Consider the following 72,089-nt stretch of genomic DNA (forward strand, 5'->3'; position numbering starts at 1 on the left):
TTTCTGACAAAACCTTACTGGCAAAATTTAGTCACGTGACTATCAATTTGGTCTTCACGCTGACAGCCATGAACACAGGGAAAATTCTATTCATATGAGAGGCAACTACCAGTCTCTGCCACATCCTAAAATACAAAAAGAGAAATGAGGCAACTAATCTTGGATCTTATTTACCTACTGAGACAGAGTTTTCTGGATACCAGATTGCCATAAAGGAGTTGGCAATCAAGTAGACATTGAAGTTTCTAGTCAGAGTTACAAACTATCACATATAAGATAGAACATACTCAAGGGGCAGAGCTATTGAAACTTCATATATCACATGCTATTGAATTGCTATATGAATGTATACTTAAAGTTTGAGACTCACTGGCAATAACAAAAAGATTAGAGGGCATCAATTAGCTTTTATAGGTCCCTCAAAGATATTATTGTACACATTTCTCTGGCAGAATATGAACAGATATTTGATGCTATTCATAGCTGTTAGACTATATCTGTCAACCTTTCTGAGAACAGATCTATAACTAGAAGGAAAAATTAGAGAGAAAGGAAAATTCCATACATATATTTTATAATTCAAGGGATTTTTTTTTTTTAAGCCATAATAGTTGTCCCTATAGGTATTTTGGAAATGCTGGGAATGTAATGCAAGATGCTACAGGATCAACTTACAGCAAAATATTACTGTTAGAAACTCAGTAGGGCATGGACCCCAAATTCTTGCTGTTCATGTAAGTATGTTAGGATTAAAAGAAATGAAGAAATGATTTTCCTAAGAGGAACATATGAAATGGCAGTACCTAGAGGTGTTTGATTTTGCCCACATATTTTGGATACTTGCAGAAGAATAATCGAAGGTGCTTATTTTTGGTCAAAAGGGTTACAACCTCAAGATCAATTATTGAACTGGTTTAACATCCATTAATTATTATACACACTTGAGATTCAGTACAAATGGAAGTGGTGGGTCTCTCCAGGACTGTGGATTTCCAAATTTAGTTCTAAGACCAGAGGTAGTAGCATCCCTTCATAATTTGTTAGAAACACAAATTCTTAAACATCTGCCCAGACCTATTGAATGAGAAGTCCTATAACTTGTAATTGTGCCCAACAGTCTGTGTTTTATTGTCTTCCAGGCAATTCTGATGCAACTAAAATACCAGAACAACTTTTTTAGGACACCCACTCAGGCGTGAAGGACATCAGGCCCTAATGTGTGTTGGGCAAATTAGGGAAGAACCAAGAGCTTAAAAAAAAAAAAAAAAAAAAACCACTAGAAAAGACCCTGACTGTCTTCATTTAATTTAGCTACATTATGTCCAAAACAATGTGATCATAGCTTTATTAAGTCTTTAAGATATAACTTATTCCTATCCTCTATTGGCAGGGAGACATACTTAAAGATCTCTTTAATAAATCCAAATTCCTCAATCCAAACAAAATGACTGTTAAGTATGCATCTTGCTTCAGGAATATAAAAATAACTGTAATTTTTAGTGTGTCATATTTTGGACTACAATTTATTAGTTTCCAACACAATGTCTCCCTTAACTGATCCAGATTTGAATATTTTTCAAGTACCTAAATATTATAGTTATTTTAAAAACCATCAGAAAATTAAAGGACAAATCAATTTGGTCTCATTTAGTTATTCTCTAATCTTTGCTATTTCCTACCTTCTATTAAGTTTGGGCCTTGTTTATACCTCAAGGAACTAGAAAAAGTACAAAGGTAGGTTGCGTATTTAAAAATATTCTTGAGGTAGGAATTTATCACTAGCAACTTCCCTAGAACTGCTTTTGCTGCATCCCACAAATTTTGGTAGGTTATATTTCCATTTTTGTTTGTCTTAAGGTATTTTTTTAATTTGCCTTTTGATTTCTTCTTTGACCCACTGGATGTTCAGTAGCATGTTGTTTAATCTCCACATACTTGTGAATTTCCCAGTTTTCTTCATGTAACTAATTTCTAGTTTCATATCATTGTGGTTGGAAAAGATGCTCGATACAATTTCAATTCTCTTAGGATTTGTTTTATGGCCTAATATATGATCTATCCTAGAAAATGTTCCATGTGCTATTGAGAGGAAGTGTATTCTGTTGCTTTTGGATGGAATATTCTGAATATATCTATTTTTTTTTAAAGATTTTAATTATTTATTTGAGAGAGAGAGAGCTCATGAGAGGGGGGAGGGTCAGAGGGAGAAGCAGACTCCCTGTTGAGCAGGAAGCCCGATGTGGGACTCGATCCCGGGACTCCAGGATCATGACCTGAGCCGAAGGCAGTCGCTTAACCAACTGAGCCACCCAGGCGCCCCTGAATATATCTATTAGGTTCATCTTGCCCAACACATCATTTAAGGCTGATGTTTCCTTATTGATTTTCTATTTGGATGATCTGTTCATTGATGTAAGTAGGGTATTATTGCCCACTACTATCATTGTATTTCTGTTTGTCTTTCCCTTCAGGTTTCTTAATATCTGGTTTGTATATTTAGGTGTTCTTATATATTATATAATATATATATATTATTTACAAATATTATATCCTATTGTTGAACTGACCTCTTTATCATTATGTAATGCCCATTTTGTCTCTTATTACAGTCTTCCAGTTAAAGTCTATTTTATTTGGTATAAGTATAGCTATGCTAGCTTTCTTTTATTTTCATTTGCATGGAATAACATGCGTCTTTTAATGTAAAGTTAGTCTCTTGTAGACAACATATAGATAGGTCTTATTTATTTATTTTTTTATCCACTCAGCTACTCTATGTCTTTGATTGGTGAATTTTGTCAATATACATCTAAAGTAAGTATTGATAAGTATGTAGTTACTGCCATTTTGTTAATTGTTTTCTGGCTGTTTTGGTAATTTTTCTCTGTTCCTTTCCTCTTCTCTTTCTTCCTTTATGGTTGGAAAACTGATACTAACTGCTGGAAGAACTAATGTACTAGCCTTTACTAAAACAAAACAAAATCCATAATTTTGTAATACAGTCTTAACATACCAAAACCCACAAAACAATACTTTAAGGTATATTTTAAAAAGAAACTTTGCATATGAACACTAACAAAATGTGCCAGTAGTCATAAAAAGCAACATCTGTAATAGGGAAAACTAAGAAACAGCCCAAATATGCATCTAAAAGATAATGATTAAATAAAGAACCGTATATTTGTTCAATGAGATATTATACAGAGAAAATGAATGTGTTATACACAGAAAATAAACTGCACTTTCACAACACAATACAAATTCATATTAGATACTTAAATGACAAGGTCTTTGAACACTATGTATAGCACGAGACTAGCATTATTTAAAAAAATTAGAAACATTAATTTACATTTATGAACATATGAGATTAAAATATGTAAGATAAAAGAAGATGGTAAGAAAACCATTCATGATAGAGGATGGAATGTGAGAGGAGTTGATTTGAGTGATTGGGTCATGTGTGCTAATTATACTATAACTCTTTATAAATCACAAATATTTTTTCATATGTGTCAAATATTATGTGTTACAAGTACAAAAAATTCTGAGAACATAGTAGCAGTAATTGGAAGTTAATTTTTTTTAGTAATTGGAAGTTAATTTTTTTCTACAGTAAATTAAGGGAAACTGAAATTCTAGTTTTCCTTCTGGAGAGTAAGAAACCCTGGGATAAAAGACCTAAAAGATAAAAGCAATATAAAAATCAAATCCTCAATGGAGAAGGTTCTGAAAAATAGGTTATATTATCTTCCTCTAATCCCCAAATATATTTATAAATTCTATTATCCACAATGCCTTCTGTGAATATGAAATTTTTGGAAAATAAGAGGCATGATGACAAATTAAAAATGAGAAAAAGGCTAATTACTAGCTTGGTGCTATACTCCATTCTTTTTCTTTCTTTCTTTTTCTTTGTATCAACAGCTTTTTTCAAAGAGCACTAGCATGTGGGTTAAAGAATAACTGAATGACAAACATACTTTGGAAATTATAGATTTTGTATTGCTCTTGTTACCGGGTCACTCGGTTCCTCTCCCAGATGTAGCAAAGAATTGGAGACCGAAGATCAGAATGCGGAGACAGTTTACTGAGTAGATGAGTATAGTGCACTTTCAAGAGAGGAAGTGGGCCATTGCAGCAGCAAGAGTGGCGATGGCACCTAGAAGCTCTAGCTACATCCTTTTAAGCCTGCTTTCAGCATGTGTCAATTTGGCTTTGATTGACATTTTTGATTGACAGCTGGTGGCTATATCACGTTTTGGCTTCTGCGCGTGCGCCTACCCTTGATGCTTTCTGTTATAATTGTATTTATTTATGTATCGTGTCTTTATGAGTGTCTGATAAGCTTCTGTTGTGACCTTAAAGGTACCCAAGGGCAAGCTGCGCCTTTTGTGCGCATGCTTAGCTCTTAAGGCCCCTTGCGGTGTTTGAGCCTGCTCTGTCGCTAGGCCTTTGCTGTTCCGTTGGCCCTTAGAGGTGGCTCTGAAGGCGTGCCTGTTAACCTTCGGGGGAGGCTCCGAGGGTGTGGCCGGCATCTGCTTTATCTCTCCTCGCTCGTGCCTGGCTAACTGCCTGACACTGGTAAGATTTGAGAATTTTTCTTCTGTATGGGAAAGATACAGTATGGGAAAGCTGCAGACCTTGTCCTCTCTGCTGAGCAGGTCTGTTTACATTCTACAGTAAAGATGTCTCTGTCTTCACAGGGTAGGAGTAGAAATGTGCTCTCTGTCCCATATCAACTATTTTCGTAATTCCAGGATTCCTCTCCTGTAGCGCGCCAACGCGGGTGCCGTCTGGCTCACGTCACACCGCACGGTAGAGGCTTGCGACAGGGAAGGCTGGCGCTCGGGAATTGTTACGGCTGTTATTGCTCTAAGTAACAATAATAGAAAACCTGATCTCCGGCCCAGAGATTCAGTGTTTGTGTGTACGTATCTCTGCACATATACACATTCAGCTGTCAATCTATTTTTGCTGATGTAACAAATAATCACTTAGTGTCTTAAAATACACCTATTACAATTCTGTGTGTCAGAAGTCTAACTAGGCTAAAATGAAAGTTTCTGACACATCTGCACTCTTTTCTGGAAACTCTATGTGGGAATCCCTTTTATTTGCACTTTCCAACTTCTAGAAGACACTCATATTCTTGGATTTATGGTCTCCTTCCTCTATCTTCAAAGCAGGCAACGTTACAATGTCTCTGACACTTCTTTAGATTGGGCCCACACTGATAATTCAGGAATATATGCCCATCTCAAGGTCTTTAACTTAATTACATATGCAAAGCCCTTTTGTGACATAAGGTAACACATCACAAGTTATGGGAATTATGATGTGGACATATTTGGTGGGGCCATTATTCTATTACCATCAGAGGTAGGTAAGTAGGTAAGGTACTCAGTGAGGTAAAATCTTCACAGATTTGTGATTAACAAATGCCACTTTTAAATTAGCCCAGACAAGAAAAAAAAGGGAGCATGTAACACTTGGAGGTGCAAGAGAGATAAAATATTCTTGATGACTGAAATATAGAACCTGTACAACTCTGAATATATTGTACCACCCTTCCCACCACTGATGTTCCTATTTGCAGAATACATTGCTGACCAGTGGATACAAGAATGGTCATCCTGTTTATTTTCATCAGCAATCATTAGAAAGTTCTCATGAAATCGTGGGTGACTTCTACTATTTCTGACTTTACTACACACAGTAGTCTGCCACTTGGAGCGCACTGGTATAGTGATTCTTTAAATCAGCGCCTTCTTCTACTGGAAAAGAAAGAGCAGAACAGGTAGATTTCTGTCATTCCCCACCAAGCCTCACAAGGGTCAGCTACTAGATTTCTACTTTAATGGAAGTTTAGTCCTTGAAGTTATACAACTAACTTAAAAGAACACTGTAGCAGAGTAAGGAAAAATACTAGTGAGATGAAAATTTTCATATATTTATTGGAAAATAGCTTTTTTCTTTTGCATTTTTTGTTCATACATTTCTTTTTTCTAATTAAGTACATGTTCTCTATCTTCACCCAATATCGTGTCACTGTAATTATGTATATGCTATCTTAGGCTATGTTGGCCATTTGACACTTTGCAAAAATGAATACATCAAACTTTTTCTTAATGAACTTTGTTACAGGAAGATTGGTTAAACACTTTCCTATCTGAATTTAACAATCAACCTTTTATATTTAAGAGTCTTTACTTCTAAGCTTAGCTTCAACTTGCTAACTGTACTGTATGTTACTACCATCATCACAGTGACAAAATTAAAAATAATCTTTATCTGATGTCCTGTTTTCAGCATTGATGTTATTCTTTTTTCAAAATCTAAGCTATGACTACGTTATATAATGCCTCTGAGCTTTCTTAGAACTGTGAAAAAAGTATATGCCATGACTACCTTTCCACAGATTTATTCAGTCTATGATTCTAATACCATCTTCCATAATGCCACTGCTGTCTAGTGTAATTCCACAGGTTTTACTGCATCTTTTGTAATTCCAATGCTCCCTACAATATGATCACTGTGCAAACTCATCCATCTCTTTCAAAAACTCTGATTTTCTTGTTTACAGAATTATATCAAATACAACTGCTTTATAATCCCTCCTAGGTCAATTCCTTCTATTTTACTTCCATGTAGATCTTTACATGCTATTTCCAAATAGCATATATTAGAGTCATTTACTTATTTGATTAGATTATTATTCCAATAGGACGGAAATTTAAAGAAGGCAGATTCTATATTTAATTTTGTTACCATTATATTTTCAACAGTGAGCTTGCAATAAACAATTTGTTAATTCATAATGCAATTATGGAAATGCTCCAAAAAACAATAGTATAGATGCTAAAAGTAGAAAATTATAAAATTAGTAATGTAAGTAAATTTGTATATAAATATTTTGGAAAACTGCATCAATTTAAAATTTAAAAAAATAAAATACAGAAGTGATTTTTAAGAAATATGATCAAAATAAAGTGAGACTAAAAGTGAAAGAATAATATGCAAAATTTTATTAAAATAGTAGATAAAATGGAATTATTTGTGGAGTTCTGTTTTGTATCTGTGCTGCCTACTGTTTTCGTTGCAATAGTAGAGGTGGTGAGAATTTTATTATTGTCCTGAAATTAGCAGCAAATACTGTAATTTTTCACACACCAATTTACTAGCTCAAAGAAATACTCAAAAGGAAAGAAGGAAAGAGACATTAGGGAAACACTTTTTACAGGAGAACCCATTTCATTCATGTAGTTGAAAGACTGAAGATCACTCTTGCGCAAATTTTAATGCAATAACTAATTAGTGCAATGATTATAAATGGAAGCAAATAGCATAAATAGAAAGATACTGGGGCACAGATTATTCACATTGTTTAAAAATATCATCTCACACATTATTTTATAACAACAAGGAAAATTTACACACACACACACACACACACACACACTGAAGATCAGACACCATTTTTGTCCAGTGGAAAAATTAGCCTCACCTTTTGCATATAAACTGAAATCGTGCACCAGCTGATATGATGCAACAACAATTAAGCAACTTTATTAGTTACTGTCACCAAATGTATGAAAAGACTAAGCACAGGAAAACATTCAGATATTTTTTAAAGGTGGGGCGTTCTACAGAAAAAAAAAAAAAAGGCAAAAAGGTCAATGTCATAAAAACAAACAAAAACACCAGTGTGTCCTTTCTAATTAAAGGAGATGAAAGAGGTATACTAACACGATCAGTAACTTCAATTTTTTCTTGGATAGGAAAAAATATATATTTATTAAGAAGTTAAATCTGTAGTTAAATTTTTCCAATAAACCTCCAGGCCGATATGGCTTTACTGTTGAATTCCAGCAAATATTTAAAACAAAAATAATGCCAAGTATAAAGACCCACAAATTGACACATAAAATTAAACATTGATTTACACAACTATTCACGTGTAACTAAAATTCAGGTAAGCACAAGAAGAGTTAATAGCCCACCAAAAGTGGGGTTTCTGCCATGTTTCTGACCCCCATTCTCTCACTTTTTTTTTCTTTTTTATTCAATCCTCTCTCCTTGGTTCTCCTCCCTTTTAGAAGAAATCCAGTTTGTCTTTTTGTTTGTTGCTATTGTTCTGTCAGTTTTTTACCATTGTGAGATCATTAGAAGAACGACTTAATAATCATTCTTGCTGACTTGAGCATATCTTCAAAATCTTCACTCTCTTTTCCAATCCACTTATCAGATTATCCCTCCAAATAAATGCACTAGTTTTTGTTTTTGTAAATTTTTTGTAGTTTTTGTAAATAGCAAAATCTCCATCTCAACTAGATATCTTATTACAGTTATCAGATTGAGAGAGGAGGAAGGAAGGAGGAAGAAGGGGAGAGAAAGAGGTTCAATGTTTTGCCCCCTTATCTTTGCAAATCAAATGCATCTGACATGAATTTATTATCTTCCACTACTTAGTAAAGATACAAAAAGAAAACCTACCTTCAATAGGGATTTTTAAAACTCTTACAAACTTTACATGAAATGTATCATTAATATTATTACTCATCTGCTTTAGATTTTTATTTTTATGTGTTCCTAATTTTTGATGTTCTTTCTGGGTAGCAATTGAAAAATTACTATATTCTTACTTGTTGCTTATGGAATTCTCTGTGAATATTAAGACAAATTAAATGCTTATATCTATTTATTCAAAACACTATTCTTTTTTTTACTTATACAGGTTCTAACTCTTGTATTTCTCTGGGTTCTACTTTGCCCTAAATGGATAAACAATTATAACTATATATATCTCTTCTCTCCTATCTTTGTTTTTTGAACGCCCCTCCCTCCCTCAAAACAAAACAAAAAACAAAAAAACCACTATTTTGGTTCATCACAATTCAATAATTACTGGAGGAAGGGAGTCTTTGTCCCCAGCCAAAGGCGCTATATATATATAGTTTATATTATATTTTATATAAATAGAAGGATTCCTTTTAGAATGAGAAACTCCAGGTGTGGCTAATATTCTTTTTTGCATTTAATCAGTTTGGGTGATGGTGGATGGTTCTAGGTTAAGAGTTCCCAAATCATAGTATACTCTGAACACTTCACCACCACCCGATGGAGAGTCTTGGAGTACTTCTTCCACCACTTTGTGGGATCTCAGGTATAGGCATCTATCCTCCACTACCAAATAAATCCATGGGCTCCACCCAGTATAGAGAACATCAGTGAAGGCAGTAAAGGCGCCGGCTTTCTCCAGCTGTTCCATTGCCTTGGGGCTGCAGAAATCCACTAGTGCTAGACTTACAAGGTCCCCTTGGCCATGACTTCCCTGAGGAACCATCTTGGAGGTGAAGCCCCAATGTCTGCCCGTTCAGGACAGAAAGCCCAGTTGCCAGTCTGGGTATTTTTAGATTTTTCCTTTTCTATGAATATTTAGAGCTACTAATTTTTCCCCAAGTATCCTTTTAGCTGCAACTTACTTAATTTGATATGCAAAAAATTTTATTTTTTAAGCTTTCAACTACAATTTGGTCTTTAATATTTCAGTTACTTAGAAATATGACTTGCAAGTAATTCATAATTATTTACTTTGAAATTGTTCTGTACAGTGAGGAAATACAGTTTACAGAACATAAATTCTTTAGAACTGCTTACATCCAGATTATTCCTTATGTGAAAAAAATAATTAAGTGTGTAAGCCACTGTATTTAGCTGCCCACACATCTGAAAGCAACTGCTAGCCTACACACTGTCTTGGTACGGACTGGGGTAACACTTGATGTGCTTTGGTAGAAGTGAGCCTCAGTTTCTTCATTTAAAAATTAGGTAATGGGGCTCCTGGCTGGCTCAGTCAGTACAGCATGTAACTCTTGATCTCAGGGTTGTGTGTCTGAGCCCCACACTGGGTGAAAAGATAACTTAAAAACTAAGTCTTTAAAATTAATAAAGAAATAAATTAAAACAAATACATAAAAATTAAGTACTGTGATTTGTATCATATGTACCAGTAGCTTTGAACTGAGGACAGGTACAAAGACACCTGCAGAATTTTTTTTTTGGTTTCCCCAATTCCAGAATTCCTTACTAAGAATCTTTAACTAATGGGGTAATTATCAGTATAATTTTATACTTTCCCACAGATAATTATGATGAGAAATTCTAATTATGTATCACCAGAATAAGCAAGCTAGTATGGCTTTTCTGAATTAATTATTTTCTTATTCTCTCTGCTTCATGAAGAACGGTCAAATTGAATAGGATCAAGCAGTCAAAGTAGTGGAGGACATAAGATTGGGGGTGGGGTGGGTTGGCCAATGTGATTAGACCTCTCTTTGCTTTTTGGCACCTATCAAATTTCGGCTCCTATGCTCTCACAGAGACTGGGAGATAGGGTCTTTCTCTTTCTTTATGTATAATTTCAAAGAGATGCCTCCAAGATTCTTGATAATGACATTATCAAGTGGTGTAAAACTGGCAAGAGGCTAAGAGAACATTTACAACCCAAACACTTCTAAAGTAAATGCTCTAAGAAAAGGGATGTCAGAGGCCTAGAGTCTGGAAAAAACCTATCTTAAGTATAGTTAACCTGAGGGAAACATTAAGGCTGTCTTGGTGATTATATAAATATGTAGAGTTAATTTCAAGCAAGCAATTATCACAGACTGAATTTCTATTTTTTTAAAGATTTATTTATTTATTTTAGAGAGACAGAGAGCGCAGGGGTGGGGGAGTGGCAGAGGGAAAGGGAGAAACTTAAGTAGACTCCACGCTGAGTGTGGAGGCTGATGCATGGCTCAATCTCATGAGCCTGAGATCATGACCCTGAGGAGCCAAAACCAAGGGTCAGATGCTTAAACTGACTGCACCACCCAGGAAACTCTCTATTTTTTTTTTTTTATTTAAGTATTAATTCACAGATATTTTTTAAGAGGGCTAATATCCCATTGTGAACAATTTGGAAAATAATGACATGATTTATATGGTTATTGATAAAATGCTACAGAGCCTATCTATGCAAAGTGGACAGTTATTATCTTTCTTCCATAAATAGTTTTAAAATATAAAGCTGAATAATACTAGCGTAAAAAATATCTCAACTAATTTTCATTTCTAGTACAACATTAAAACTTATCTATTGTGGAGAAAAATGCTAATCCTTCTCAATAGCACTTTTTTTACAACTGCTATGTTATTTTTCATTTTTTCTCATTACCTATATAATTATCCTTTGCATTAAAAGCAAACAAACGTACACGGAAGAAAAAATGAGAGATAGAGTAGGAAATGAGCACACTTGAGAAGAGAGCATTAATACATAGGTTATGTGGAAATGAATGTAAAAAACCACATTTTTTTCTTAATTCTTGCACAGTCTGCTAGTTTCCAGCAACAATTTGAAAGAAAAATTTCAATCTTGAACAGTGGCAAATTCAATATATTCATTCAAAAAGAGGACTCGTTACATGCAGTATACACAATCTGTGCTCTCTCATGTGTTGAAAATGAATTTACTTGCTAGACATGTTTTATAAGGAAAATTGAAAATATAATTGAAGTGGGAAATACTTTCATTAAGAACTTTGCATGTCAATGAACATACACAAAAGGAAAATAGCTTTAAGGATATAACCGTTAGGGCTAATAGAAAAATATAGTGTTTAAATATATCTTAAGATGGTTTGTCTCTTAAAGATATCTCTCATACTCAGAGAACAAATATCTGGTGTTATAAATTTTAAGGTGGAAGATGGATTAAAAACAAAGGTTGTACTTATTATGCTTCTGTTTAATATTATTACTAAACATAAATAATAACCCACAAAATGAATTGATTAATTATAAATCTTAAGGATATTGGCTAAGTATAGTACAGACTAGACACTTCCTTACTCAGCTCTAATATTTAGCCAATGACCTTACTTATTCTGTTTTCCAGAAATAAATATACTCTGAAATATATTTTCATGAATGTATGGTCTAAAATTTTTCATTAAAACATATTTTCGGGGCGCCTGGGTGGCTCAGTCTGTTATTTTCTGAATTGGACTTAAAAATTTTAGGAGCATTAGATTCAGTCTCAAGTGTTCTAATGAGAATATAAGAATGGATAGTTAAGGGATTACCAACATTCCAAGAAAGAAGTAAGGAAAATTACATGGCATATTATTAAGTAAAATTATGAGGTGATAATTTACTGAGGAAAAAATTACCAACATAATCATGGTAATATGTACATAAATGGGTGTGAGAATAAATACAGAAAAAATGTTAAGTTTATAAAATTGCCAGAAATAAAAGTGCCAACATCAGAGAATTCCATAATTCCAAAAAAATCAAGTTACAGATAATGACAAAATAGAAGACAAAAACTTCATACTACATATTTTAAGAATTGAACTGCCTATTATTGATATGATAATCTAGAAAATAGTACAAAATATTTTATACTAACATAGCTATAAACCAAACAAATCTAACAATGCTTTAAAAGCATGGTATTCTATGAAGCAGAAGGGTAACTTTCTGAATCCAAAGTTCAAGGTCACAATATCTATTAATTCTTCAATCAGTATACTATTTAGTAAGTATACTGAAAGAAAAGGCACATGAAAAACTATTTCATAAAATTAAATTCACATTGAATAACAATATGGAATAATATGTGCAGATTAATGTAAAATATCCATATTTTTTAAAGAAAATATAATGGAAATATGCAATTACCACAGCTAGAAAAACTATAAACCATTATTTACTGCCTTGTGGGTAAATATGAGATCACTTCCCTACTAACTCCATTCTTGATTATCGGGTCCAGATCAAAAATGGCCATAATGTAAGGCATGAATTCATAAATCTTCTCTAATCTTTAGCAAAGAAAATTGGGCTTTTTTTTTTTTAAAGATTTTATTTATTTGACAGAGAGAGACACAGTGAGAGAAGGATCACAAGCAGGGGGAGTGGGAGAGGGAGAAGCAGGCCCGATGTGGGACTTGATCCCAGGACCCTGGGATCACGACCTGAGCCGAAGGCAGACGCTTAACGACTGAGCCACCCAGGTGCCCCGAAACTGGGCTTTTGTTATAGCTGTGTGCTTAACCCACCAACACGGACAAACCTGTGCTGTTGACATGACACCATCCCCCAGGTGATAAGTTACCTTGTTAGCGGCAGGTTGATTCTCTTTGATTTGCCTTCTCTGCTTAATGTTTCTGTCAACACTTAGGTTTCTTGGCTGACAAAATTCCTTATTGACTGCCAAAGTAATAACCCATACAAAACATTTTTACCTTCTATACCCAATATTTTGGGCTCGATAAATTTGGGTATTTTAGGGCAAATGCATCCACTAAAAACCATAACTATAGTTCTTATAAACTAGAAGCCAAGACTACTCCATGAAGCTCTTGGGTTTCTGGGTTTCTCATGCAGCTGAGATATTGAGCAGCAAAGGGGTGACTTGTGTAGATTGAATAATTAATTCCTTTTATCATGTTGTTTTGTTGAAATACATTTGGGACAGGGAGGACTACTTTTGAAAACTGAAATTTCCTTTAGTTTTTCTCTTAGGTACTACGGTAATTCAGGACAATGAAAACTAAGGTAATATAAAGATATCATTATTAAGCCTTCAGATACTGCAACAGTAAATGATTGGATTTCTGCCTTTATAATTAATTTGCTAACTGAAGGCAGGAGAATACCTAATGGGTGGTAGAAGTTCATTATGATTATCAACATAGAGTTATGACAAGCTTCAAGATGTGTATGCAATATTTGTGTTTTACACCATTACTAATTATCCTCACTATTTATTTGTTTATTTTTGTAATCCTATTTGAAGAACACAGTGATGGCTAATTAGGTTTTAGATTGGAGTAAGACTTGATTGCTATCCACTTGTCAATGAGAAGATTGATGATGATGGATCTTTGTGAATTCTGATCATTGGGAACACATTATATTTACCTGAACTAAAAACAGAGATGATAAGGAAAAACAGTGTGATTTTGCCAGGTATTTTCCATTTGACTTTGCCATACCCACTCTTCTCTGCCCTCATTCCTGCTCTCCTCTGCAGAAAACTGACTTGTATAAAACATATTGATGTGTCCCCATGCTTTTTGATTTCACTTGGGTGTTAACCAATAGATAATTGCGGGGGAGCATTAGAAAAGAGGAGGGAGAGAGAGATCTGTGCATTGATTTTCCTTGCTTCCTTACAAAATAAGTGTTAAATAATTATTTTATGTTTTGATTAATGAAGCATATAAAATGTAGGCAAATTACAAAATGTTCTTATATCAAGGGTTGTTTTCTACAAATCTTTTGGTTTAAAAATAAAGAATATGTACTTAAGAAAAGCACTGTTTATAAATAACTAATAATAAATAACCATAATTTATTTTCATACTAATTTTAAAATCCATCATCTGTCAAGATAATGTTTGCACTATGAAATAAGAAGCATTGTTTATTATTGATTTCTTTCTGAAAAAAGATGGTTAGAGTCAGGAAACTACTCCCAATAAAATTAATTACTCACAAATCCTTCTCATTATGCTAATTACCTGATGCATTTTAATCTAAACAATATTTTAAGAATGCCTTAAACCCTTGCTCCAATAGGGAAAATTACCAATAATGATTTAGTTTGCTTTTTGTTACTTTCCTGATAAATTCTTCTGCTTTTCCTGTAAGAAATATAGAGGTAACATAGTAAGAAAATGACAGAAATACAAAAAATTCATCCTGAAATAACTTGGGAAAGAGTAAAATGTAAGATTCATTTAACTATGACTAGGGGATATGTGTCTGGACTTCTGAAACAATTGGGACCAGTATTTGAATGTTGACAATAATCTACTTTTCAATTCCACTTTCCTTTCTGCGTTTGCTTTATTTCTTTCAGACAAGCTATTTCCACATGGTCTGAACACAGCCAACCATGAGTAGTTCTTAAAGAGAATGCCTTTATTATTTATTTTTGTGATGATCAACTATAGGGAGAGATCCCTAGTAATAATGTAAAGCCACTGTCAGAAACATGGTTGGCATAGGGAGGTGGATTGGATGGGGGAGTCATTGTTCTTAAATGAAAGTTCTGCCCTCAGATGAAAGGAAAATTGCTAGAAAGGGTCAGTGGACATTCAACAAAGGATAAAAGGTAGAAAATATGCTCAACATATATTTTTACCAAAATAAAAAGTTTTAAATATAGGAGAATCACTCTCTCTACACAATGTAATTCTGAGCACAGTGCTGTTTTGTACACATAGTCATTTAGGACACTGTTTCAATTATTATCTGTTAAGTGTCCTCACAGCATAAATGGTTTTATGTTGTGAGGAGAGTGGTAAAGATTAAAGATGAGTGCCATGGTCTGTGCAATAGGGTGTGTGCAATTCATAAAGCCACTAGGAAAAGTGACTGTCATATCAAAAAATAGACTGAAAATAAAAAAGAAAACTGCTTTACAGAAGCATGTTTGCCCTTTGGTTTACCAGTGTTATTTTAATACACTCAGAAAGAAAATGCTTTGTTTTGAAACCTTCCTCTGATACATTTGTAGGTCCTGTTGATGTCAGAAAAAGGTTATGCCTTTTTCCTCATAGAACTAAGACTTGATGACAAAACTACCCTACTTATCTATGATTTTACTTTATAATAACTTCTAGGATTTCAAGGGGGAAAAGAGAGAATCATTCTTAATGATGCAACCATGAGTAGGGCTGAGTGACCCAGTTGAATTAAGATTCTGACTCATTTCATTGTATAAACTCCTCAGTTTGTAGCCAGATGCTCAGTCAAGAGATGATCTATTTCCCTTCACTAAATCCCTATCCTTAAAAAACTATAACTTTATGCACTCATTGTTCCTTAACTTTTCCTTTAGGTTTCTGGTAACAGCTTTCACGTAGGATAAACCATGACACCAAAAATATGCCATGGTGTTGCTCTATTTTTTTTTAGACAATCAGAGAATTATGTTCTTTTTATAATCACTGAGTTCCAGTGCATTGTGGCTTTTTTACAGAGTCAAGTATTCATCTCATATAAAGTATTTTAAAAGAATTACATAAAATTTAATTTCTAAGCAGCTATTTTAGAAAGTTGATTACATATTCCATATGAATATTCTAATAAATAACATTGAAGTACTCAATATACACAACAAAAATAAAGCATCCAAACAGGTACCCCCAGAGAGACTAAAAAAAGTTTAAAAATAAAACAGAAGAAATACAATTGAACACACTTTTATATTTGCCATGAAATTTGGTAAATGGGAAAATAACTTTCAATAAAAGATATCAACTAGATCAATATAAATATGTATATGTTGTAAGAACCTGAGATGTAAAATTTTTAGGGAGATTTTTGTCTCTTTTACATGACTTTAGATAATTTATGATAACTTTTAATCATATGTGTTCATATCACTTTTGAAAACTTTTTGAATTGTGATATCCGTACAACCAAAGAACACCAAGGATTGCCAGCAGCCATCAGAGGCCTAGAAGAAGCAAGGAAGGATCTCCCCTTAAAGTCTTTAGAGGAAGCGTGACCCTGCTGACAATCTGATTTCTTGAAATCTAGTCTCCAGAAATGTGACACAAGAAGTTTCTGTTGTTTTTAGCCACCATGTTTGTTGTAATTTTTTTTTTTTGGCAGCCTTAGGAAACGAATACAGACATCATTATGAAGCCTGAAAATAAAGACAGATAAAATAATTATTTGGAAACATACTGCATGTTATGTTAAGCAGTGATAAATTTTACTTCTATAAGTGCAATACAGAGGGAACTGTGAAGATAGCACTAACAGATATGCTTTGTGTATGGGTGCACATGTATGTATGTATGTATGTAGTTATGTATGTATGTATATTTCAAAAGACAGATTCATGCACTTGGGTCATTTGTGGTGACTTTGATTTGACATGAAAAATGAAGAAGTGTCAAGGGTTCATACAGGAAAATATATTGTTTCACTTAGTATTTAAATATATAGATATTTGCAAGCCAGTTCTTAACATTTTAAACTTTGATTTTCAATGCACATCTAGTGAATAACTTATAGCTGATCCAAAGTAATATCTTAATACATATCTGTGGCCTTATACATATAGTAGTTATTAAAATAAGTAAATTGTGTTGAGTATTCAAATGGAATAATATAATAAAGGCAGTTGTAGGAAACCCTTCTTGCACAAATTAAAAAACAACAACAAAGCTGCTATCAAAGTTCCAATAAAGCAAAGTTTATTAAGCCATCGCTTAATTCCCCCAATCAAGGACAATGATTTCTCTTCTCTTTACGTTCTAATAGCATAATTACACTTACTCAAATGAGAATTGTTCTTGCCCATTGTTACTTGCACATAACACACTCAATTACTTAGATTATCTCTTCCTCTGGAATTTAACGTTTTAAAACCAAGTCATGTCTTCATTAATGAGAAATTCAATTAATTGAATAACTTTTATAGCCACCTTTAGAATCAATACGTATTCCAGATATCTCTTTTGCCATATACAGTAGTCCCTCCTTACCCATGGGGGTTACCCTCCAAATCCTCAGAAAATGCCTTAAACCTTATGTATACCATGTTTTTTTTCTATACATACATACCCATGATAAAGTTTAATTTATTAATTATGCAGAGTAAGAGATTAACAATAATAAATAAAATAGAACAACTGTAACTATGCTGTAATAAAAGTTACATGAATGTGGATTCTCCCTCTCAAAATATTTTATTATATTGTACTCACCTTTCTTCTTGTGATGATGTGAGATGAAAAATGCTTAACTGATGAAATGAAGTGAAGTGAGTAACACAGGAATTGTGATGAAGCCTTAGGCTATTGTTAACCTTTTGATAAGTCAGAAGTAGGATCATTTGCTTCTGGACAGTGGTTGACCACAGGTAACTGAAACTGTGGAAAGTGAAACCATGAATAAGGTAGGAATACTGTACACTTTATAATTTAACAAAATGGAAGTGATTAACAGTATCTAATAGGCATTATCAGATTTATTTAACAGATTATTCCTAAGTTTAGTTAAAAGAAACATGTGAATGTCTATGTCATAAAATTCACTTAGGATTTCCTACTTTGTCACTCATTAGAATTGGGTCATGCATAAAAAGTTATACTTTTTTTCAACCATATGTTTCCTACCTCAAATGAATGATTACTTCAATTAAATTTTATAATATGCAGTGTTGTATAAAACATATTTTGCTACTTGAATAAATATCCCTTGTATACTCTGAAACAAATAATACATTATATGTTAAAAAAAAGAAGATAGTAGGAAGGGAAAAAATGAAGGGGAGGAAATTGGAGGGGGAGAAGAACCATGAGAGACTATGGACTCTGAGAAACAAACTGAGGGTTCTAGAGGGAAGGGGGGGACGGGTTAGCCTGGTGATGGGTATTAAAGAGGGCGCGTATTGAATGGAGCACTGCGTGTTATATGCAAACAATGAATCATGGAACACTACATCAAAAACTAATGATGTAATGTATGGTGATTAACATAACATAATAAAATTAAAAAAAATATTCCTTGTACAGCCATTACTTTATATTGTTATCTCATAAACTAGCTGGCTTTTTTCTTGTATTTTTGTTTTTTAGGGGGACAATCTGAGAGTCGTTTAGTCTTTGTGTCCAAAGCATATGTTTAGCATAATGTCAGTCAACAACATTACTACATGTTTTATAAAAACTGCAATGCTAGGAATACAGTGGAGTTTAAAAACTAAAAAATAATTCTGGTTTCATTTTTTACAGTTTTCAAACTAATTCTTAGAGCTATTGAGAAATAACATTTGTATTTCAGCATTTTGAACCTCTAGATGCCAAATGTGAATTATATGTATACTTAACATTCATTAACTTGAATGAACTCAGAATACATACTAAGAATTATTTGAATCTACCTCTTCTTGCTTTATGCTTATGTGCATTTTAAAGGTAATGGGAGCTTTGTAGAATTAGAAGATACCGTAATAAGAAAATATCTCAAGATTTTATTTTTTTTATTAGGTTCAGTTAGCCACTGTATAGTATATCATTAGTTTTTGATGTAGTGTTCAACGATTCATTAGTTGCATAAAACACCCAGTGCTTATCACACCATGTGCCCTCCTTAATACCCATCACCCCGCTACCCCATCCCCTAATGCCCCTCCCCTCTGAAACCCTCAATTTGTGTCCCGGAGTCCATAGTGTCTCATGGTTCATCTCCCTCTCTGATTTCTCCCGCTTTAGTTTTCCCTCCCTTCCCCTATAGTCCTCCGTATTATTCCTTATGGTCCACATATGAGTGAAACCATATGAGAATTGTCTTTCTCTGCTTGATTTATTTCACTTAGCATAATCCCCTCCAGCTCCATCCATGCCTATGCAAATGGTGGGTATTCATCCTTTCTGATGGCTGAGTAATACTCCATTGTATATATGTACCACTTATTTATCATTCATCTGTTGAAGGGCATCTCGGCTCCTTCCACAGTTTGGCTATTGTAGACATTGCTGCTATGAACATCGGGGTTTATCTTTGGGGTAAATACCTAGAAGTGCAATTGCTGGGTCGTAGGTATGGTACCTCTATTTTTAACATCTTGAAAACTCCATACTGTTTCCAGAGTGGCTGCACCAGTTTGCATTCCCACCAACAGTCTAAGAGGGTTCCCCTTTCTCCACATCCTCACCAACATTTGTTGTTTCCTGTTTTGTTAATTTTTGCCATTCTAACTGGTGTAAGGTGGTATCTCATTGTGGTTTTGATTTGTATTTCCCTGATGGCTAGTGATGTTGAACATTTTTTCATGTGTCTGTTAGCCATTTGTATGCCTTCTTTGGAGAAGTGTCTGTTCATGTCTTCTGCCCATTTTTTGACTGGATTATTTGTTTTCTGGGTGTTGAGTTTGAGAAGTTCTTTATAGGTCCTGGATACCAGCCCTTTTATCTGTAATGTCATTTGCAAATATCTCCTCCCATTCTGTGGGTTGCCTCTTAGTTTTGCTGACTGTTTCTTTTGCTGGGCAGAAGCTTTTTATCTTGACGAAGTCCCAAAAGTTTATTTTTTCTTTTGTTTCCCTTGGCTTTGGAGATGTGTCTTGAAAGAAGTTGCTGTGGCCGATGTCAAAGAGGTTACTGTCTATGTTCTCCTCTAGGATTTTGATGGATTCCTGTCTCACATTGAGGTCTTTCATCCATTTTGAGTTTATCTTTGTGTATGGTGTAAGGGAATGGTCCAGTTTCATTCTTACGCATGTAGCTGTCCAATTTTCCCAGCACCACTTATTGAAGAGACTGTCTTTTTTTCAATTGGGTATTTTTTCCTGATTTGTCAAAGATTAGTTGACCATAGAATTGAGGGTCCAATTCTGGAATTTCTATTCTGTTCCATTGGTGTATGTGTCTGTTTTTGTGCCAATACCATACTGTCTTGGTGATCACAGCTTTGTAATATAGCTTGCAGTCAGGTAATGTGATGCCTCCAGCTTTGTTTTTCTTTTTCAACATTCCCTTGGTGATTTGGGGTCTTTGCTGGTTCCATACAAATTTTAGGATTGTTTGTTCCAACTCCTTGAAAAATGCCAATGGTATTTTAATAGGGATGGCACTGAAACCATAGATTGCTCTGGGCAGCATAGACATTTTAACAATATTTGTTCTTCCAATCCATGAGCATGGAATTCTTTTCCATCTTTTTGTGTCTTCCTTAATTTCTTTCATAAGTGTTCTGTAGTTTCTAGAGTATGGATCCTTCACCTCTTTGGTTAGGTTTATTCCTAGGTATCTTATGATTTTTGGTGCTATTGTAAATGGAATCAATTCCTTAATTTCTCTTTCTACAAAAGCTCTCAGCATATCCCCATTGAGAATGATATTCGCTGTGGGCTTTTCATAGATGGTTTTATGATATTGAGGAATGCTCCCTCTATCCCTATACTCTGAAGATTTTTAATCAGGAAAGGATGATGTATTTTGTCAAATGCTTTTTCTGCATCAATTGAGAAGTTCATATGATTCTTGTCTTTTCTTTTATTAATGTTCTCTATCATGTAGATTGATTTGCAAATGTTGAACCACCCATGCACCCCAGGAGTAAATCCCACTTGGTCATGGTGAATAATCCTTTTAATGTACTTTTGGATCTTATTGGCTATGATCTTGTTGAGTATTTTGGTATCCATGTTCATCAGGGGTATTGGTCTGTGATTCTCCTTTTTGATAGGGTCTTTGTCTGGTTTAGGGATCAGGGTAATGCTGGCCTGACAGAATAAGTTTGGAAGTTTTCTTTCTGTTTTTATTTTTTGAAACAGCTTCAGCAGAATAGGTATTATTTCTTCTTTAAATGTCTCAAGACTTTATAAAAGTTTTTATTTTTTCATCTAATTTGGACTAGTAGATTCTCTGACTCCAATAGCACTGTGAAAGTAGTGTGGCTAATTAGAATTACCACTTACAAAAGATCTTGATATCAGTAACATATAACTGTATTTTAAGAATTAGGAAGTTAAGAAATGTATTCATATAACAGTTCATGATTCTTACTTAGTTTTCATTAGAAATTAGGATTTTTAAGGTTTAAGAATTCTAATTAATATATATAATTAAAGTTACTAGAAATAACAAGGGAAACAACTCTGTATGCAAAGAAAGTAAAATGTTTTTTTGCTAATAAAAGTATGAAGTAAAAAAATTATCAATTAACATAGAATTTCCTTAACATTTATTTAACAATTTATACAGATCAAATCATTTGTTTTCACAGTAATGTAGAAATTTTATGGGAAAAAAAAACAAGATCATTCTTCTAATTCAGCAATTCATGCAGTAATCCGTAACATTTTAGCACCCTTGCCATTATTAAATGTAACTTGTATCCAAAGCTTTAGAATGAAATATTTCTTGAAAAATGATACATCAAGCTTTTTTTCCATTGGTTAGGATGTACTTTTTTAAATCGAAATTGCTACTGTTTATGTAATTTTTAAATGCATGTAACTTAGTGTAAATAGAAAAATTCAAGTGTCAAGTAGTTTTTCAAGTCAATATGCACAAACATATTGAAACAGATTTTTGCATATACAGTTGTTAAACTCCTACCCAAGAGATTATTAATGCATCCTTAGCAGATGCTACATCTTTTATTTGAAGAAAGTGTGAGAATAGAATCTAACATGTTGCAAGTCACATGATCCAATCCAATAAGGTTAAGGCATGAAAATGAGTCACTAATACCCAAATTAGTAGATTATTAAAAGAGATATGAATATGCATGTTGAAGTGCCAAATATATTTTCAAGATTTCAAAGACTTAAAATATCCTGAAAGCTGTCAATAAAGACCTTTTATAATATTAAAAATCCACTTAAAATATCTTATTATGTTACAATTTTATTTCCACTAAGCTTTTCACTGTGATTTCAAAAATTTTACAAAATTGCTCATATCTTATGGAGAAATCAGTATTAAAACACTGAATGTTTATTATTTTAAATCAAATTTTTAAAATCCAAAAATATGTAAAAAGATATTTCAAAATGTTATTTCTAATGTCCATATGTTTCATGTGAAGTTATACTATTTAATTATAAGTAAATTATTTTGTGAATCCCAATTACCATTTTAAATTGAGTATTAAAATATATGTCCTGCAGTATTTGTGATATTAGCCATAAAATGTGTATATTACCTGAATAGATAAGCAAATATTTAAAATCTCTGAGCAATTTATGTAACATGAAAAATAGGAGAATATCTGAATAGCATAATTTTAAAAAATATCTGGCTTTATTTTCAATTCATAAATATATACCTCAAAGGGTTTATATGATTATGTATTTTCTGGTTGCTTGTTATAGAACAAAATAAATAAATCTCACTGAAATACCAGTATATTAGCCATTTAAAAAATTTTTTTGAAGTATTTTTCTTAGTATTTTTTTCTTTTGTGTATCCCATATGGAGTGTATAGCATACTTTCGCTTTCTTTGTCCTTGGTTATTGCTAAAGAAAATCACAAATATTTGCTGACAGATTCACTATTAATTATGGTTTCCTAATCTCAGTCATTCCTTCACAGACTGTTCTGGATGTCTAATGTCATGTCCCAAACTGCTACAGAACTTAGTGCCTTAAATTGTTTGCTATCACAGGTGGACAGTTCTCTCTTGGGATCTCTCATACAGTTGCAGTAAAAAGTTACCTGAAGGTACAATTCAGTTCTGCATGCAAGATGCCTTTCACACTTACATATCTGGTGCATAGGCTGGGATGCCTGGAACAGCAGAAGTTGACCAAAACCACTCTTATTCTCTGTCTCCCTGTCCTTCTCATCCCCTCACTTTCTGTCTTACTCTGTCTCTCTGTGTCTCTCTTTCTTTTCCTACTCCTATAACAATTTCCCAAGAACTTTATTCACTTTACTAAGTAATTGCAATTATGAAAGGTAGAAAGGGCAGAGATGTAGTCAGGTACCAAAATGACCCACGAGAGGCTGTCTATAGGAGGAAGTGACACCACAGGCACAGAAAAGCAAGAGGGAGCACACCACACCAGGCACCTAAGGCATGGGAGATGTGCACTGGGAAGACAAATCCCCATAAAACCTGGCTTTGAAAATAAGAGGGGCTTAACTTCATGAGTTATTAAAATCAGTGGAGTTTAACAACTGGAACTTTAAAAATCAGTGTCCTTAGCTCTGGGAGAGCAAGAGGGTGATATGACACTGCGTGCCTGTGCTTAAAGAGTCAACATAACAAAAGACACCTCTAAGATACAGCATAAAACAGCAGTTTGAAAAAAAAATACCTGGGATATATGCAAAGGAGATTTATTTATTAATCTCATAACATGTATTAGACAAGGAGAGACCTTTAGGAGACTTGTTTAAGAACAACAGAGCTGGCAGGCACCATTTACCTCCCCAGATGCACACCCTGCATACACAGTAACCAGCAAAGCTTGAACACTCTGCATTGGCTTGCTAATGGCATGCCACACCCCTGTGTTCTCCTGTGGATGCTCTCCATAAGATAGGCCTTCAGCCAGAGTTCAACCAAAGCAGCTCCACAACCTGGAAGTGTGCAAGCAACCCTGAAAAGGGCCAACACTACTTCAAAGTGACTCCTCCTGCCCTGGAGAGAAAAGAAGAAAACCACACACCAGTTCAGCTGCCATCACAGCAGTAGGTGGGGGCAGACATCTGGTCAGACTACAGGTCCTGCACATCCACAAAAGCTTCACAGGGGACAGCACAGGGAGAGCAGATTGCAGTTCAGGGCAGCCACAGCTATAGCAAAAGCTGACCCAGCTGAGGACCATGGCAGCCACAGCCTGGGCTCACTAACAACACAGGGACCAAACCCTAAGAACATCAGGAAAAGAGACCCATTGCAGACAACTGGACTAAACAAACCTGGCTCAGCCACAAAAGCAGAGGCCTTGCAACACATATAAGAGATACCTCAGAAGCTCCAGGATCTGCTGAACAAGGGGCTTTGCTCTGCAGGGCACTACAGCAACTCTTCTACATAAGGCCACTACTTTCAAGAACAGGAGACATAGCTAACCTTCCTAACATAAAATCAGAAACAGAGAGCTAGACAAAATGAGGAGAGAGAGGAATTTGCCCAAATGAAAGAACAGGATAAATTACAGCAGAAGATCTAAATGAAATGGAGATAAGGAATATGCCTGATAGAGAGTTTAAACTAATGGTCATAAACGTACCAAATGGACTTGAGAAAAGAGTGGAGGCACTCAGTGAGTCCCTCAATGAGGAGATAGAAAACATTAAAAAAAAAATCAATCAGAGATGAAGAATGCACTAAAATGAAAAATACACTAGAAGGAATAAATAGTAGGCTAGAAGAAGCAAAAATTCAGATCAATGACTTGGAGAACAGAATAATGGAAATGTATCAAGCTGAACAAGAGAGAGAAAAAAATAATAAAAAATGAGAATAGATTTAGGGATTTCAGCAAAACCATCAAACATAATAACATTCATGTATAGTGATGCCAAAGAAGAAGACAAAGAAATGGGGTAAAGGGGGGTAGAAAATTTATTTAGAAATAATAGCTGAAAACTTCCTGAATCTGGGAAAGGAAACAGAAATCCAGATCCAGAAGGCAGAGAGCCCTCAACAAAAGCAACCCAAGGAGATTCACAGCAAGACATATTATAATTAAAATGGCAAAAAAAGTAGTGATAAAGAGAGAATTTTAAAAGCAGCTAGAGAAAAGAAAATGAATGCATATGGGGGAAACCCATAAGACTGTCAACTGAGTTTTCAGCAGAAACTTTGTAAGCCACAGGGAGTTGCATAATATATTCAAATTGCTGAAAGAAAAAGCCCTGCAACCAAGAACACTCTGTCCAGCAAGGCTATCATTCCCAGTAGAAGGAGAGATGAAGAGCTTCCCAAACAAAAGTTAAAGGAATTCAGCACCACTAAAAAAGCCCTATAAGAAATGTTAAAGGGGACTCTTTGAGTGGAAAGACCATAAGAGTAAGAAAAGTAGAAAGCACAGAGGAGTAAAATTAGGTATATCTATAAAAATCAGTCAAGGAACTCACAAAATAAAAGAATGCAAAGTATGATACCATACATCTAAAATGTGGCAGGTGGGGAGGGCAGTAAATTGAATGGATTCAAACTTAAGCAATGATCAACATAAAATAAACTGTTATATGTGTAAGATGTTATAAATAAACTTAATGGCTATCACAAATCAAAACCAGTAATAGATATACAAAAAAATGAAAAGAAAGGAATCCAAATATATCATTAAACAATGCCCAGCAAACTGGGAGAGAAGAGAGCAAGAGAAAAGAACAAAGAAGAACAAAAACAACCATAAAACAAGTAACAAATAAGTACGTATCTATCAATAATTACATTGAGTGTAAATGGATGAAATGCTCTATTCAAAAGACATAGGGTGAAAAAAAATAAGACTTGGGATGCCTGGGTGGCTCAGTCAGTTAAGTGTCTGTCTTAGGCTCAGGTCATGATCCAGGAGCCTGGGATTGTCCTGCTTCAGGCTCCCTCAGCCGGGAGCCTGTTTCTCCCTCTGCCTGCTCTGCCTGCTCTGCCTGCTCTCCCTGCTTGCGCTCTCTCTCTCTCTCTCTCTCACAAACTAAAATTAAATAAAATCTTAAAAAAAAAAAGAAAAAAACAAGACTCATCTATATATGCTGCCTACAAGAGACTCATTTCAGACCTTAAGACACATGCAGATTGAAATTGAAGGGATGGAAAGGAATTTATCATGCAAATGAAGGTGAAAAGAAAGCTGGGGTACCAATACTTATATGGACAAAATAAACTTTAAAACAAAGACTGTAACAAGAGACAAACAAGGACAATATATAATCATAAAGGAAATAATCCAACAAGAAGATATAACAATTATAAATATTTATGCACTCAGCACATAAGTGCCCAAATACATAAAGCAGCTAAAAACAAACTAAAGGAAATAATTGATTGTAATACAGTAATGGTAGTAAGAGTACCCACTAGTAATAGTAATAACACCCCGCTTTTCACAATGGATAGATAATCCAAAGAGAAAATCAACAAGGAAAAAGAGGCTTTGAATGACACATTGGACCAAATGGATCTAACAGAAATATTCAACACATTCCAATCTAAAAGAGCAAAACATGCATTCTTTTCAAGGGTACATGGAATATTCTCCAGATTAGATCATAAATTAGACCACAAATAAGTCTTAATAAATTCAAAATGATCGAAGTCATGACATGCATCTTTTCTGACCACAATGCTGTGAAAACAGAAATCAACCATAACAGAAAAATCTAGAAAGAACACAAATACATGGAGGTTAAATCAAATGCTATTAAGTAATGAATGGGTCAACCAAGAAATCAAGGAGGTAATCAAAAAACACATGAAGACAAATTAAAATGAGAGCACGGTGATCCAACATCTTCGGGATGCAGCAAAAGTGGTTTAAAGAGGGAAGTTGATGGCAAAGGAGGTCTACCTCAAGAAGCAAGAAAAATCTCAAAAAACACCAACCTAACTTAACACCTAAAAGAGCTAGAAAAAGAACAAGAAACAAAACTCAAAAGAAGGAAATAATAAAGATTAGAGCAGGAATAGATGAAATAGGCACTAAAAAGAAAACACACAATAGAATAGATCAATGAAACAAGGAGTTGGTTCTCTGAAAGATCAACAAAATTGATAAATCTTACCCACACTCATCAACAGAGAGGGGTGGTGGGGTAGGGGAGAGGGAGAGAGAGAGAGAAAGACAAAAGACCCAAATAAAAAGAATAAGAGATCAAAGAAGAGAAATGACAACCAACACCACAGAAATAAAAGAATTATAGGAGAATATTGCGAAAAATTATATGCCAATAACTTGGCAACCTAGAAGAAATATATAACCTCCTCAAACTGAGCCAGGAAGAAGTAGAAAATTAGAACAGACATTACCAGCAATGAAATTGAATCAGTAATCAAAAAATTCCCAACAAACAAAGTCCAGGACCAGATGGCTTCACAGGTGAATTCTACTAAACATGTAAAGAAGTTTTAATACTGATCCTTCCCAAACTATTCCACAAAATAGAAGAGAAAGGAAAGATTCCAAATTCATTCTATTGGACCAATAGTACTCAGATACCAAAATCAGATAAAGATACTACAAAAAAAAAAAAAAAAAAGAATTGCAGGCCAATATCTCTGATGAACATAGATACAAAAGTCCTCAACAAAATATTAGCAAATCAATTCCAACAATACATTTTAAAAATCATTCACTATGATCAAGAGGGATTTATTTCTAGGGTGCAAGTGTGGTTCAATATTCATGCATCAATCAATGTGATACATCACATTAACAAGGGAAAGCATAAAAACCATATGATTATTTCAATAGATGCAGAAAAATCATTTCACAAGGTATAACATCCATTCATAGTGAAAACCTCAAAAGGTAGGTTTAGAGGGAACATCATAAACAAAATAAAGACCATATATGAAAAAACCCACAGCTAGCATCATACTCCATGGTGAAAACTGAGAGCTTTTCCGCTAAGATGAGGAACAAGACAAGGATATCTACTCTCACCATTTTCATTCAACATAGTACTGAAAATCCTAGCCACAATAATCAGACAAGAAAAAGAAATAAAAGTCATAAAAATTTGTAAGGAAGAAGTAAAACTTTCACTATTTGCAGATATGAAAGTGTATATAGAAAACCCTGTAGACTCCACCAAAAAAGTACAGAAATTTGTTGCATTTCTATACACTAATAATGAAGTAGAAGAGAATTAAAAAAAAAAATCTCATTTCAATTGGACCAAAATAATAATATACCTAAGAATATACTTAACCAAGGAGGTAAAAGACCTGTACTCTGAACACTATTATACCTTGATGAAAGAAACTGAAGATGACACAGACAACTAGCAAGATATTCTATGCTCATGGATTGGGAGAACAAGCATTAAACTGACCATACTATGCAAAACATTCTACAGATTTAATGCCATCCCTATCAAAAAACCAATAGCAGTTTTCAGAGACCTAGAATAAATAATCCTAAAATTTCTATGGAACCAAAAAATACCCCAAATAACCAAAGCAATCTTGAAAGAAAAGAACAAAATGGGAGGTATCACAATCCCAGATTTCAAGATATACTACAAAGCTGCAGTAATCAAAACAGTATGGTACTGGCACAAAAATAGACACATAGATCTATGAAAAAGAATAGAGAGCCCAGAAATAAACCCATGATTCTATGGTCAATTAATCTACAACAAAGGAGGCATGAATATGCAATAGAAAAAAGCAATCTCTACAACAAATGGTTTTGAAGAAAACTGAACAACTACATGCAAAAGAATGAAACTGGACCACTTTCTCACACCACACACACACACACACACACACACACACACACACACACAATCTACATGGATTAAAGACCTGAGACCTGAAACCATAGAAATCCTAAAAGAGGGCACAGGCAGAAATTTCTTTGACAATGACCATGGCAACATTTGTATAGATATGTGTCATAAGGCAAGGGAAACAAAATAAAAAACAAAGTATTGGAACTACATAAAAATAAAAATCTTCTACACAGCAAAGAAAACAATCAATAAAACTAAAAGACAAGCTACTGAATGGGAGAAGATATTTTCAAATGACATATTCAATAAAGGGTTAGTATCCAAAACATACAAAGAACTTATACAACTCAACACACACAAAAACCCCCACAGATAATCCAATTAAAAATGGGAAGAAGACATTTCTCCAAAGAAGACAGATGGTCAACAGACACATGAAAAGATGCTCAACATTATTCATCATCAAGGAAATGCAGTTCAAAACCACACTGAGATTATCACCTCACACTTATCAGAATGGCTAAAATAAAAAAAAAACACACAAAAAAGCAAATGTTGGTAAGGATGAAAAAGGAACCTTCATGCACTGTTGGTAGGAATGCTAACTGTGCAGTCACTGTGGAAAACAGAATGGAGGTTCCTCAAAAAATTAAAAATAGAATCACTATTTTTAGTGATCCAGTAATTCAACTACTGGGTATTTTCCCAAAGAATAAGAATAAGAAAATGCTAATTCAAAAAAATATATTCACCTTTATGTTTACTGTAGCATTATTTATAATAGGCAAATTATGGAAGAAGCCCAAATGTCCATCAGTAGATGAACGGATAAAGAAGATGTAATATATGTGTGTGTGTATGTACATATATATGTATATATATGAGTGTATGTATGTACGTACATATATATTATTTATATAAGTACACACACATATATAGGAATGTTAATCATTAAAAAGAATGAGGTTTTGCCATTTGCAACAACATGGATGGATCTAAACAGTGTAATACTAAGTGAAATAAGTCAGTCAGAGAAAGACACATGCCGTATGATTTCACTCATACGTGGAATTTAAGAAACAAAACAAAGAAAAAAGAGATAAGCAAATAGAAACAGACTTTTAACTGTAGAGAACAAACTGATGATTACCAAAGAGCAGGTGAGTGAGGGGAAGGGTGAAATAGGTAAAGGGGATTAAGAGTACAACTATCATGATGAACAGTGAGTAATGCATAGAATTGTTGAATCACTCTTGTATACCTGAAAATGAAAAAAAAAACAAAAAACCAAAACACTTTACCTTTATTATACTGGAATTAAAAAAAATCTTAGTCAATATTTTTATTAGTAAGTTCTCTTATGCTAAATTTAAAACTAAAGACATGTCTTGAGACATTCAAAGCTTTCCCACTAACATTGGATGTCCCCTCTCACCACTCATTTTCAACATTATACTGGAAAGTCCTTGCTAATGTAATGAGACACGAATATTAAAGATTTCCACCACAGATTTCTTTAATAGGTATTTTCATTACTTAACAGCTCTTTTATTACTCAATACCATTTCACTGTAAGAATATAAACCATTTGTTTATACATTCACCTGAAGAATGGCATATTGGTTCTTCCCATTTTTTTTGCAATTATAAAGTGGCTATGAACATTTATATGTGTGTTTTCAGTAAACATAAAGTTTCAACACATTTGGGGTATATACTTTTGTGTACAATAGGTGAATCTTATGGTAAGACTATGCTGAATATTCTGGGAAACTACCAAACTGTCTTTCAACACGGATTATACCATTTGCATTTCTACCAACAATGAATGAAGGTACCATTTGCTCCATATCGTTAACAGAATTGGTATTGTTGTCCAACTCATTATCACTGGAATCACACCTTCAATTTTGAAATTTAAAAACAAAAAGAAAAATCCCCCAAAATTGGAATAATATTAAAATTATAAGTTAGGTTCAGTAGAGGATTGTTCTCTTCTAGAATGCTCTATTCTTAAATGACTTTCATCAAAATATAAGGTATAATTCTGAAACCACATTCTTGAGCTATGATTGACATATAAAAAGCTGTCCATATTTAATACGTACAATTTGATGAGTTGGAAGATTAAGTATAGACCTGTGAAACCATCACTGTAATTCATGCCATAAGAATATCCATTACTTCCAAAAGGTCTCCTCCATCCGTCTTTATTATTATTTTTGTGACAGGTACATTTTCCCCCCCACAGGACAAAACTTGGAAATTTATTTCTCCTAACAATTTAAGGTAATACTCTGTGTATATATGGGAAAAAAATATGCTGACTTAGCAGTTTAAGGTACTTGACTTTTACACTTTTTGAAGTTAATACTTGACATAACTTTTTATTTTTTATTTTTTTAATTTTATTTATTTATTTTTTAAATGATTTTATTTATTTATTTGACAAAGAGAGACACAGCGAGAGAGGGAACACAAGCAGGGGGAGTGGGAGAGGGAGAAGCGGGCTTCCCGCTGGGCAGGGAGCCCGATGCGGGGCTCGATCCCAGGACCCTGGGATCATGACCTGAGCCAAAGGCAGACGCTTAACCGATTGAGCCACCCAGGCGCCCCTTGACATAACTTTTTAATTCAGTGTTTTAGATTCTTTGAGCAATTATGTACTACTTAATAGAATCTCTGCACATACGTAGTATACAGAGTACCTTAGTACAAGGTAAACTGAAAAATTTTATCACAATTAGGAAACAATAAGGTAAGGCCATATTGGGGCGCCTGGGTGGCTTAATCCTTAACCATCTGCCTTCGGCTCAGGTCATGATCGCAGGGTCCTGGGATCGAGCCCCGCATCAGGCTCCCTGCTTGCTGGGAAGCCTGCTTTTCCCTCTCCCACTTCCCCTGCTTGTGTTCCCTCTCTCGCTGTGTCTCTCTCTGTCAAAAAATAAATAAAATCTTAAAAAAAAAAAAGATAAGGCCATATTAAAAATAATGTTGGTAATAATTATTTTTTTAATCAGAGGAATTCTGTTTTTTCTTTTAACTTTGCTTGTATTATAATTTATTTAATTCTAAGTTTATATCCTTTAAGTTTTTTAAATTTAAATTCAATTAATTAACATATAATGTATTATCCCTTTAAGTTTTTTAAAATATAAATTCAATTAATTAACTTATAATGTATTATTTGTCTAAGGAACACTGGTCTGTGATTCATCAGTCTTATATAATACCCAGTGCTCATTACATTACATACCTTCCCCAATGTCCATCCCCCCATTACCCTAACCTCCCACCTCCCTCCCCTCCAGCAACCCTCAGTTTGTTTCCTAAGATTGAGTCTCTTATGGTTTGAGTGACAAGTACATTTAATACAAAATCCAATCTTTTGGCAAATTTTTCAGTGTAGGATACAGTATTTTTAACTATAGGCACTATGCTGGATAGTAGACCTTTCAGATTTATTCATCTTATAACCAAAACTTTACCCCTTTTGTTAATACCTCCCGTTTCTCTCTTCCTCCAGTCCCTAGCAAATACAATCCCACTTTTTGCTTCTAGGAGTCTGATTATTTTAGATTCCTTATATAAGTGGTACCATCTAGTATTTGTCCTATGTTTGGCCTATTTCACTTAGCATAATGTCCTCCAGTTTTATCCACGTTATTATAAATGGAAAGATTTTCTTTTTCTTTTTTTAAAGACTTTATTTGAGAGAGAGAGAGAGAGAGAGAGAGAGAGCAAGTGTGGGGAAGGGTAGAAGGAGAGGGAGAGAGGGAATCTCAGGCAGATTCCGTGCTGAGCATAGAGATGGATGCGGGGCTCAATCCCAGGATCCTCAGATCATGACCTGACCCAAAATCAAGAGTTGGATGCTTAACCAACTGAGCCATCCAAGCGTCCCAGGATTTTCTTCTTTATAAAGACTATAATATTCCATTGTATGTACATACCACACCCTATCTTTTGTTGATGGATATTTATGTTGCTCCCATGTCTTAGCTATTATTTATAAAGTTGCAATGAACATGGGGGTGCAAATATCTCTTCCAGTGATTTTATTTCCTTCAGATATATACTCAGAAGTGGGACTGCTGGATAACGTGGTAGTTCTAATTTTTTGAGAAACCTCCATACTGTTTTCCATAATAGCTACACTAATTTACATTTCCACCAACAATGTATGTACAAGGATACTTTTTTTTTTCCACATCCTCACCATTCTGTTATTTTTTGATAGCCATCATAATATGTGTGAGGTTTTATCTCATTGTGCTTTTAATTTGCTTTTCCCTAATAATTAGTGATTTTAAGCACCTTTTCATAAACCTGTTGGCAATTTTTATGTCTTCTTTGGAGAAATATTTATTTATCCTATGCCTATTTTCAATTTTTTTCTATTGGGTTGTAGGATTTCCTTATACATTTTGGATATTAAACTCTTATCAGATATATTGATGTCAAATATTTTCTACTATACCATAGGTTGCCTTTTTAATTTCTTGATTGTTTCTTTTGCTGTGCAGAAGCTTTTCGGTTTGATGTAATCCTACTTCTCTCTTTTTGCCTTTGTTACCTGCGATTTTTTTTTTTTAAGATTTTATTTATTTATTTGACAGAGAGAGAGATAGTGAGAGCAGGAACACAAGCAGGGGGAGTGGGAGTGGGAGAGGGAGAAGCAGGCTTCCTGCCAAGCAGGGAGCCCGATGTGGGATTTGATCCCAGGACTCTGGGATCATGACCTGAGCCGAAGGCAGACGCTTAACGACTGAGCCACCCAGGCGCCCTGTTACCTGCGATTTTGATGTCACATCTAAGAAATCATAGTCTAACCTAATGTCAAGAAAATGTTTCCCTAGATTTCTTTCTAGGATTTTTATGGTTTCAGGTCTTAGTTGATTTTTGTCTATGGTGTGAGATAAAATCTAATGCCATTCTTCTGCCTATGAACATTCAGTTTTCCCAGCTACTATTTATTAAAGAGAGTATCCTGCCCCATTGTGTATTATTGTGTATTACTGCCATTCCTTTCAAAGATCAGTTTATTATGGGTTTATTTCTGGGCTCTCATTTGTTTCATTGGTCAATATGTCTGTTTTTAGGAGAGTTTAAAAAGAATTGGTATTCATTTTTCTTTCAATATTTAGTAGGATTTACTTGTAGAGTCATCATCTGGCTCTTGGATTTTTCTTTGTTGGGAGTTATTTCATGACTGATTCGAAATCCTTATTATTGGTCTGTTCCAGTATTCTAGTTCCTCCTGAATCAGTGTTGGTTAGTCGGATGTTTCTAGGAATTTATTTATTCTAGGTTGTCCAAGTTGTTGACATATAACTGTTCATAATGATCTTTTATGATCTTTTAAATTTTCCATAGCATTAGTTGTAATGTCTCTTCTTCCATTTTTTATTTTATTTTGAGTCTTTTTCTTAGTCAAGATAAATGTTTATTAATTTTGCTTATCTTTTGAAATAACCCATTTGATTATGTGCCTTAGTCTAGACTTCATTTGATTTATCATAATTTTATTAATTTAGGCTCCATGAATCTGGTTATCCATTTCGTTCCCCCTCATTGATGAATTTTTTGGTCATTTTCCTTTGAGTGTTCTGTCCGTATCTCTTTCTCTTTTCCTTCTGGGACTCCCATAATGAATGTATTTGTCCACTAAATGGTTATCTATAAGTTCTGTAGACTTTCCTCATTCTTTTTCAATTTTTTTTCTTTTTTGGTTCCTCCAGCAGGATAATTTCAGATGACCTCTGAGTTTGCTGATCCCTCTGCTTTAAGTATGCTGTTGAAACTTTCTACTGAATTTTCTTTTTTATCTCAGTCATTGTATTTCTTAGTGCTAGAATTTGTTTAGTTCTTTCTGTTGAAATTTACATTTTATATATGTATTGTTTTCCTGATTATGTTTAGATGCCTAAATGTGAAATTCTTTAATATGATTATTTTGAATTATTTGCAGAGAAGTTCATAGATCTCCATTCTTTATGAATGGTTACTGGAGATTATTTTGTTATTTTTTTTTAAATTTTTTATTAACATATAATGTATTATTTCTTTCAGGGGTACAGGTCTATGATTCATCAGTCTTACACAATTCACAGCGCTCACCATAGTACATACCTTCCCCAATGTCCATCACTCAGCCATCCCATCCCTCCCATCCCCTTCCACTCCAGCAACCCTCAGTTTGTTTCCTGAGATTAAGAGTCTCTTATGGTTTGTCTCCCTCTCTGTTTCATCTTGTTTCCTTTTTCCCTCCCTTCCCCTATGATCCTCTGTCTTGTTTCTCAAATTCCTCATATCAGTGAGATCATATACTTGTCTTTGTCTGATTGACTTATTTTGCTTAGCATAATACTCTGTACTTCCACCCACCTCGTTGCAAATGGCAAGATTTCATTTTTGATGGCTGCATAATATTCCATTGTGTGTATATATATATATATATATATATATATATATATATATACCACATCTTCTTTATCCATTCATCTGTTGATGGAAATCTTGGCTCTTTCCATAGTTTGGCTATTGTGGATCCTGCTGCCATAAACATTGGGGTGCATGTGCCCCTTTGGATCACTACATTTGTATCTTTGGGGTAAATACCCCAAAGGGTCGTAGGGTAGCTCTTTTTGAGGAACCTCCATACTGTTTTCCAGAGTGGCTGCACCAGCTTGCATTCCCACCAACAGTGTAGGAGGGTTCCCCCTTCTCCACATCCCTGCCAACATCTGTCATTTCCTGACTGGTTAATTTCAGCCATTCTGACTGGTGTCAGAATTTTATTTATTTATTTGATAGAGAAAGATAGTAAGAGCAGGAACACAAGCAGGGGGAGTGGGGAAGGAAGAAGCAGGCTTCCTGCCGAGCAGGGAGCCCGATGCGGGTGATATCTCATTGAGATTTTGATTTGGATTTCCCTGATGCCGAGCGATGTTGAGCACTTTTTTATGTGTCTGTTGGCCATTTGGATGTCTTCTTTGGAAAAATGTCTGTTCATGTCTCCTGCCCTTTCATGATTGGATTATTTGTTCTTTGGGTGTTGAGTTTGATAAGGTCTTTATAGATTTTGGATACTAACCCTTTATCTGATATGCCATTTGCAAATATCTTCTCCCATTCTGTCTGTTGTCTTTTGGTTTTGTTGACTGTTTCTTTTGCTGTGCAATAGCTTTTTATCTTGATGAAGTCCCAGTAGTTCATTTTTGCCCTTGCTTCCCTTGCCTTTGGCAATGTTTCTAGGAAGAAGTTGCTGTTACTGAGGTTGAAGAGGTTGCTGCCTGTGTTCTCAAGGATTTTGATGGAGTCCGGTCTCACATTTAGGTCTTTCATCCATTTTGAGTCTATTTTTGTGTGTGGTGTAAGGAAATGGTCCAGTTTCATTCTTCTGCATGTGGCTGTCCAATTTTCCCAACACCATTTGTTGAAGAGACTGTCTTTTTTCCATTGGACATTCTTTCCTGCTTTGTCAAAGATTAGTTGACAATAGAGTTGAGTGTCCACTTCTGGGCTCTCTATTCTGTTCCATTGATCTGTGTCTGTTTTTGTGCCAGTACCATACTGTTTTGATGATTACAGCTTTGTAATAGAGCTTGAAATCTGGAATTGTGATGCCACCAGCTTTGTTTTTCTTTTTCAACATTCCTCTGGCTATCTGGGGTCTTTTCTGGTTCCACACAAATTTTAGGATTATTTGTTCCATTTCTTTGAAAAAAGTTGATGGTATTTTGATAGGGATTGCATCAAATGTGCAGATTGCTCTAGGTAGCATAGACATTTTCACAATATTTGTTCTTCCAATCCATGAGCATGGAACGTTTTTCCATTTTTTTTTAAAGATTTTATTTATTTATTTGATAGAGAAAGATAGTAAGAGCAGGAACACAAGCAGGGGGAGTGGGAAAGGAAGAAGCAGGCTTCCTGCCGAGCAGGGAGCCCGATGCAGGGCTCGATCCCAGGGCCCTGGGATCATGACCTGAGCCGAAGGCAGATGCTTAACAACTGAGCCACACAGGCGCCCCCATTTTTCCATTTCTTTGTGTCTTCCTCAATTTCTTATTTTGCTGCTTTCATGATTTCATGTTTCCCCAATTTTTCATGATCCTTGTAGTCTCACATTATTGTCTGTGAACTTAAAGAAGTAGTCACCTCTTCTAGTCTTTACAGACTTACTTCATCAGAGAAAGCTTTTCACCAGTCAGTCTGGCTAGAGATTCTGGACAGGTTTGTTTCTTGGGTCCACTGGCAGGGGACATGGTGCTGGTGCCTGCTGATAGGAGGGCTTGATGCCATGTTCTATGGCCTGCTACTGAAGGAATTTTCTTACTGTTTTTTGGGGTTTTGTTGCTGTGGTGGTGGTGGTTCTTGCTTAGCAAAATGGGCTAAGTTTTTCCTTTGGGAATTTACTAAAATTTCTACTTTAAACGCTACTTAATGAAGATTTATCTATAAATATTTGAGGAACTTTAATTGTACAGAATTTTTGTTTACAATTAATTAGTTTATCTTTTCCTAAAATTTTCTTTCCACTATAAAATGACTACATTTTATTTTTTATAGGATGACTTTATTATTACTTAACATTTCCAATTGAATATCAAAGCAAATAATTAGCTCAAAAAAATACCATGAAATCACACATAAAACAAATATGCTCTAACACACTGAACTATAAAAAATAATAATTATCACTTCTGTATATCTGAAATATAGTAATTAGTCATGTGTAAATAAATTACTTAACTTGAAAACCTTTTCAATTTTTTTTCTTAAAGAACCATTTAGAGGAAGTTTTTTGAATTTGAAAATATACTTTTTAAAATATACATTTTAAAATAAAAAATTTTTATAAATATTTAAAATATTTTAAGTTTAAATATTTTAAGTATAGTTGTAAAATATATCTCTTGACTTAAAAGTAAAAACAGGGATATCAGCATTACTCATACTGAAAAAATATATTCCAAAAATCTAAGATGTAAAGGAATAAATTTTCTCTAGGTAGAAGTTCACTTATAGAAAACTCTCTCATTCTATGAGTTTGTAGTCTTCTATACTATGAACAAAATGCAATTCTATATGTTGCTTTGCTCAAATAATTAAGTATAGTAAAAATGTATATTTTCAAATTTCAAACCTAAAAAGACATAATATCTTGAAATCAGATTGATGTAAGCTGCTCTTGATCACCCACAGGCACCCCAATTACCTAGAATTACTATCCTAATTAAACACCTGTCTTTACAGTTGAGTGTTATTAGGCTCGATTTGATAAGATGGGAAAGTCCCAATTAAGGGGACTCCCTAATTAAGCCTGCTTTATGTAGAACAGACTGATTACTCCAAAAATATATTTTTCTCTCCTACTTCAATAGCATTTTATCCATTATCTATACACATCTATCTATCTATTTCCATTTAAGTAGTTACACAATGTTTTTATCATAAATACAACAGTAAAGAAAAAAATAGCACTTGGCAGAAATGCTCCAATTATGGCAAAATCCTTTTCTCTTACAAGGAAGCTATAAGCAGTATATGTAAGATTCCATTCCGTGATAATTTTTGTTTTGTTTATTTTGGACTTTCCATACAGCACTTCAATTTGCATTTACATTTTAAAACTCTTGGGGTGCCTAGGTGGCTCAACTGGTTAAGTGTCTGCCTTCAGCTCAGGTCACGATTTCAAGGTCCTGGGATTGAGCCCTGTATCTGGCTCTCTGCCCAGTGGGGAGTCTGCTTCTCCCACTCATTCTCCCTCTGTGCTCTCTGTCTCTGTCAAATAAATAATATCTTTTAAAAATGTTTAAAACTTTTAAAAATCATAGATAGCCATTATATTGTGTGTAATTTCTATGAAACTAATGTAATATCTTTTATCTAGCACACATTTCATTCCTATTACAATTTACAGCTTAATTAAAGCTGGTTAGATAAGTTGGTTAAAACTGACTTTGAAATGTGTACAATTCCAATTATTCAGAGGTACATGTATTGCTAACTAGAGTAAGATGTGCCATTGGGAGGAAATGAAATTGTATGAAGACTTGTCTCCAAGCATCTAACCCCTATCGTATCTATAGAAACACATTTATTTATGATTTTTTTAATTTAATGAGTTTTAAAAGAAAGGTTTAGAAGAAATGAGTATAAATATATTGTTATTGTTGCATAACAAATCTCTTTAAAACGTGCTCATTTAAACCACCAAGAATTATTTATTGCTTTATATAGCTTCTGTGGGTTTAGTATCTCAGTGCTGGTTGACTAGGAGGTTCTGGTTAGGGGTCTCCATGAGATTATAGCCAAGATCAGGTGGACTGCATTCTTCTTAGGCACATATGCATTTGTAGAGTTAAATTCCACAGAAGTCACTCAGAAGTAACTTTACCTTCTTGGCAAGTTGGTGCTGACAGTTGGCTAGGATATTTATTTCTTCTCACTGTGAACCCCTTTATGGAGCTACTTTAGTGTCATCTCAGAATGGAAGCAAGGAATCACCAGAGCAAGAGATTCAAGCAACCAAACTGAAAGTTGCAATGCTCTGATGGCCTAACTTCATATTACATCAGTCACACAAGGACAACCAGCTCTGGTACAGTGCAGAAGACTACACAATGGCATTGCTACAAGGCAATCATCATTGGGAACATCATGGAGGCTGTCCAACTCCATAGCTAGTGCGTGCTAGTGGAAATTCTTTTGCCAGATTTTCCCAACTCCATTTTTAATTCTGTTATTGATTGTGTCAATCTGGGCAACACACTTAATTTCTATCTCTCAATTTTTCTATATTCAAAATAGAAATTATAATACCAGTTACTTCATAGAATTTATGAGGATTAAATGAGCTAACATTTGAAAGTATTTTTAAAAAACACAGGATACAGTACGTTTCTATATATGATTGCTATTTCTATTTTTATTTTTACAGTAATATCACAACTAAGCAATTTTTATGTGTTTTTTAGAAACTAAAGTGTAAAACTTGCCTGGACAACTTGACTATCAACATAATTAAAAAAAAATCTTATTTGAGTACAGTTGATTCACAATGTCACATTAGCTTCAAGTGTACAACATAGTGATTCAACTTCTCTTTATCTTATGTTGTGCTCACCACAACTGTGGCTACCATCAACATAATTTCTGATTGAGTGTGAAGGAGCTAGCAAATATATATTCTATGATGAATAAATTAAAAAATAATGAAATGAATGATCTAATGAAGAAATGCATTTTTATATGGGAAATTAAATAATGTATGAAAATTAAAATATACAATATTATCTCTACCAACCTTGAATGTTTGGTAAAAAGATAATGACTGCATTTAGGAAAATAATTATGCTATACAATCAATATTATATTTTTCCATCACCAACACATGCATTGCCACATTTGGAATATGAGATACACTATATAGCATAAACCAGATTTGTTAATCAATTAAAATATTCAAAAAGACCTGAGAACAACTGAAAATATAAAATCAACAATTAAAAATTAAACAAACAAACTAAAGCACAAGTTTGTAGTAAGTTTAACTCTCAGTTTTGAATTTGAGGTGAGGAGAGAGGGACCAGAATTCAAATTAATTTCTTGGCTATGTCTGAGATCATATCCTGACAAAATGAAAATAGGCTATGAACTAAAAATAGTCCCTATAGTTTATGTTAAATGTAGATGCCTGCCAAGAATAACAAGGTTAAATGAAATACTTCTTGAAATAGGATCCACTGTCATCACTCTCCTTGCTATTAATCTTAATTTGCTTGTGAATTGGCTTAGCAAGAATCATACATTTTCATAAATATCACTAGCAACCAGAAAAATTTACAAAAAGTATAACAAGTCAATATATAAAAGTATAATTCATAAAAAACTGTACTCACAGAAATACTAAATGAGAATAAATTTTGCATCCATTTGCAATTCATAAGTTAGTAGTTCCAATGATTCCAGTAAAATTGAATTCCTGTTCTAATCATAATCAACTATCTTTTTACATCAACAAAGTTTCTATCTTAATGTCTATCACAGAATACATTTTTCTTAACTATACTCACCCTCTGTAAATTGTACACTTTAACAATAAAATGGTTACAAATGTACCAAGAGATTTTTCCAAATGATTGAAAGGAACCCATAAGAACAAATGACTACAATAACAACATATGCATGCAAACATACATACACACAATCCACCTATCTGTACTTCCCCTTGGTTTGTAGACTGGTCTATGCTTAAGATATCTGAGTAATATAAAAAGTGGTTTAGGGCGCCTGGGTGGCTCAGTTGGTTAAGCGACTGCCTTCGGCTCAGGTCATGATCCTGGAGTCCCGGGATCAAGTCCCGCATCGGGCTCCCTGCTCGGCGGGGAGCCTGCTTCTCCCTCTGACCCTGCCCCCCCCCATGTGCTCTCTCATTCTCTCTCTCTCAAATAAATAAATAAAATCTTTAAAAAAAAAAGTGGTTTAAATAAGTGCCATGTTCTTTCAAAAATACATTATAACCACACCCACATCAATTTGCCTTTTCCTACCTTCTCCAAGTCCTCTACCACACACGCACTATTTTTCAATATGCATTTAGGTTTCTAAATATTAAAGGCTTATATTTTCTAGTATGTAAGGCTTTATCTAGAATAGACCTTCATTCATAGATGTTAGTAAGTATTTATAGGATGAATAGATGTTGGGCTTGGTAAAAGAATCGTCCCACTTACATTGCTGTCTTAGGTCATTAAAAAATATAGTGCATGAACAACACCACATGAATAAATTAGTGCATATGTAATTTTTTAATATGTAAATTCAATAGAGCTTCCTTTTATAGAAAGATATTTATTTTAAGATTTTATTTATTTGACAGAAAGAGCACAAGCAGAGGGAGAGAGAGAGAGGCAGGCTCCCTGCTGAGCAAGGAGCCCGATGTGGCACTCGATCCCAAGACCCTGGGATCATGACCCAGGCTGAAGGCAGCCGTTTAACTGACTGAGCCACCCAGGCGTCCCGAAAGATATTTATTTTAATAAAAAAATATGGCAAGCACCATCAGCTATAAAAATTCATTTTTTTCCTATTAGTCAACCAACTGCTTTTCAAATTAATTAAATCATAAAATATAATAAAATATTATAGAATAAAAGACACTAAAATAGGAAAATATTCAAAAAACTTTTCAAAAACATTACATTGACATGCAACAGTTAATATTATATTACATATGCTTAATAGTACTGAAATAAAAGATTTGAACATATAACTGTGTTCTGGATTATAAGAAGTTTCAAAAGGTGTTATTAACAATTTTTTACTTTAATTGCTAGATTATTAGGAACAATATGTTATTTCAAATCTAATAAAGGCATTCGAAAATATATCACTTATATTTTTATTTTGAGTCACAATCAACATTTTATTGCACCTCACGAATCAAATTTGTACCTCACAAAACAATCTTATGCTGTGATTACAGTTCATTCAAGAAGTAATATAGAAGATTTTGCTTTATGCTGAACATTCCTTCTTACATTTATACATTATATACCTTTAATATAAAAGTATGTAAGTGATATAAGTATATATAAAGATATATACACCTATGTATAATATAAATATTTTTAAATGACATAAATTGCTTTATACTTCTCATGTTTCTGGTACCAATAAAATGTAACTGAATAAAACATGTATAAAATGTATAAGAAGCAATGATGCTTGCCATGAAACAGCCCACAGTAAAATTGGAAAGAAATAGAAAATAGGAATACATTTGATGTTTTTTGAAGTCAACAGAGTACTTAGTAATTGTTTAGCAATGGTGTGATCCCATGATAAGATTTATTTCTCAAATAAGAATTTTTTTGTAATTTATTAAATGTTGAATGCTGATTTCTGATCAAGATTTCCTAGGTATTTGTCAATGTGAGTTAAAATAATTTACTATGTTTTTATATATACTGCATAAAAGGAGGAACAGTTGAAATATTATAAAGGTGGTAATTAAAATATGAAAAAACAAATTAATAATAGGAAAGAAAAACAAATGGAAGAAGTCTCTTAGCATAACAAAAATGCAAAGTGTATGAATCTATACAACTAGTGACAAAATAAAGAAGTCAGTGATGAAAGGAGTGGAAAGTAGTTGCAACATAAGCATAAAATGAAACAGAAGAACACACATCTAAGCATGTGTTGATTATTTTTCTTCTGAACACCAATAATAACCCTATAAAAAGAAAAAAAAATCCAGATTTCAAGAACAGTTTAATACCAATGGAAACATAACCAAACATATTACGTTTCTTTCTTTGACAGAGTAAGCTAAAAACAAAAGATTATTTTTAAGAGTATATGACAAGTTATTTTACCCAATAACAGGCTATCTGTAGTAGGAAAAAGCCCAATATACCAGCCATCATTCATGAGTCAGCAAAACTAAAACTTTCTGCATGCCACCAACTTTAAAGATATAAATGTGTTTGAGGGAAATACTTAAATAATTGACAAGCTCCATGAAAATCGTATCAGAAACATACAACAATTATATCGCTAATATTTTTACATAATTTCTTCAATTACTAAGTCTCTCACATATAATACGTACTTCATTTCTTACAAGAATTATATAGAGACTCCCAGGGAAGATGGAGGAGTAGGAGGATCCTAAGCTCACCCTATCCCATGGATACAGCTAGATAACACTCACATCTGAGAAAATAACCCCCCAAAATAACCTAAAGACTGGAAAAACACTTTCCCCAGGTAATGTAGAGAAGAAGCCACAATGAAGAGGATAGGAAGGACAGAATCATGCTCAGAGTCAAACTGACCCCTGGGACTATCAGAGGTAGGGGGGAACTGGGAGAAGGGAAAGAGGGGAAAGGGGCAGTCCCCAAATTTAGGCACCCGAGGCACAGGAGACCCATACAGGAAGATGAATCCCCATAACATTTGGCTTTGAAAACCACAGGGGCCTAACAATGAGTGGGGCTTAACACCAACACATTTAAAAGTCAGCCAGCAAGTCTCTGGGAGAACTGGGAGGGTGGAGTTCCAACCCTTAAAGAAACAGCACAACAAACAGCCTTGAGGAGATACAGCATAGAAGCGGCAGTTTGAAAAATGCCTGGGGGATATAGGAAGGAGATTTATTTACTAATCTCAGAGCCTGGACTAGATGGACAGGGATCTTTGGGAGATCTGTCCAAGAACAAAAGAAAGGGTGGGGACCACTATACTCCCCTGCCCAACATAGATACATGGGAGACCTGCAGGAACCAACACAGTGTAACATTCTCCACCTAACTTGCTAACAGCACCCTACCTCCATGGACTTCTGTGGATCCACCCGCAATTCAGCTAGCCTGGCAGGATTTTTCCTGGGTGGTTGCAAGTCCCCTCCTGCAGTTGACCATCAGTGGACCTTACTGGTAACACACTCCCTGCTGCCGAGTTCTCCTGTGAACCAGCCCCCTTTAGTCCAGCAGCACAAGTTTCCTAAAGCTGCTCCAGGTTCTCTCCTACAGCTGATTGGGGAAAACCTTCCTAACACCATGTACCCTGCCCCTGTGTTCTCCTATAGACCTGCCCCCTCCAAAATATCCTTGGCTGGAATCCATCCAAAGTGGTGTCACAAGCCTGATGGTGTGCAAGCAGCCCCAACAGGAGTCAGTAACTCCCCAAAGTGACTCTTGCCCCAGGGAGAGGGGAAAATTACCACAAACACCAATCCAACCATGGCCCAGCAGGGGGCTGGAGCAGACATCTGGTCTGACTACAGGCCTTACACATCAATGAAAGCTTCTCAGGGAACAACATAGGAGAGCATCCTACAGTTTTGTGATAATGCATCCCTGGAAATACCTAGTCTACATCAACTCAAGCACAAGGTGGCCCCAGCCTGTCGTATTAACAACACAGGGAAGAAATTCGGCCCACAACAAGCAGAAAGAGCCATTGCAGACAACTGGACTGAAGGCAAACACAACTCAGCCACAACAGTAGGGAGGCACAAAATGCACATAGGTGATACCCTTGATGTGTCAGGTACTGCTAAACAGGGAAAATAGCACTACAGGGCACTACAGGATCTATTCTTCATACAGCCACTAATTTCAAGAGCAGGAGACATAGCTGACATTCATGACACATAGAAACAGATGCAGAGAGTTTGACAAAATGGGGAGAAAGAGGATTATGTACCAAATGAAAGAACAGGACATGAAAATCACAGCAAGAGAGCTAAATGAAATGCAAATAAGTCATATGTCTGATAAGAGAATTTAAAGTAATGGTCATAAAGATAATCAGTGGATTTGAGAAAAGAGTGGAGAGTTCAGTGAAATTTTTAACAAAGAGAAAATGTAAAAAAGAACCTATCAGAGATAAAGAACCCAATAATTGAAATTAAAAACACACTAGATGTGATAAATAGTAGCCTAGAGGAAGCAGACGAATGTATCAGTGATGTAAGGCAATCAAGCTGAACAGAAGAAAAAGACTAATAAAAAAATAGAATAGATTAAGGGAACTCAGAGAAACCACCAAGTGTAATAATATTTGCATTACAGGGATCCCAGAAGAAGTAGAGAGAGAAAAGGGGGCAGAAGATTTATTTGAAGAAATAATAACTGCAAACTTCCCGAATTTAGGGAAGAAAACAGAAATCCATTTCCAGGAGGCACAGACAGCCCCTAACAAAAATCAACCCAAGGAGGCCCACACCAAGACACATAGTAATTAAGACAGCAAAAAGTAGTGATAAAGAGAATTTTAAAAGCATCAAGAGAAAAGAAAACGATTATATACAAGGGAAATCCAATAAGGCTTTTAGCTGATTTTTCAACAGGAATTTGCAGACCAGAAAGGACTGGCATGATATATTCAAAGTGCTAAAAACAAAAACAAATAAACGAACAAAAACCCCTGCAATTAAGAATACTCTATCCAGTAAGGCTATCATTCACAATAGAAGGAGAGATAGTTTCCCAGACAAACAAGGTTAAAGGAATTCATGACCACTAAAAAAGCCCTACAAGAAATCCTAAAGGGGACACTGAGTAGAAAGGAAAGATCATAAGTAGAAGTAAGAAAAGTAGGTATCAAAAAGCAGTAAAATTAAGTATATCTATAAAAAAATCAGTCCAGGGACTCATAAAATTAAAGGATGTAAAGTATGACACCATACACCTAAAATGTGGCAAGGAGAGGAGTAAAGAATGGGTTCAAACTTAATATAGTGATCATTAACTTAATATAGACTGATATATGCATAAGATGTTATATATAAACCTAATGGTAACCACAAACCAAAAACTGGTGATAGATATGCAAAAAAATAAAGAGAAAGGAATTCAAGTAGTTCACTAAACAAAGCCAGGAAACCGTGACAGAAGAAAGCAAGAGAAGAAAGGAACAGAGAAGAACTACACCAACAACCATAAAACAAGGAACAAAATAACAATAAGTACATATTTATCAATAAATATTTTGAATGTAAATGCACCAAATGCTCTAATTAAGACATAGGGTGATGGAATGGATAAAAAAAAAAAAGACTCATCTATATACTGCCTACAAAAGACTCGTTGCAGTTAGAAAGACACATAAAGATTGAAAGCAAAGGGGCGTAAAAGTACTTATCACGCAAATGGAAGTGAAAGAAAGCTGGGGTAGCAATACTTACACAGGACAAAATGGACTTTAAAACAAAGACTGTAATAAGACAAACAAGAACAATATATAATCATAAAGGGAGTAATCTAACAAGAAGATTATAACAATTGTAAATATTTATGCACCTAACACATAAGCACCCAAACACATAAAGCCACTAATACAAACATAAACAAAATAGCTTATAGTAATACAGTAATAGTAGGGGACTTTAATATCCTACTTAAGTCAATGGATAGATTATCCAAACAGAAAATCAACAAGGAAACAGTGGCTTTGAATGAAACAGTGTACCAGAGGGATCTAACAGTTATATTCAGAACATTTCATACTAAAACAGCAGAATACGCATTCTTTTCTAGTGTACATTGAATGTTCTCCAGAATAGATCACATGTTAGGCCACAAAACAAGTCTCAACAAATTAAAAAAGATTGCAGTCATACCATGAATCTTTTCTATGCAATGATATGAAACTAGAAATCAATCACAAGAGAAAAAAACTTGAAAAAACACAAATATATGGACATTAAATAACATGCTACTAAACAATGAATGAGTCCATTCATTGGAGGAAATCAAAAAACACATGGAGATAAAGGAAAATGAAAACATGATTGTCTGGAGGAGGCAAGATTGTGGAATAGTAGGGGACCTCCTTTCATCTATTTTCTGATCCTTTAAAGAGGAGGGGAAAGCCTCCAGGGAACAAAAGCCACATAGAGGACCAGCTTACACTGAGCCCAGCCCCCTGGCAAGGGGAGGTGCAACTCTGCCAAGGCAAAGACACCTGAGAAGCAGCACAGCGGGCCCCTCCCACAGAAGACCGACTGGAAGAACAGGTGAACAACTAGTTTATGGATCCCACAAGGCTGTAAAACTCCAGCTCCAGGGGAAAACAGTATATTGAGCCCAAGCTCAAGGTTTTTCCTCATGATTCGTTTATCTTTCAGTCTAAAATTTTCCATTTCTTTTTTTTTTACCTTTTTCCTGTTTCAACTTATTTCTTATTTTACTTAATTATGTTAAGTCGCTTTTTAACTTGTATTTTCTGCATCTATATTTTATAGATATATGCTTCATTTTAGTCCCTTTTTCACTCTATTTAATTTTATTTTTGTATATATATAAGTTTTGCTTTCTTTACAATTTTGCGATGTAGTGTCTTCTAATACACAGACCAAAATTTACTCAGGAACAAGTGGATCGCCCTGTTTTGTTCACACTTAGAGATTATAGTCTCTCCCCTCACCCCTTTTTTGTTTTGTTTTTGTTTGCTTTTCTGTTGTTGTTTCTGACCACTTTGGATTTGTGTAGGGTGTATTTAGTTTGGGTCATGGTTGATATTTTGAACTCTGCTCACTCGCTCACCCATTTTTCTCTGGGTAAAATAACTAGAAGGAGGAATTTACAAGAAAAGAAAAAAACAGAGGTAATGTTCTCTGCCACAGAGCTAATTGATATGGATGTAAGTAAGATGTAGAGATGGAATTCAGGATAGGAATTATAAAGTTAACAGCTGGGCTTGAAAAAAGCATAAAAGACAGTAGACAATCTCTACATGCAGAAATGAGATCTAATCGCCAAACTTAAAAACGCTAAAACTGAGATGCAGTCTAAATTGGATGCTCTAACAGCTAGGGTGAATGAGGTAGAAGAGAGAGTAAGTGATTTAGAAGACAGGCTGATGGAAAGGACAAAAGTTGAGGAAAAGAGAAAGACAACTCAGAGCCCATGAAGAAATGCTTTGAGAATTTAATGATGCCCTGAAATGAACAACTGTCAGAATTATTGGTGTGCCTGAAGGGAAAGAGAGAGAAAGAGGGCCAGAAGGTATACTTGAGCAAATCATACCTGAAAACTTCCATAATCTGGGGAAGGAAACAAGCATTCATATCCAAGATGCAGAGAGGACCCCTCCCAAAAATCAATAAAAATAGATCAACACCCTGACATATAATAGTGAAAGCTTGCAAATTTTAGAGAAAACGAGACTATCCTGAAAGCAGCTCAGGACAGGAGGGATATCAGACTAACATCAGACCTATCCACAGAAATCAGGCAGGCCAGAAAGGGCTGGCATGATACATTGAGGGTACTAAATGAGAAGAACATGCAGCCAAGAATTCTTTATCCAGGAAGGCTTCATTCAGAATGGAAGGAGAGATAAAGAGCTTCCAGGGCAGACAGAAGCTGAAAGAATGTGACCACCAAGCCAGCCCTGCAAGAAATATTAAGGGGGATCCTGTAAGTGAAGAGATCCCAAGAGTAACATAAACCAGAAAGAAACAGAGACAATCTACAGAAACAGGGACTTTACAGGCAATACAATGACACTAAATTCATATCTTTCAATAGTTACTTTGAATGTAAATGGGCTAAATGCTTCAATAAAAAGATACAGGGTATCAGATTGGATAAAAAAGGAAGACCCATTCATATTCTATCTACAAGAGACTCATTTTAGACCTAAAGACACCTCAAGACTGAAGCTGAGGGGGTAGAGAACCATTTACCATGCTAATTGACCTCAGAAGAAAGCTCGGTAGCAATCCTCATATCAGACAAACTAGATTTTAAACCAAAGACTCTAGTAAGAGTTGAAGAGGGACACTGTATCATACTTAAAGGGTCTATCCAACAAGAAGATCTAACAATTATAAATACTTATGCCCCCAACATGGGAGCAGCCAATTATATAAACCAATCAATAACCAAAGTAAAGAAACGCATTGATAATAATACACTAGTTGTAGGGGACTTCAACACCCCACTCATAGCAATGGACAGATCATCTAAGCAGAAGATCAACAAGGAAACAAGGGCTTTGAATGACATACTAGACCAGATGGACTTCACAGATATATACAGAGCATTCCACCCTAAAGCAGCAGAATATACATTTTTCTCAAGTGCACATGGAACATTCTCCAGATCATATACTGAGTCACAAATCAGGTCTCAATTGATACCAAAAGACTGAGAATATTCCTTGCATATTTTCAGACCACAATGTTTTGAAACTTGAACTCAATCACAAGAGGAAATTTGGAAGGAACTCAAACACTTGGAGATTAAAGAGCATCCTGCTAACGAATGAATGGGTCAACCAGGAAATTAAGAAGAATTTTTAAAATTCATGGATACTAAGGAGAATGAAAACACATCTGTTCAAAACCTTTGGGATGCAGCAAAGATGGTTCTAAGAGGGAAGTAGATTGCTAGACAAGACTCTCTCAAAAAATCAGAAAAATCTCAAATAAGCAAGTTAACCTTACACCTAGAGGACCTGGAGAAAGAACAGCAAATAAAGCCTAAACCAAGAAGGAGAAGATAAATAAATAAAAATTATAGCAGAAATCAATGGAATAGAAAGCAGAACAGTAGAACAGATCAATGAAACTAGAAGCTGGTTCTTTGAAAGAATAAGATCTATAAACCTCTGGCCAGACTTATCCAAAAGAAAAGAGAAAGGACCCAAATTAATAAAATCATGAATGAGAGGGAAGAGATCATGACCAACACCAAGGAAATACAGACAATTTTAAGAATATATTATAAGTAACTATATGTCAACAAATTAGGCAATCTGGAAGAAATGGATGCATTCCTGGGAACTTATAAACAACCAAAACTGAACTGGAAGAAAATATGATGGTCCAACATCTTTGCAGAAAAAGCTGTTCTAGAAGTACAGTTTTTAGCAATAGAGGTCTACCTCAAAAAGCAATAACAATTTGAAATAAACAACTTAATCTTACATCTAAAGGAGCTAGAAAAATAACAACAAACAAAACTCAAATCCATTAGAAGGAATTAATAAAAATTAGAAATAAATTAAGTTGAAACTAAAAACCAACAGAACAGATCATGAAACCAGAAGCTGGTTCTTTGAAAGGGTCAATAAAACTGATAAACTTTCACTATTTTCAGATGACATGATACCATATATAGAAAACCTGAAAGATTACACCAAAAAACTACTAGAGCTGATAAATGAATTCAGTAATGTTTCAGGATAGAAAATCAATATACAGGGCGCCTGGGTGGTTCAGTCATTAAGCGTCTGCCTTCGGCTCAGGTCGTGATCTGAGGGTTCTGGGATCGAGCCCCACATCGGGCTCCCTGCTCAGCGGGAAGCCTGCTTCTCCCTCTCCCATTCCCCCTGCTTGTGTTCCCTCTCTGGCTATATCTCTTTCTGTCAAATAAATAAATAAAATCTTAAAAAAAGAGAAAATCAATATACAGAAATTCATTGGATTTCTAGACACTAATAATGAAGTAGCAGAAAGAAAATTTAAGAAAATCCCATTTCAACTGCACCAAAATAATGGAAAATTTAGGAATGAACTTAATCAAAGAGATGAAACACCTGTACTCTCAAAACTGTATAGCACTGATGAAAGAAACTGAAGATGACACAAACAAATAGCAAGATATTTCATGCTCAGGTTTGGAAGACACATTATTGTTAAAATGTCTGTACTACCTAAAGCAATCTACAGATTCAATGCAATCCCTATCAAAATAGCACCAACAGTTTTCAGAGAACTAGAATAAATAATCCAAAAATTTGTATGCAGCCACAAAAGACCCCAAATAGCGAAAGCTATCTTGAAAGAGAAAAACAAAACTGGAGGTATCACAATCCCAGATTTCGAGATATACTACAAAGCTGTAATAATCAAAAACAGTATGGTATTGGCACAAAACAGACACATAGATCAATGGAACAGAATAGAGAGCTCAGAAATAAGCCCATGATTATATGGTCATTTAATCTACAACAAAGGAGGCAAGAATACTCAACAGGAAAAAGTCTCTTCAACAGCACTGGGAAAAGTGGACAGCTACATGTGAAAGAATGAAACTGGGCCACGTTCTCACACCATACACAAAAATAAACTCAAAATGAATTAAATACCTAAATGAAACCATAAATATCCTAGATGAGAGCGCAGAGAGTAATTTGTCCGACATTGGTGGTAGCTATATTTTTCTAGATGTCTCCTGAGGCAAGGTAAACAAAAGCAAAAATGAACTATTGCGACTTCATCAATATAGAAAATTTCTGCACAGTGAAGAAAACATTCAACAAAACTAAAGGGTAACCTTCAAAATGGGAGAAGATATCTGCAAATGATGTATCTGATAAAGGTTTAGTATCCAAAATCTATAAAGATCTTATCAAACTCAACACCCAAAAAACAAATAATCTAGTTAAAACAATGGGCAGACAATATGAATAGATATTTTTCCAAAAGACACATACAGAAGGCTAACAGACACATGAAAAGATGCTCAACATCACTCTTCATCAGGGAAATACAAGTCAAAACTACACTGAGATACCAACTCACACCTGTCAGGACAGCTAAAATCAGCAACACAAGAAACAACAGGTGTTGGGGATGATGTGGGAATGCAAACAGTGCAGCCACTCTGGAAAAAACAGTATGGAGGTTTCTCAAAAAGTTAAAAATAGAACTTCCCTATGATCCAGCATTTGAGCTACTAAGTATTTACTCAAAGGATACAAAAATACTGATTGGAAGGGATACACGGACCCCGATGTTTATAGCAGCATTATCAACAATAGCCAAATTATGTAAAGAGCCCAAATGTCTATAGACTGATGAATGGATAAAGAAGATTGCAGGTATGTGTGTGTTTGTGTGTGTGTGTGTATGTATGTATGTGTTTATAAAATAATATATATAATATTCATCATCAAGGAAATGCAAATCAAAACCAATATGAGACACCACCTCACACCTGTCAGAATGGTTAAAGTAAAAAACACAAGAAACAAGTGTCAATGATGTGGAGAAAAAGGAACCTTCATGCACTGTTGGTAGGAATGCAAACTAGTCCATCCACTGTACAAAACAGTATGGAGATTCCGCAGAAAATAAAAAATAGAATTACCATATGATCCAGTAATTCTATTACCGGGTATTTACCCAAGGAATATGAAAACAGTAATTAAAAAAGAAGTATGTTTAGGGGCGCCTGGGTGGCTCAGTCAGTTAAGCGACTGCCTTCGGCTCAGGTCATGATTCCGGGGTCCTGGGATCGAGCCCTGCATCAGGCTCCCTGCTCAGTGGAGAGTCTGCTTCTCCCTCTCTCTCTGCCTACTTGTGCTCTCTATCTCTCTGTCAAATAAATAAATAAAATCTTTAAAAAAAAAAAAAAGAAGTATGTTTATTGCAACCTTATTTACAATAGGCAAATTATGGAAGAAGCCCAAGTGTCCATCAATAAACAAACATATAAAGAAGAGGTAAGTATATACTCAGCCATAAAAAAGAATGAAATGTTGCCATGTGCAACAACATACATGGAGCTAGAGGGTATAGTACTAAGTGAAATAAGTCAGTCAAAGAAAGACAAATACCATATGATTTCACTCATATGTGGAATTTAAGAAACAAATAAAGAAAAAAGAGTCAAACCAAAAACCAAACTCCTAACTATAGAGAACAAACTAATGGTTACCAAAGGGGAGGCAGGTGGGGGAAATGCATGAAATAGGTGAAGGGGATTAAGAGTACACTTATCATGATAAACACTGAGTAATATATAGAATTGTTGAATCACTATATTGTATAACTGAAACTAATATAACACTGTATGTTAAGTATGCTGGGATTAAATTAAAAAATAATATACTAGTGAGTTAAAAAAGAATCATAAACAAAACATTATTACTAATTTCCAAATGAGGATAACAAAATAACAAAATTTAGGAAATTAAATATCTTCCTAGGACATAGGGAACACAGCTTATAAGTGATGTAAGCTAGTGTTTAAACCATTCACTTTGCCTTTAGAGGCTGATACTTTCACCACCGTTTAATAAAGCCTAAAAACATTCAAATCTGCATGCCAATGTAAAACCCATTGAGAGAAAACAGCAGTAGTCAGTGAATCTAGGAATATTTTACTAATCTAATCATGGCAAAATATAACCTTGTAATCTACTAAGAGAATGATTATTTTCTTATATTAAAAACAATATATAATATGGAAGAAGAAAGAATATGAAACTAACTATAGCATGGCACCAGAATTATTAACAAACTACTAAATTTTATTTGCAAATTAAGTATGAACATTATAAGGAAGATTGCATCTTAGTAGAATAAGGTCTACATTGATATATAAGTATAGGTAATATATATGCAAACTTTTAAAGGTAGATATTAGTTAAACATAAAAGGTGCACAAAAAAAAATGGCATTAAAATGAATCAATCAGTCATCCCAATCAGGACGAATAAGTTGAATCATTCTAGTAATAATAAAGAGAGCACATTTTGCCAGTCATTGTTGTAATCATTTTTGCATGCATTAAACCACAAGAGCTCCACAATAAATTCACTAGTTCATTCTATTGTTATATCTGCTTTGCAGGTAGGTCAACTGTGACCAATGAAGGTAAAACTGTCCATCTTGAGAGATTAGGAGACAATGCATTTAGCATTGTAAAGTTTTAAGCAAATGTATTCAAATATCTTCATGACCTCATATAAGGAAGATTTATTGCATAAAACAAAGAAAAGCACTAACTGTAACAATTATTCATAACTGGGTCAAACTAAGATTAAAAATTTGCAGTTATTGAAAGATACCATCTCCCATCTTGTAAGATATAAGAAAATGGAGAAGCTATATACTAAGAGGTCTGAAGCTAAGAATACTCATTCCAGCAACAAACTTAAGAAAGGGAAATTGAAGTCAAAATGTGCAAAAGGAAGAAAGCAAGCTGCATAGCAGGTTGGAAGCTATTCTATTTTTTTTTAAGATTTTATTTATTTATTTGAGAGAGAGAGAATGAGAGAGCACATGAGAGAGGGGAGGGTCAGAGGGAGAAGCAGACTCCCTGCTGAGCAGGGAGCCCGGTGTGGGACTCGATCCCGGGACTTCAGGATCATGACCTGAGCCGAAAGCAGTCGCCTAACCAACTGAGCCACCCAGGCGCCCTGGAAGCTATTCTAAACAAACTGACAGCTTCAGTGGGCTATGTGTTTCAGGAAGGCTATTCGTAAATAAAGTAAAACATAGCAGCTAAATCCAACCCCAAGCCCCCATCCAAAAATGTTCTTGGAACTGGCAGAAACGTGACAGTGAGAAAGGTAGCCGTAACCCTTCTATTAGATATGCCTCTGTATCTCAACTTGGTTCCTCTAAATAGAACGAATGCTTTGAAATTCCTCTTTAATCCAAATTAACCTTAATGGTATGAAAATTACAAAAACCTCAAGGGTGTTTAATTCAAGGGCAAAAAATTCTGCATATTACTGAAGGCCAAAGGGTTGCAATTTTTCTTCACAGAGAAGGAAGCAGCACAGGAGAGATAAGAAATTCATAGATTCACCATTGTCAGAAGTTAAAGCTCTTCTTTGACTCCAGGAATATATCTGTCCTGAATTCTAGACCAAAAAAATGGAATCTATCCTGACAAATAGGTGTTCTCCAATTCTTACAAATGTTGATGCTGATTAAAATTTCCAAAAGAGATAGTCGCTTCACTTAGGTATAGAAAGTCACAGTGAAGATTACTTAATGAGTCTGGAGTGACAAATTTTAAAACTAAAGAGATATGGTTTCAGCATAATACTGCGAATGTGTGACATACTACTGAATTGTCCACTTTAAAATGTTATGTGAATTTCAACTCAGTTAAAAAAAATCCAAGGTGGTTAAAAAAAACAAGCCGTAGTTATTTCATTCCCCTTAAAATTGCAATGATAAATTAACAGTAAAATATGAATATATATAGTTTCATTTAAATGAATATGTCTTTTTTTTTTTTTTTAAGATTTTATTTATTTATTTGACACAGAGAGAGACACAGCGAGAGAGGGAACACAAGCAGGGGGATTAGGAGAGGGAGAAGCAGGCTCCCCGCAGAGCAGGGAGCCCGATGCAGGACTCGATCCCAGGACCCTGGGATCATGACCTGAGCCGAAGGCAGTCGCTTAACCAACTGAGCCACCCAGGCGCCCTAAATGAATATGTCTTATAAAATACATCATCTCCATCAGAGAAATATACAGTTACTTATTATCCTTTTTTTAGAAGTGAGGCAAGTCATTTTTCCCTGCCCAGTAGCTTTAATAAGAGGTATTATTCTTTCAAAACTTGAATCTATGAGGTCAAAAGCAGAAAAGAAAATACACTCTAATGAAAATTGCATTTCTATTTCTGTTCCTGAGGCACTTTAATCATTCAGTGTGTGCTGTTGCTGGACTTAACAATCACCGTTTGTGGGCAAAATAGCTCTAATTAGCTCCACGTTAAGCACTGAGCTGACAGGGAAATATTCTCAAAAGGGTTCTAAATTAGCACTAATTTAAATCACCTCTACTATCAAAGGCTTTCTTTAGCAGATCTGAAAATTTTACATAAGATTTTCTACTGGACCATTTAAATGAAAAATCTTTCATCCCCACAGGGTATGCTAAGGGTAGCAAGTAGGGGCAAATACCAAGATGGGGAGTTTACAAAAGTATATTTATATATGAATTTTAACATATATAATATATACTTTGTCAGAACAAATGATAATCTAAAACCATTGAATTGACAGGGAGATTTCAAATGTGGTGAAAAAATAAGTAAATCTACATGTGCATTCTACTACTTTCTCAAAGGAACTATGTATTTGTTCAATAGCTCTTTGATTAAAATCCAAGTACCTAACACATTTATCACACAGTAAACTAATTTATATAATGACAATTAACTATTTATCAGAAGTTAAATCATTTAAATATTATTCCTCTCAAAATAATTTTGACAAACATATAATTGATGTAGGAGTTAAGAAAAGTAGGTAGTTGGGGCACTTGGGTGGCTCAGCTGGTTAAGCGGCTGCCTTCGGCTCAGGTCATGATCTCAGGGTTCTGGCATCGAGCCCGAGTCAGGCTCCCTGCTCAGCAAGGAGCCTGCTTCTCCCTCTCCCTCTGCCACTCCCACCCCTCACGATCGCTCTCTCTCTCTCGAATAAATAAATAAAATCTTTAAGATTTTATTTATTTATTCATGAGAGATAGAGAGAGAGAGAGGCAGGCTCCCCGCAGAGCGGGGAGCCTGATGCGGGACTCGATCCCAGGACCCTGGTATCATGACCTGAGCTAAAGGCAGACGCTTAACCGACTGAGCCACCCAGGTGTCCCTAAATAAATAAAATCTTAAAAAAAAAAAAAGAAAAGTAGGTGGCAAATATTAAAAAAAAAATTAAGAAGCAATTACCACCTCCAATACTACTAACCTGCCCCAACCCACCATCATTTTTATCCTATAACTTTGCAATAATCCTCTTACCGTATCTGTTTTTCCTGGTTGCTCTTCTTTCATTTATTCTTAATGCAGTAGATAGTATAATCTTAAAACTTAAGGCAGATCATATCACTCCTATGCTTGTAATTATCTACTGTCTTCCCATCTCATTTCATGCTGGAATCATTACAGTAAACTTACAAACTACACAATAAATTTTGTTCCATGCTATTTCCTATTTCAGTGACTTCATCTTCTGTTTTACTCCCCCTAAGTCAGTTTACTCCTATCAAAGTGTCAAGTTTGACAACTTTTTGCAAGAACAATTAGAAGGGGTTGATTTGTCAATAGTTTTGAGTGGGAGATTAAAATGACGTTATTTTCACAAAATATAAGAAGTTTGGTTTTCCATGTGTTAAATTTAAGAAAATGTAGAACTCCATGTGGAAATACTGAGTTTGCATTTGGATAATTCAGTGAAAAGATATTGTTGCTCAAATGTATATAGATGTGGTGTACGTGGATCTCTTAAAATAGATTTCTAACTAAAATGTGACTGCTATATTAGTTTTTAAGAGAAACCATAACAAAGAACTACAGACTGGGTGGCTAAACAACAGAAATTTATTACCTCACTGTTCTGGAGGCTGGAAGTCTGAGATCAGGATGTTGGCAAAGTTGAATTCTTCTGAGGCCTCTTTCCTTGATTTGTGCATGGCCAACTTCTTCTTGTATTTTCTTCACATGGTCTTTCCTCTGTAACTGTATCCAAATTTCTTCTTTTTATGATGAAACCGGTCATATGGGATGGGATCCACTCTAATCACTTCATTTCACTTACTTATCTCTTTAAAGACCCTTTAAATAAAGTCATACTCTGAGGTACTAGATATGAAGACTAATATATGAATTTTAGGGAGACACAGTTCATCCCATGACAGGTTCTACTTTATGTTTCCTGGGAGAACCAAAAAGTATTCACTTCCTTAAGACAATAAGGAATACGTTGTAAAGTGTGGTATAATACATTAGCTTTGAGAAGTTAGATGCTAATTATGTACTATAAGTTTCATATAACACTAAGAGATGTTGTATGGAACTGGTGTCCCAAATACCAATGAGAGTGATGGGATTCTAGAATGTCACAGTCCAGGCCCCAGCACATAAATATCAATGGAAGATGAATATTTCCATAATGGCTATCAAGGCAGGAGTGTCAATCAACATGCTTTATTCTGAAGGTATCTAATAGAAAAAGTATTCTAAGGGGTAAGGATGGCAGGTCAGAAAAGCTGGTGAGCAGAAGGCTGATCTAATCCATCATGGTAGTAAATAATACTGCTTCACAAGGCTTCCAAACCTAAGTCATTTTCCATTGCTTGAAATGGGGGGAAGGTCAGTGCCACTATACATACCTCCAATTCTTCTCCAAAAGGGGCTTTTGTCATTTGCCAGTACAACTGTGTACCAGAAAAAGGACAATCACTAGAACTTTTTTTTTTTTTCAGGTATAATATTTGAGTTGACATGGAAACCAAGTTACATGAAATGCTAAAGTAATCTTCTGGATTGACTGTTATATGAACATCAAGTAATAAATGGTTTGGACTAAGTTTATCACATAGGATGTCTAATGTGTTCTTGCACAATGTATTTTCCAGTACTTGAGTGTCTACCTGAAATAGATATACTTCACAATTGAGAGAAGCCTCACATTGGTTCTCAGATTGGATCTTTGTGTTAGGAAGCCCTAGAAGAAACCCCCTAAAACTACTAATCCTCTGGCCAGGGTATTTTATCCAAAGCAAAACCACATTCTAGAAATATTTACAGAGAAAACATAAAAGGATTTTAAAGATGCAGAGAGACTTGTATCCATCATTTGAGAGAGAGAGAGCATGAGGAGGGGCAGAGGGAGAGGGAGAAGCAGACTCTCCACTGAGCAGGGAGCCTGATACGGGCTCAATCCCAGGACCACGGGATCATGACCTGAGACCAAGGCAGACACAACCGACTGAGCCACCCAGGTACCCCCATCATTGCTCCCTTTAATTCACTATCTGACCCTCTATGGAAAGCAGTTGTAGCAGATGTTATATTTTATATGGAGCGGATCAGTACAGATTCTGACATCTTGTATGTAGCTTTGAGTTTGCTGTATGCTTTTGTCTTAATCCCTTTTAACAAGAAGGATAAAAAAAAATTGGGGGCACCTGGGTGGCTCAGTCAGTTAAGCCTCCAACTCTTGATTTCAGCTCAGGTCATGATCTCAGGGTCATGAGCATGGAGCCTGCTTAAGATTGTCTCTCTCCCTCTCCTTCTGTCCCTCTCATCTGGCTTGCCCGTGTGCTCTTTCTCTCTCTCCAAAAAAAAAAAAAAAGATATATATATATATGTAATATTATATTGTTTTACATATATTATATTATATAATATTATAATGTAATATTATAGGGAATTTAGTAGTAGTGCATTTTCAGTGCCCTGGCTGGCTGCAGGGCTCTGTTTGCTCTTCTGTTCTTGGACATGATACATTCTATATTATGTAGGGTTCTTGATCATACTGATACTTTGTGTTAATGACATTATGCTATTTTTGATCAGATGAATAGCAAGTGGCAAGAACCCTAAATTCTCTAGTAAACAACATGCTTATTAGAATGTCAAGTCAAGATGATCTCAAAAAAGTTTTAAATGATTGCAAATTAATGAAATTTCTGTAGGTATAGAATTTTGGATAATTTTGGACATCCTCTTTAATATAAAGCTCTTTCTACTCTCAAGAAACTGACTTCTACTACTGTGAAACAGATACTTAATAAATCTCTTTGGATTTTAGAGACATATATACCATACATGAGTCTATTATCCTGACCTATTAAATAGGTGAATAGAAATTCTGCTAGTTCAGAATGTGATCTAGAGCAAAAGAGTTCTCTGTAGTAAGAACAGGCTGCAGAACATGCTGCTTACTTTAGGACCAGGCATCCAAAAGAACTAAGGTGACGTAGATGTATTTTGCTGATATTCACACTGTGTGGATTTTGTGTTAAACTATTAGGAGGCTAGCCTCTCAGGCTCTTAGTGCCACAGCAAGACCATGCCTTCTGTGGCAAAAAAACAAATGTCCTTTTTATAAACGGTTCCTATGACATTGGGACTTGGTAGAGATTGTGTGTTTGATCATGGGACATGTATTGATTAAGTAACTACAGCTTCGCATTGTGGCACTATTATTGAACCACTGATTCATAATTTTAGGCAAGCATGGTGGAAATCCACCATACCATGGAAGTGGTACATTTGAGACTGGCCTTACGTAGATGTAGAAAAATGAGGCTCAGATTCCCAGCTTACTTATTACTTTTGTACCAAGATCTGTCCTTCAATTCTCATCTACTGCTTTGTGGAATATTTCCTTTAACCCACTGAGGGGGAGGAAAAGACGTGGGCCTAGTTCACATACAAAACATCAAATACAGCAATGGTAGCCCAAAGTGGATTGTAGTTGCATTCCATTCCATTCAGGATAAACTCTGAAGAACTGTGGTAAAGAAAAATTTTTTCAGTGGGCAGAGTGTAAGCAATACATTTCACTGGCCATTCAAATTGTAGGGAGAAGTGGCCCAATGCATGTTTAATATTGATATCTCACTAGAGGGGAAAATAATAACCTGGAGAGCATAGGATGTGGATAATATGGGCCTGGAATATTAGAAAAAAGAAACTTGGGAAAAGATGTAAATGAATCAGTAAGAATTTTTATTTTTATTTTTTAAAGATTTTATTTATTTATTTATTTATTTATTTATTTATCTATCTATTTATTTATTTATTTATTTGAATCCTGGGATCTTTGTATCTCATGTTAATGTCCACAGAGACCATCATGTAGGGAATGCTATCAGGTAAACATCATGACTGACCTAGTGATGTCAGCCAGCCTCTCTCTTCCATATCCCTAATGTTTGCAAATAGGCAAATGAAGAGATTGGCTGTAACAGCAGGGATGGTGGCAACGTACTGTCTTAACACGAGCTCCATTTTACCCAGGATTACTTAACTGTGTCACTACTCAATGGCGAATCTATCAGCAGTGCTATTTATAAATCCTAAGTTTGACATTATTTTACAGGAAAATAACTCAGAAAGCCTTCTGAGCAATATAATCTGAGAGCTTACAGAATGCCTTATTCAGATCAAGAGACCCATTTTAGGATGAGCAACAGTGGGATCAGTTATATAGTTCACTGATCTTACCATATATCACATTACTGAAAAGCATCTGGCCATAAAACATAGGCCTGTATAATGGCTCATTAAAGAGAAAATAACTTGGGGCGCCTGGGTGGCTCAGTCGTTAAGTGTCTGCCTTCGGCTCTGGTCATGATCCCAGGGTCCTGGGATCGAGCCCCGCATCGGGCTCCCTGCTCGGCAGGAAGCCTGCTTCTCCCTCTCCCACTCCCCCTGCTTGTGTTCCCTCTCTTGCTGTGTCTCTCTCTGTCAAATAAATAAATAAAATCTTTAAAAAATAAAAATAAAAAATAAAGAGAAAATACCTTGAGAGATTCAGCTGTGGCCCTAAAACCTGCAACGTATGTCCTGAACTATCAGTCAAAATACAGTGTTGAGTCTCAAATGCCATATTATAAGGGGTCCAGAAATCAAGGGGTTGAAAAAATTTTTGTTCCTTTCACCGAAATGCCCAGAGGCCTATTAATGAAAATTTGCTTCCCATCCTAGAAACCTAAGACCTTGGCAGGTTCTATTTATTAGTCTTTTGAGAAATGTGGGGCATTTCTGTCCATGGAAAAAGTCAGAACTTTCTGATGTGGAAGTGAAGCTGTTACGCTAACATGGCACCTTTGGATTCCTCATGCCACTGGTTACGTCAATATGCTGGCACAAAACTGACTCTGATTTTCATGAAAAGTTGGAAAGAACTACTAAATAATGGATAGGGCGAGAGGGAATATGAAGCTGAGGGGATTCAGGGGTGTGTGTCTTGGTGCTTTTATGTTAAGTTATAATTATGAATAATGAATTACAGCATTCATTGCCAGAGAACAGTATAGCTTCAAAGGCTCGGTACCCAAAGGCAAGCAAACAAAACTATCTGAAATGCCACCTAAGTGTAAGGAAACCCTAAATTCATGGTCAAGTAGAGAAACTGATGAATATCAATTACAGGTTTAGGATTACTTCAGCAACTGGCCATAGCTTGGGTTGCTATCTCACTTTAACTCTTTTTAAGATATTGTAATTGGCCACCTCCTTCAGATTGGGTTTTCACTTATTCAATCATGGAATATGTGTATGCACGTTATTCTCATATTATTAGAAGACACTCAAAATCTAGAAGAGAAGGTGAACTGATTTGAGTGTTAACAGGGATATACTGTATCCGAGTCATGATTCTCCCCTGAATAATTTGGCCTCTCTAGTCTCCTCATTTGGTTCAAGAAAATCATCCCTCCTGCCTTCATGACTGAATTTTTGATCCTCACCAGCTCTCTCAGAATATCCCAAGGTGAAGGAGGGCCTTTTGTTCTACCTTGCAAAACTTAGTGAGAGATTTAGAAGTCATGGTACTCCCTCCAGCTAGGCCCAAGGACCTACTAATTGTAGGATCAGAAGACATGTCACATCTCAGGTGAGCAATATGGCTACCCAAGGGGATGATCGAAAAGCCCAGTGAAGCTAACCTAGAAGTATAAAGTAGTTAACACATCATAGATGAACATTGACCAAAGAGAGAAAAATTAAATAACAACAATAACAATAAAAGGCAAAAGATGCAAGGGAATACATTTCTTTCTCTTCCTTTCCACCTCTTGCCATCAGATTGTTCAAAGGCACAGTGGTTCTATACAAATAGAAGATTTATTGAATGCCTAAGCAACTGGCTTTGTTTTACTGAGAAGCTGTACCCAGCATGGTGACATACCACTATTTATTTATTTTTTTCTCCTTCTTTCTTTGATGGTATCATTATTTGCAATAAAGTGTCTACAAATAAGCTTTACTACAGGTTCTGAATTCTACAGATTCCATGCTAAGACGGTCTAATTGATCATAAAGTCTATAGGTCTAAAAATTAGATATGCACCTTATCATTATGAAGATTCACTTACAGAGCCCATTAGCAGGTGTCACATGTTCTTCTATACACTTAATCCTCATAATAACTATGACTTTGATAATACTATGATAAAATAGTATCCTTATTTTACAGAACAGGAATTTGTATAATAGATTAAATAGTACAAAGCATCAATTTTATCTTTATAATCAGAAAATCCTCTTGTTTGGGAAAAGTTGGGATTTCACTAATTTACTACAATGAAATCAGTTATTATGGGACAGTGGCTTTAAGGTAATTTTGAATTTTGAAGTCAATGCTTACATCCAAATAGTTTGTGCATTTTCTCAACCATATCAAAAAGCTACCACAATCTAGTGTTTTCTAAAGCAAGAGAAAGATCTTAACTTTAACTGGTGACAGAGTAAGCTATTCTGTGTTTGAATCCTATGGATCACTTAATTAAATACACCTAAAGTGTTTGTGGCAGGTTAAAATAATAAAAGGAAACTAGCTTACCTTGAGAACAAAATCATAGAAACAGTCTCTTCACTCTTGATGTAAACCTTTACTCAGCAGGTCACTGTTCTTTTGAGAAATAGTGATTTACATGGGACTTGGTTCCTATAAGTATTGAATAATTTAACATGAGATCTCAGTTGACCATGGAACATGAGCTTGCCATCATGAACTTGGTGTTAACTGACCTGCAAAAGAGAAAGGCAATGATGATATGCTGCAGGCCGATGTTGAACAGTGGTTGCAAGCAGAATTGTCAGTGGTATACCCAGAAACAAGGCTAGAATACAAAAAATACAGGTGACCTTAATATGTTGTATGAGAACATATGTCTGCCTCAGTGTTTCTAATCTTGCTGTACTGCCTCTCACCCTTCAGAACTAATGCCTAATTGGATAAGCATTATGACCCACCAGTTAGGACTAAAAAACAGTGTATCAGGGATAGTAGAAATTGATGTCCACTTGTCTCCTATACCTAGATGTAATATTCTAAAATAAATATTAATAAATCAATCTGGATGTATATAAATAGCATATAATTTAATAACCAAAGTAAAATTATTCAAGAAATGAAAAGGATATTAAAATGGCCAATAAATATATAAACAGATTCACACCTTCACTAGTAACAAGGAAAAATACAAATTCAAGCCAAACCAAGATATTAGTACATATTTGTCAATAAATCTAAAATGAAAAAAAGCAGACCATGATAAGTGTTGATGCTCATCTTTCTAAGGTCATTAGGAATATACCTGTAGTTGCATGAAGTTTGGTTTATTGGCTTATTGTAACTTGTGAGATAGCGTAACATTGAACAGGCTCAATAACAGATGATTTTTCATGAGGATTCAAGAAGAGGATTCACACTGAAATGAGTGCTTTCTAAGATCTTGTTCCTGTTTGATGTTGTTAGGTAGTAGGAGGCAACTTTATGGTTCTGTTTCTTCATTGATATTATGTAGAAGACAGAAAAAAAATGGAATGAAGCTAAACAAACATTTGGTAAAGAAATAGATGTCACATCAGTTGGGAGGATTAATCCTTGTCATTTATGCAGTGACCTTATTTTTGTCACTTTTCAGAAAAGATAATAAAGTCATCTTGTTTGAGCTTTACTTCATCACAGTAAAGGAGTGACCTGATCTGATGTTGGTGACCTATGAAACTTTTTATTCAACAGGTGAACATGATTGCTTACCTATGGTGTCAAGAAAGCTCCTCAAAAACAAGGTCTGACTATTAGCAACAGGCCAGCTCCCAATTATCTCTTCTTACAGCAGTATCAGTTAGTTATTATCATTGACAAGTCTATGGGTTAGTAGAGCAATCATTTTTTTTTATTTTTTGTTTAAATTCCAGTTAGTTAACATACAGTGTAGTATTAGTTTCAGGTGTACAGTGTAGTGATCCAACACTTCCATACAACACCTGGTGCTCATCACAAAAAGTGCACTTCTTAATCCTGATCACCTATTTAACCCATCCTCCCACACACACTTCCCCTATGGTAACCATCAGTTTGTTCTCTATAATTAAGAGTCTGTTTCTTCATTTGCCTCTTTCTTTTTTCTCATCGCTTATTTGTTTTGTTTCTTACACATGTGACTGAAATCATAGGTATTTATCTTTCTCTGACTGACTTATTTCACTTAGCATATACTCTCTATATCCATTCACATCATTGCAAATGGCATGATTTCATTCCTTTTATGACTAATACTACATCATATATATATATATATATATATATATATATATATAGCACTTACTCTTTATCCATTCATCAGTCAATAGACACTTGGGTTGTTTCCATAATTTGGCTATTGTAGATAATGTTGCTATTAACAATTGGGGTGCATGTATCCCTCTGAATTAGTATTTTTATGTCCCTTGTGTAAATACCTAGTAGCTCAAATTCTGGATAATAGGTTAGTTCTATTTTTAACTGTTTGAGAAACCTCCACATTGTTTTCCAGAGTGGTGCACCAGTTTGCACTCCCACCAACAGTGTAAGAGGTTCCTCTTTCTCCACATCCTTACAAACACCTTTTGTTTTTTGTGTTGTTAATTTTAGCCATTCTGACATGTGTGAGGTGATATCTCATTATATTTTGATTTGAATTTCCCTGATGACCAGTGGCCTTGAACATTTTTTCATGTGTCTATTGGCCATCTGTATGTCTTCTTTGGAAAAATGTCTATCCATGTCTTCTGCCCATTTTTTAATTGGATTATTTATTTTCTGGGTGTTGAGTTTGATATCTTCTTTACTGATTTTGGATACTATCCCTTTATCAGGTATGTCATTTGCAAATACCTCTCCCATTCTGTAGGTTGTCTTTTAGTTTTGTTGATTGTTTCCTTCCTTGTGCTGAAGCTTTTTATTTTGATATAATTCCAATTCTAAGCTTTTTATTTTGATATAATTCATTTTTGCTTTTGTTTCCCTTGCCTCAGGAGACATACCTAGAAGGAAGTTGCTACTGCTGATGTAAAAGAAGTTACTGCCTGTGTCCTCTTCTAGGATCTTTATGGTTTCAGGTCTCACATTTAGGTCTTTCATCCATTTTGAATTTATTTTTGTGTATGGTGTAAGAAGGTGGTCCAGTTTCATTCTTTTGCATGTAGCTGTCCACTTTTCCCAACACTATTTGTCAAAGAGACATTCTTCCCATTGGATATTATTTCCTGCTTTGTCAAAGATGAATTAACCATAGAGTTGTAGGTTCCTTTCTGGGTTTTCCATTCTCTTCTATTGATCTATGTGTCTATTTTTGTGCCAGTACATACTGTTTTGATTCCCATAGCTCTGTAGTATATCTTAAAGTCTGGAATTGCGATGCCGCCAATTTTGCTTTTCTTTCTCAAGGTTGCTTTGGCTATTCGGGATCTTTCGTGGTTCCATACAAATTTTAGGATTGTTTATTCTAGCTCTGTGAAAAATGCTATTGGTATTTTGATAGGGATTGCATTAAATGTGTAGATTTCTTTGGGTAGTATAGACATTATAACAATATTTTTCTCCCACCCCATGAGCATAGAATGTCTTTCCATTTCAACAATACATTAAAAAAAAATCATTCACCACGATCAAGTGGGATTTATTCCTGGGTTGCATGTGTGGTTCAATATTTGCAAATCAATCTGGGCGCCTGGGTGGCTCAGATGGTTAAGCATCTGCCTTCAGCTCAGGTCATGATCTCAGGGTCCTGGGATCGAGTCCTGCATCGGGTTTCCTGCTCAGTGCAGAGCCTGCTTCTCCCTCTCCCTCTGCCACTCCCTCTGCTTGTGCTCTTCTGTCTATCTCTCTGTCAAATAAATAAATAAAATCTTTAAAAAAATAAAAAAAAGAAATATTTGCAAATTAATCTAATGATATGTCACATTAATAAAAGAAAGGATAAGAACCATATGATCATTTCAATAGATGCAGAAAAATCATTTGAAAAAGTATAACATCTAGTCATGATAAAAACTCTGAACAAACTAGGTTTAGAGGAACCATAGCTCAACATAATAAAGGCCATATATGAAAAACCCACAGCTGACATCATACTCAATGGGAAAAACTGAGAGCTTTTCCTTTATGGTCAAGAACAAGACAGGAATGTCCACTCTCACCTACTTTTATTTAACATAGTACTGGAAGTCTTAGCCACAACAATCAGACAACAAAAGTAAATAAATGGCATCCAAATCAGAAAGGAAGAAGTAAAACTTGCACTGCTTGCAGACAACATGATACTATATATAGAAAACCTGAAAGACCAACAAAAACTCTAGAACAAATAAACAAATTCAGTAAAGTCACAGGATAGAAAATCAATGTACTGAAATCTGTCCATTTCTGTACTAAATCTGTCCATACACCAATAATGAAGCAGCAGAAAGAGAAATTAAAGAATCAGTCCCATTTACAACTGCACCAAAAACAATAAGATACCTAGGAATAAAGCTGAGATCACGACCCAAGCCGAGATCAAAAGTCAAACTCTTAACCAATTGAGCCACCCAGGCGCCCCCCCGGAATAAACTTAACCAAAGAGGTGAAACACCTGTACTCTGAAAACTACAAAACACTGATGAAAGAAATTGAAGATGATATGAAGAAAAAGTAGGGCAATTCTACACACTCAGCTTGATTCACACTTGTGTCTACGATTAGGTGTAAATAGAGGAGCATTATAAGGCTACAGAAGTATGTGGCCATTAATATGAGATTTGAATATCTACAGCCCAGTCTTAAGTTTGCATTCACACCTATCAATTTACTTGGTACACTTTTACTGCTTCCATAATCTAGAGAATTAACTTGACTTCTATGAGCATCAGTTTCTCACTAGGAAAACTGGAGATCCATGTGGTAATCAATGTTGTGATGAAGAAACAAGCTCAAACATGCAAAAGCACTTAACACAGTGCCTGGCAACAATAACACTCCAAAATGTTAAATATCATTATCATCTACATAAATATTTAAGTCTGTTTGTCCAAGATTCAATTGGAATAGGGGTGCCAGATTTAGCAAATAATATATGACACTCACTTAATTTGAATTTCAGATATGCAATTAATGAATTTTTGGTATCAGTATGGAATATGCAATTTTTGGAACATACTTATGCAAAAAAATCATTGTTTAACACATGTAACTAGAAGTTCTGTAATTTATTTGGGAACCATATACTGGATAAAACTCTTACATCATTTTTGGTGCATTTTTATTTATTAGAATAGGAGGTGCACCTGGGCGGTGCAGTCAGTTAAGCATCTGACTCTCGGTTCTTCTCAAGTCATGATCTCAGGGTCATGTGATTGAGGGGTGGTGCAGTCAGTTAAGCATCCGACTCTTGGTTCTTCTCAGGTCATGATCTCAGGGTCATGTGATTGAGCCCAGTGTCAGGCTCTGCGCTCAGCATGGAGTTAGCTTGAGATTCTTTCCCTCTCCCTATGCCCCTCCCACTCATGCTCTCTCTCTCTCTCTCTCTAAAATAAATAAATGTTTAAAAAAAGAAAATAATTATTATAGGAAAAAATGATGCTGAGTAAAAACCTGGATAAATACCACAAAAACATACCCAAATATTTGGGATATATACTTGCATTTTATTGCAGATAAGTACTGAAAATCTTCTACTTTTACCATACAATTTAAATAGCACAGTTCTATCAGTTTGTTCTCTACAGTTAAGAGTTTATTTCTTGGTTTGCCTCTTTTTTTCCTCCTTATGTTTGTTTTATTTCTTAAATTCCACATGAGTGAAATCATACAGCATTTATCTTTTTCTGACTTATTTCACTTAGCATAATACTCTTTAGCTCCATCCACATCATTTCAAATGGCAAGATTTCATTATTTTTTATGACTAAGTAATATTACATTGGGTATATGTGTGTGTATATATATATATATATATACCACTTTCTTTACCATTCATCAGTAGATGGACATTTGGACTGTTCCCCTGATTTGGCTATTGTAGATAATGTGGCTATGAACATTAGGGTGCATGTATCTTTTTGAATTAGTATTTTTGTATCCTTTGGGTAAATACCTAGTAGCTCAAATGCTGGATCATAGGGTTAGCTCTATTTTTAACTTTTTGAGGGCGCCTGGGTGGCTCAGTTGGTTAAGCGACTGCCTTCGGCTCAGGTCATGATCCTGGAGTCCTGGGATCGAGTCCCGCATCGGACTCCCTGCTCGGCAGGGAGTCTGCTTCTCCCTCTGACCCTCCTCCCTCTCATGCTCTCTGTCTCTCATTGTCTCTCTCGCAAATAAAGTCTTAAAAAAAAAATTATTTTTAATTTTTTGAGAAACCTCCATACTGTTTTCCAGAGTGGTTGCACCAGTTTGCATTCCCACCAATAGTGTAAGAGAGTTCCCCTTTCTCCACATCCTTGCCAACACCTGTTGCTTCTTGTGTTGTTAATTTTAGCCATTCTGACTGGTGTGAGGTGATATCTCCCTGTAGTTTTGATTTGCATTGCTCTGATGATGAATGATGTTGAGCATCTTTTGTGTGTCTGCTGGCCATCTGTTTGTCTTTGGAAAAATGGTGGTGGGTGGGGGGGATGGGTTAAAGAGATGATGGAGATTCTGGGAGCACCTTTGTGATGAGCACTGGGTATTGTATGTAAGTGTTGAATCACTAAATTCTGTAACTGAAACTAATATTACACTGTATGTTAACTGGAATTTAAATTAACTTAAAAATGAATGAATGAATGAATAAATTATAAATAAAACAGTTCCTAATTTAGTACCTTAAATCTTCAATCAAATACTACCTATATAACTGTGGGGTGTTTGATTTACCTTATTTGGTTAATTGATAAAATGGTGGAAAATGGTTTATCTTTGTAGAGTTGATAAGGATTAAATGAGTTGTTATATGGAAGATTTTTTTAGGTAACGAATGCCACAGAACATGCACTCAGTTAGTGTTAGCTACCATATTAAAGGTTTTAAAACATTTATCCCACGATTCAGAATTCTAGACATATAATTTTCCTTTTTAGTCCTTTACTGATCTCTACTAACTCATAAGAACATATTTCAATTCATATCTGGTGAAGAGGAGTGAGGGGCAGTTTAAGCTTTCTATCTCAAACTAAGATAAATCTCCCACTTTAAAAAAAAATCTCTTTTATGTACTTTATCAGTTATTTCAGAATTTAAACTCAGTCAATTCAAAATTAATCTCCCTTAAAAGGCAGTCAGTCATCCCTTTCATCCCTTTGCCTTCCCAGGAGTTGCATGAGCAGAAGGAAAATTATATAACACCAGGAGGAAGAGCAGTGGTGTTGTCTTGGCTGACTCCAGGGAGGGGCTTCACCCAAATAGTTCTTTGCTCCACACACTAGCAGCATGTATTAGTTTGACCTCTCTCACATATACTTCTGGTGTGTGGTGACATTTACTGCTTTTCCACGGCCCTGGAAAAAATAATTTACATTTTGTACCATCTTTGTTCTCTTCCTAGAGCTACCCGCATCTGTCAGTTATCACTGCCTTTTCTAGCCTTTGCTCAATAAGAACCAAATAAGACTATGGAAGTAATAATGTAGGGCTTATTTTCACCTAAGTACACCTTCACACTTTTCTTTTTTTTTTTTTTTTAATCCTCCACAGTGACAGTCTGACACTGATGCATGACAGTCTGAAAAGTGTTTTGTTCTTGAAGTTCCAGATTGAAAGAAGGTCACTGGAGTCAAAGAGGACTCTGACCTATATCAGAACTATTAGGAGGGTTTCTTCCTTTCTATCATTCAACTTCCAAACCATAGGTTTCAACACACGAAGGATAAAGACTGAAACTCTAATGACTATATTAATTTAAAATTTTCTGTAAATTTAATATCTATCATTCCCAAAAAAGAGAATAATGCATTTCATGTTTGAAGTAAATGGTTATTTTGTCAAATCCTGTACTTTTCCTATAAAGTATAACAAATATTTTAAGTGAGAAAAATCTAAAAATTTCCCAGGTATTTCTCTACATTTACCATTCTATTCTTAGATAATACTGAGTTTTACAATATGTCACATTCTTGGCTAATAATTAAGAATACAAAAATAGGGGCTCCTGTGTGACTCAGTCAGTTGAGTGTCCAACTCAATTTTGGCTCAGGTCATGATCTCAGGGTGATGTTATTGAGCCTCACATCAGTCCCCATGCTCAGTGGGGAGTCTGATTGAGATTCTCTCCCTCTCCCTCTGACCCTTCCACTGCTCGTACTTTCTCTCTAAAATAAATAAATCTTTAAAAAGAAGAATACAAAATTAATAACACAGCACTATATCATCAACAACTTCAAAATTTAGTGAGGTAAATTGCAATGTGGTTTTCTCTGTAGTCAATGATACTTAGAAATAAAATATGCATTTCTGTACGCAAAAGATGCTATTGCTTTAAATGATCTTAAGTGACTATAATGCATTCATATCATTTCCCTTAAAATAAAATGATACAGAAATATATCAGAGGCAAAAATCTTAGCTTTGTGTTTATTCAAAATAAAATCATGACCTACTTTTACAAGAATGTTAGGGTTTCCAAGGAGAAATGCTAATGTATTCAAATACATTCAGTTATTTTCTAAAAGCAGCATATTTATCTTTATCAATACACAGATTATTTGAAATAATAGATTTCCTCATTTTAGCTAATTGGCTTTATTCAATATGCCACTATATAAATCAATCCTCTTTTAATTTTATATTCTCCTTTCATATAACTCAATCCAAAATTTGTATGATACACAGTGCAGATAGAATTTGGAGTTTTATGTCCTAAACTTGATATATTTAGTAAGTTTGAGAAATAGTTGATGTACCAAATACAGGCAGGAAATAAACATTATTTTAATCAGACAGTCTTGTTTGACTTCTTTCTCTTTTTATGTGCTGCCAAGATTTTTTACGGCTTGTCATATTTTGTTAGCCTCAGACATGCAATTATACTTTCTCTTCTTTATCATTATTATCATTTATAGCTTTACTTGCTGCTGTGTGAATCTCACCAGCCTGCTATATTTAAGAGCATTAATTTAGAGT

Source organism: Mirounga leonina, unplaced genomic scaffold (genome assembly GCF_011800145.1).
Source record: "Mirounga leonina isolate KUSES-001 unplaced genomic scaffold, KU_Mleo_1.0 Mir_127, whole genome shotgun sequence".
Classification (NCBI taxonomy): domain Eukaryota; kingdom Metazoa; phylum Chordata; class Mammalia; order Carnivora; family Phocidae; genus Mirounga; species Mirounga leonina.